Source organism: Anomaloglossus baeobatrachus, chromosome 2 (assembly GCF_048569485.1).
Source record: "Anomaloglossus baeobatrachus isolate aAnoBae1 chromosome 2, aAnoBae1.hap1, whole genome shotgun sequence".
NCBI lineage: Eukaryota > Metazoa > Chordata > Amphibia > Anura > Aromobatidae > Anomaloglossus > Anomaloglossus baeobatrachus.
The window spans coordinates 422502193-422574281 of record NC_134354.1 but is presented as its reverse complement, the minus strand read 5'-3'; the positions used below and the strand labels follow the sequence as shown (position 1 = coordinate 422574281).

At 48.6% G+C, this 72089-nt stretch overlaps 1 protein-coding gene across 1 annotated transcript; it reads left to right on the top strand.

Moving 5' to 3' along the window:
- Positions 1-19002: 19002 nt before the first annotated feature.
- Positions 19003-67385, top strand: RNF19B (ring finger protein 19B). Its single transcript, XM_075336180.1, has 9 exons — positions 19003-19573; positions 42890-43095; positions 43222-43366; positions 43448-43610; positions 45928-46042; positions 46125-46262; positions 46432-46654; positions 49032-49163; positions 65392-67385. The coding sequence occupies exons 1-9, from the start codon at positions 19008-19010 to the stop codon at positions 65783-65785; spliced, it is 2082 nt and encodes a 693-aa protein (XP_075192295.1). The 5' UTR covers positions 19003-19007; the 3' UTR covers positions 65786-67385.
- The last annotated feature ends 4704 nt before the right edge of the window (positions 67386-72089 follow it).

Sequence of the window (72089 nt, the reverse complement as noted above, 5' to 3'; positions counted from 1 at the left end):
AGGCAGCTACCAAAGCATCATTGTTCCACTTGAGTTCAGAAGACAGGGTGCGAAACTCGATTGCATACTGCCCCACGGTGAGATTCCCCTGGTGGATTCTCATAAGCGAAGAGGCTGTAGACGAGAGACAGCCTGGCTCATCGAACACCTTACGGAAGGTATCCAAAAAGACGGACAGGATTTGAACGGTTGGGTCATTCCTCTCCCAGAGCGGATTCATCCAAGCCAGAGCCTGACCAGTCAGATGAGACATGGTGAATGCTATCTTTGAGCGATCAGTCGCTCGCTGCAGGCGACAGCTCAAAGTGCAGGGAGCATTGGTTTACGAAACCGCGACACAAACTGGGATCACCTCCATACATGGGTGAGGAGGCCAGGCGGGAAGGAGACATGCATGTCGACAAACCCGTGGAGTCGGTGGTTGTTGAGGAGGCCGGGTTCTGCAGAGTGTATAGACGGGAATCCATGGACGCCATGTATTCGGCCATGCATCTCTGGGCCTCATGCTGGCGGGATAGCTCCTTCTGTAATTCAACTAGCTGGGAACCGTCAGAGGATCCGGAGGTTTGCATGGATGCCAGAGGGGATTCCACAGACTTCATGTGAGCCACTAATCTTGCTTGGGTCTCGCGTTGGCGTGAGAGCTCCTGTTGCAAGTCGGTCAGGGGGTTAGCCTTGATCCCGGCGGAGTCCATGGCCCGAGCAAACTGTTATGCTCACCGAGGAGCGGCGAACGTCCGGAGGTGGACTCACTGGACCGTGCCCCGGACTCCCCTGAGAAGGCGACCAGCAGCGAACCCCTATACAGGGACTGTGCGGTGCCTCCCCAGAAGGACTAGAGGCACGGCAGCCAGGAACCGGTGGTAGGACTCTCTGTACGGCCAGGCGTAGCTCGAGTATGACGTCCGCAGCAGGCAGAACACGGGTGTGGCACCGGAGATGATCACAGCAGGTGGCACGGAGACGTTCACTGCGGGTAAGGCCGGTGACGTCCACTGTGGGTATGGCCGGTGACGTCCACTGTGGGTATGGCCGGTGACGTCCACTGCGGGTATGGCCGGTGACGTCCAAATCCGGAAGGTATAGATGGCACTACGGTGAGATAGAGTATTAGTAACGGGCAGGAACACACGGATAACAGTAGTACAAAGGGGCCTGAACACTAGCAGGGCTCTAGTAGAAGCGTTGCTCGGGCGCCTGCTGCCGGGGGAGGTGAACCTAAATAGTCTTTAGGTAACAGGTGGCCTCTGAGGTCACTTCCAGAAAATGAGGCACTGCTGGTTTAAGAAAGGGGGCATGGCCTCGCGTGCAGCCTAGAGATGCTCACTGCAGAATTGTGTGTGGATGGGAGACAGGAAGAGACTGCAGCAGCTCCAGGAAGAGGACGCCTGACCCGGGAGTGAGCAGAGCCATGGGACAGGTAAGAGGGAGCACGTCGTTGCTGGGGGCTGGGACCGGGAGTGCACGTGGGGGCCATGCTGGGGCTGGGCAGATGTGAGGGAGAGCGTCCCCCTCGGCATCTGGCGGGACCAAGCGCTACAGTGAAGCTGCCAAGATTCCATTTGCCACCAGTTTGGCCAAATTTCAGAGCTGCAACGTTACTGGAGTATCAAAAAGCACAAGGTGTGCCATACTCAGGGACATGGCCAAGGTAAGGAAGGCTGAAAAATGACCACCTTTGAACAAGAAACATAAGATAAAACGTCAAGACTGGGCCAAGAAATATCTTAAGACTGATTTTTCAAAGGTTTTATGGACTGATGAAATGAGAGTGACTCTTGATGGGCCAGATGGATGGGCCAGAGGCTGGATCAGTAAAGGGCAGAGAGCTCCACTCCGACTCAGACGCCAGCAAGTTGGAGGTGGGGTACTGGTATGGGCTAGTATCATCAAAGATGAACTTGTGGGACCTTTTCGGGTTGAGGATGGAGTGAAGCTCAACTCCCAGACCTACTGCCAGTTTCTGGAAGACAAGTTCGTCAAGCAGTGGTACAGGAAGAAGTCGGTATCATTCAAGAAAAACATGATCTTCATGCAGGACAATGCTCCATTACATGCATCCAACTACTCCACAGCGTGGCTGGCCAATAAAGGTCTAAAAGATGAAAAAATAATGATATGGCCCCCTTGTTCACCTGATATGAACCCCATAGAGAACCTGTGGTCCCTCATAAAATGTGAGATCTACAGGGAGGGAAAACAGTACACCTCTCGGAACAGTGTCTGGGAGGCTGTGGTGGCTTCTGCACGCAATGTTGATCGTAAACAGATCAAGCAACTGACAGAATCTATGGTTGGTTAGAAAGGTGGCTATATTGGTCACTATTTTTTGGCGGTTTTGTTTTTGCATGTCAGAAATGTTTAGTTCTAAATTTTGTGCAGTTATATTGGTTTACCTGGTGAAAATAAACAAGTGAGATGGGAATAAATTTGGTTTTTATTAAGTTGCCTAATAATTCTGCACAGTAATAGTTACCTGCACAAACAGATATCCTCCTAAGGCCTAAAACACACTTCCGCAAAAAAAACGTCCGTGTGACACGGTTCGTTTTTCGGGTCCGTGTTCCGTTTTTTTGGGGCGTTTCTCCGGTACGTATGGCATCTGTGTGATGGCGTATGCGAGCCGTGTGTACGTGTAAAATGTCCGTGTTTGTGTGTAAAATGCCCTTGTATGTGTACGTGGAATGTCCATGTGGAATGTCCGTTTGTGTGTTGCACAATGTCGTTGATACATGTCGGCTGACAGCAGACAGAGTTGCGCGATGAGAATGAACTCGGGTGAACGTCACCCGACTTCATTGTCATTCCGCGGCTCTGTCTGTGTGCCACGTACTGATTAGCGGTCACCTGTGAAGGATTCACCAGTGACCGCTAATCCCCCGAGTGACTGAAGTGAGCAGCCCTCTCTCATACTTACCGCTCCCCGATCACCAGCGTGGCGAGGAACAGCTGTGCAGAGAATACACGGCAACAATTACTTTGAATATGCCGGCCGCTCATTAATCAATCTCGTATTCCCTGCTTACCCCACCCACAGACGCCTGTGATTGGTTGCAGTCAGACACGCCCCCCACGCTGAGTGACTGGTGTCTCACTGCACCCAATCACAGCAGCCGGTGGGCGTGTCTATACTGTGCAGTAAAATAAATAAATAAATAATTTAAAAAAACGTCGTGCGGTCCCCCCCCATTTTAATACCAGCCAGATAAAGCCATACGGCTGAAGGCTGGTATTCTCAGGATGGGGAGCCCCACGTTATGGGGAGCCCCCCAGCCTAACAATATCAGTCAGCAGCCGCCCAGATTCGCCGCATACATTAGATGCGACAGTTCTGGGACTGTACCCGGCTCTTCCTGATTTGCCCTGGTGCGTTGGCAAATCGGGGAATAAGGAGTTTTTGGCAGCCCATAGCTGCCAATAAGTCCTAGATTAATCATGTCAGGCGTCTCCCCGAGATACCTTCCATGATTAATCTGTAAATAACAGTAAATAAACACACACCTGAACAATCCTTTATTAGAAAAAAAAACACTAACAAATTGCCTTGTTCACCAATTTTATAAGCCCGAAAAAGCCCTCCATGTCCGGCGTAATCCAGGATGGTCCAGCGTCGCTTCCAGCTGTGCTGCATGAAGGTGACCGGAGCTGCAGAAGACACCGCCGCTCCTGTCAGCTCCACGCAGCTAATGAAGGGAATAGCAAGATCAGCTGTATTCAGCGTTGGCTGCAAGTAACCTCAGTGACAGCTCAGCTGATCGCGCTATTCCCTTCATTAGCTACGTGGAGCTGACCGGAGCGGCGGTGTCTTCTGCAGCTCCGGTCACCTTCATGCAGCAGAGCTGGAAGCGACGCTGGACCATCCTGGATGACGCCGGACATGGAGGGCTTTTTCGGGCTTATAAAATTGGTGAACAAGGCAATTTGTTAGTGTTTTTTTTTCTAATAAAGGATTGTTCGGGTGTGTGTGTTTATTTACTGTAATTTACAGATTAATCATGGAAGGTATCTCGGGGAGACGCCTGACATGATTAATCTAGGACTTATTGGCAGCTATGGGCTGCCAAAAACTCCTTATTACCCCGATTTGCCAACGCACCAGGGCAAATCGGGAAGAGCCGGGTACAGTCCCAGAACTGTCGCATATAATGTATGCGGCAATTCTGGGCGGCTGCTGACTGATATTGTTAGGCTGGGGGGCTCCCCATAACGTGGGGCTCCCGATCCTGAGAATACCAGCCTTCAGCCGTATGGCTTTATCTGGCTGGTATTAAAATTGGGGGGGACCGCACGCCGGTTTTTTAAATTATTTATGTATTTATTTTACTGCACAGTATAGACACGCCCACCGGCTACTGTGATTGGGTGCAGTGAGACACCTGTCACTCAGCGTGGGGGGCGTATCTGACTGCAACCAATCACAGGCGTCTGTGGGTGGGGAAAGCAGGGAATACGAGATTGATTAATCAGCGGCCGGCATATTCAAAGTAATTGTTGCCGCGTATTCTCTGCACAGCTGTTCCTCGCCGCGCTGGTGATCGGGGAGCGGTATGAGTCGGGGGAAGAAAAAAAACGAGCGCCAATGTAAGTATGACTGAGAACAGCAGAAAAAAAGGTAAGTATACTGAATTTAATTTAAAAAAAATAAAAATAAGATCGCTAGTGTAAAAACGCACACGCACGAAACGTGCTGAACACGGAGATACTCCGTGTGCGGTCCGTGCAGGCACGGACCCATAGACTAAAGCGGGTCCGTGCCTGCGTGCTGCCGGCCAAAAACGGACATGTCGTCCGGGTAGAAAAGCGCACACACGTACTTACCACACGGACACATGTTCCGTATGATTTTACGTGTGTGTGCCATCTACCATTGACTAACATGGGTCTCCGTGTGTACGTGTCTCTGGTACGTGCAAATACGTACCGCACACGTACAAATTAAACGGATGTGTGTTGCGGGTCTATGAGAGCCTAAAAAAACCCCCACTCCAAATTCCAAAAATATTAAGCTTTGATATTTATGAGTCTTTTGATTGAGAACATAGTTGTTGATCAATAATAAAAAAAATCCTCTAAAATACAGTTTTCATAATAATTCTGCACACGGTGTAGTTATTTGTATTCCCGTGCTTGGTAATCATCCATGATATTGTAAATTGAGATGTTTTGAAAATGTTGTTACCATTTTTCTTAATTTGAATATCATTAATATGGTGTCGAATTTTTAATGCTGGGACATGTATAATATAAAAAGGAATGTAGGACTTGATAGAGAATGTGTTATCATAAAATGCAATACTGTTTAAATATCAGGTTTTTGTGTTAAAGCTCACCAATCACCAGGATTTTCCTATATAACCTAAAGCCAGTGCTATACTGGCACTATCAGGTTGATTCTATACATACCTTTAGTGGTCAGTTTGGATTTATAGTTTTTGAAATACTAGCAAGAAAAGTTTATGAAATGTACAGCTTTTTGATTAGCAGGAGCTGCCGAATAGCAAATAGCTGGGTTGGGTTTTGATAGTGCTTCCCTCCCCCCCCTTCCTGTCCGTCCTCGTCCTATGTTTTATTTATGCTAATTCTTTTATAGAAGAGTTTTCCAAATATCTTCACTAACATGGCGTTGGAGTTGGCGCCTGTGCATCTTTGTGAAGCTAATGTAACCTTATATTCTTTCTTTGCCACTGCCGCGAGGGCGGCGCATGTGCCCTTGCATCTTCTGCTCTTGTTGTGACCGCGGGAGCATGCACGATCATAACAGAAGTGGAGACCGCCCCCAGCACCAGCTGATCGCAGAGCGCAAGACGCGATCAGCTGGAGAACAGATGCTGGACTGCAAAGCAGAGTAACAAATCGACAGCGTTCCAGGACAGCAGTGTTCATCTCACCGTCACGCAGGTATGTTCATATGCCTTCCCTGGCTGCCTGCTATCACCCAAATTGAACCCCACTGTCCCACCAATGGTTTGATATAGTTTTATAGCAGGCAGGCAGGGCATATGAACATACCTGCAGGACGGTGAGATGAACGCTAGCCTGGCAGTCCTCCTCTCTAGTCTCCAGCTGATCGCGTCCTGCACTCTGCGATCAGCTGTTGCTGTGGGCAGTTTCCACTTTTGTTGTGAACCCGCGGGCTCCCGCAGTCACAAGAGCAGAAGATGCGAGAGCGCTTACGCCGCCCTCACAGCGACGGCAGGGAAAGAATATATGAGGTCACACTATCTTCACAAAGATGGCGCTGGAGATAAGAACCATGCACAGGTGCCAGCTCGGACACCATCTTAGTGAAGATATTAGTAAAACTTTTCTATAATAGAATTAGCATAAATAAACGATAGGGGAAGGATGGACAGGCAGGGGGCAAAAATCACTATCAAAACCCAACCCAGCTATATGCTATTCGGCAGCTCCTGCCAATCAAAAAGCTGTTCATTTTGCAAACTTTACTTGCTTGTATTTTAAAAACTATATATCCTAGCTGACAACTAAGGGGTACTTTGCACGTTGCGACATCGCTACTGCGATATCGTCGGGGTCAAATCGAAAGTGACACACATCCGGCGCCGGTAACGACGTGTAAAGCCTAGATGCGCCGATAAACAATCGCAAAAGCGACGAAAATCGGTGATCTGTGTAGCGTCGGTCATTTTCATAATGTCGCACCAATAGGAGATACAATGTTGTTCCTCGTTCCTGCGGCAGCACACATCACTGTGTTTGAAGCCGCAGGAGCGAGGAACATCTCCTTACCTGCCTCCACCGGCTATGTGGAAGGAAGGAAGTGGGCGGGATGTTCACGTCCCGCTCATCTCCGCCCCTCCGCTTCTATTGGCCGCCTGCCGTGTGACGTCGCTGTGACGCCGCACGACCCGTCCCCTTAGGAAGGAGGTGGGTCGCCGGTCAGAGCGACATCGCAGGGCAGGTAAGTGCATGTGAAGCTGCCGTAGCGATAATGTTCCCTACGGCAGCTATCACAAGAGATCGCATGTGCGGCGGGGGTGGGTACTATCGCGCTCGGCATCGCTAGCCGATGCTAGTGATGTTGCAACGTGCAAAGTATCCCTAAAGGGATGTATAGAATCAGCCTGATAGTGCCAATATAGCACTTGCTTTAGGTTATATATATATAAATCCTGGTGATTGGTTCTCTTTAAAAACAGGAACATACTGGAGCCGGGGCAAAAAGGATGAAGACAGCAGAGTATTGTACTGGGTGTAGGGGGCTTATAAGTTCGACTCCAGCGCTGCTCTCATAGCTCAATTTTCCCAAAGAATTACTGTGAAACTGATCCATGGAAAACTCGCTACCCTGATTTTAATTACCATAGGTTGCCAGTATATGTTCATGACTCATGCGTTATCATTGCTCAATAGATAATTATTGTCCAAAGATGACAACAAGTAATGATAATCATGACACTGTTATCCAGTTTTTCGCAATCTTTGGTTTATACACCTAGATCTTTTCTTGTTTCTTGACATTAGTAATTATTGTCTGTTAACATTTTTCACAACACTTTGCAAACCAGAAGACCCTGCTCACAAGACCTTGCCATCTATAAAACAGGTTGGTAATTACATGCCCTTTCTGATAAAAATTAAGATATTTGCACACTGATGCACATTTTATTGCAAAAGTTCATTTGGCACACACACACCATACATATTTTTTTTTTTGCTTCTGTGTTTTTCGGATAAAATATGGCAAACGAAAAGCCTAATTTACTATCAGATGTCAGGAATCTTATTATACTGAGAGTGAAGTCAGGCAAAAAATAAAAAGAGGAGTTATGGAATTCATGGTAGCTATGGAACTGTTCTCAGAGTCTAGTGTCACATATAAGAAAGAAAAAGAAGGTTATGGAACAGCTGACAAACCTAGAAGTGGACGACCTTGGAAACAGTCCTCCAAAGTTGATCACATTATTAAGAAAAAGTCTGTATCTGATGTCCACAAAAGTGCTGTACAGATTTCACACAAAATGAACAAAGAATATGGGGTCAAAGTCAGTCGCCAAACTATGGTGCAACGACTAAAGCCTGCTTTACACGAGACGACCGATTGTGCGATAGCACGATCGATCGTACCCGTCCCCGTCGTTTTTGCGTCACGGGCAATTAATTGCCTGTGGCGCACAAACTTGTTTAACCCCCGTCACACATACTTACCTTCCGGACGACCACGCTGTGGGCGACGAACGTCCACTTCCTGGAGTGGGAGGGACGTTCGGCGTCACAGCGACATCACACGGCAGGCGGCTAATAGAAGCGGAGGGGCGGAGATGAGCGGGATGTAAACATCCCGCCCACCTCCTTCCTTCCATTAAGCCGTCGGGTGCCGCGGGAGGCAGGTAAAGCTGCTGTTCATCGTTCCCGTGGTGTCACACGGAGCAACGTGTGATGCCACGGAAACGATGAACAACCGCCGCCATTTTAATGAAACAATTTTATGAAACCTAGTGACGAGTACACGACTCACGATTTGTGAACGATACTGCGGCGCTAGGAGGTGTTACACGAGACGACGTCGTGTACGATGCCGGATGTGCGTCACGAAAACCGTGACCCCGACGATGCATCGCACGATCAGTCGTCTCGTGTAAAGCCCGCTTAAGAGCAGTAGGCTTGAATGCACGAGTTCCAGTCAAGAAACCTTTCATCATTGCAAAGAACTGGAAGGTCCAAATTGAGTTTGGAAAAGAACACAGCCAATGGAAAGAGACAGATTGGTCTAAGGTATTGTGATGAATACAAGTTTAATCTGTTTGGAAGTGATGGCAATACTATATATAGTATACCGCCCAATTGTAAAATGTAATAACGTAAGGTACCAAATGTGGCGCCCTGGACAAGCCAGGTTGTCACAAGTACTGCAACAACACACCCCACATCCCGAGATAGGCACATCAGTCACACACAAATCCTTGTTGCCTCCCTCCAGGGGCTGATGTCCACACCAGGTGGGGTGGAGCCAGGTGGTTGGCCCCACCCACTGAGGAGTTCACAGTCCTGGAGGCGGGAAAGGAAGTCAGATCAGTTAGGGAGAGTGAAGGAGCAGGAGTGAAGTAGTAGTTGAGGAGAGCAAACTGACGGTGTCCGGGTACGTGGCCCGGGCACCGAGAGCAAGGTTGGCAGACGGTGGTGGCCGTCTGCAGGAGAGGCCGATCGACGCGGAACCGTAGGACCGGGGACGGGCGGTGGCTCGCTGGTACCGAACCGGGGAGCGAAGAAAAGCCAGCACAAACCGGCAGGGCCTACGGACCCCGACCAGGCTTGGAGTCGCCGTTAAACCGGTCAAATCCGTTAGCAACCGGAACCTCCGGGGTTTCCTAGCAACAAAGACCCGACTGAAGGCAACCGTCCAAACCGAGAAAGGGAAACACAACTACCTCCACAGTTAGAATTTCCAGGGCCAGAGCCTGCCGGCAAAGGGGGCTCCTCCGGCTCATATCCAAGCTGGGGAGCGGGTTACCAGTGGGAAGCCATCGGGACTGAAGATACACAACAGGTACAGGGAAAGGCAGCCACCACCAACCTACCGGGAGTAACCACAGCAGCCGGCTGCGGGACCCGTCCATCCAGCCGTTTGTTTTACCGGAGACTCTGTATCCATCATTGGCTGAGTGAGTACCACCGTGCCGTCCGGCACCGCGCTGCCCCCGCGACCCTACACCTCACCAACCCTGCCTTCCCCGTCACCTCACTGGGCCCCGGGACCACCAAATCCCCTACCCACAGAGGGGAAAGAAACATCTCGGCTGCTTCCTGTCATTGCTCCCGGGATCCCCGTCCAGAGCAGCGGTTGTGCCCCAACCTCACCACAAACCGTGGGTGGCGTCACGGACCAACTCCCCAAACACAAACATCACCCCTTTTCACTCACGGGCGAGGAACGCCGCTCGAGTCCCCGGATCCGGCCCACCGCTCGAGCCACCGAGCAGCAGCAGCAGCAGCGCTGGACCCGAGCGCTAGCGAGAGCGCAGCGGCGGCGGCCTCCTCCCCGCCCGCGACACCAAACACTTTCGATGAAACATGGTGTTGGCAATGTCATGGCTTGGGGCTGCTTTTCTGCAACTGCAATTGGTCCTCTGCATAGAATTGATGAAAATATGAAGGCTACCATGTACAAGGATTTACTGGAGAATGTAATGCTACATGTCAAAACCAAAGGAGGCAGGGGCTGGAAATTCCAGCAAGACAATGATCTTAAGCACACATCGAATTTAGTAAAAAATTAGTTAGCAAAGAATAATGTTCACCTGTTGCAATGGCCAAGTCAATTACCTGATTTATACCCTAAACAGCATCTTTATAGATAGAAATGAATTGTTTGCAGATTTGCAAATGGAATGAAGCAAGATCCCTCAAGATGTCTTGAATACCCTAGTGCAGGGGTCAGGAACCTTTTTGGCTGCGAGAACCATGAATTCTACATATTTTAAAATGTAATTCTGTGAGAGCCATACTCACCAAGGGGGAGCGACAGTGGTGGAGTGGATCAGAAGGTCCCAGGAGGCAGGGTAGGTGATGCTGCAGGCACAGAGGAGGAGGTGTCGCGGCTCAAGAGGGTAAGTGTCCAGAGGGTCGGTGATACTGCTGCGGGATCATGGGGTGTCATGACGGTGGGTGCCATTGATCTCCTGGCGTGCTGCTTTGAATTTCCAGCTGTTGACGAGATCAACTTTAAGAAAATGGCCGCGGTGCGTGCGCAGATCGACACGATGGACTTCAAGAAAATGGTCGCTGTGTGTGCGCAGATTGATGTAATTGACTTCAAGAAAATGGCAACGGAGTCCTATCTGCGCATACGCCCCCTCCGCAGCCATTTTCTTGAAGTCGATCTCGTCAACTGCTGGAGAACAGCCCACAGATCAATGGTGCCCGCCACCACGACACCCCACGAGCTCGCAGTATTGACGACCCTGCGCCACCACTGCCGCCCCGGTAAGCCATATGCGGTATGTAAGACGCACCCCCATTTTTTCCCCCAGTTTTGGCAAAAAAAAGTGTATCTTACAAACTGGAAAATACAGTATTTTTTTTTTTTATTAAAGATTTGTCTGCGAGCCAGATGGAGCCATGAAAAGAGACACATCTGGCTCGCGAGCCATAGGTTATGGCATTGTAAACAATGAATTACTCTCTATGTTGTGATCAATCAATAGTATATGCAAAAATTTGGCAGTCAGTTTTTTTTTTAATTAAATGACCATACCTATATTCAAAAGCGTTTTGGTAAAAATTAATGTCTTGTATGATGACAACTTCATACATGTTCAATTCATCACCAGGAAAATGGCGTCACAATAACCAGGCAGAAGTAATCACACTTAAAAACTCCTTGGTCATGAAGAGGTTAATACAGTCTTGTCAAAACGCTACGTTCCCATGATGAGATTTTGGTGAGTTTTTGATGCTCCGTGTTTTAGCTGCGTCGAAAACGAAGTGTCTTACAGTTGCAGCCAAGTGGATGGGATTTATAGAAGCCTCCTGCCCACTATGCTTCTTTTTTACTCAGTGTAAACTAACGTGGTGCTTTTTTACAATCCGCAGCACAGTGGCAGACATACAGTTAGGTCAAGAAATATTTGGACAGTGACACAATTTTCGCGAGTTGGGCTCTGCATGCCACCACATTGGATTTGAAATGAAACCTCTACAACAGAATTCAAGTGCAGATTGTAACGTTTAATTTGAAGGTTTGAACAAAAATATCTGATAGAAATTGTAGGAATTGTGCACATTTCTTTACAAACACTCCACATTTTAGGAGGTCAAAAGTAATTGGACAAATAAACCAAACCCAAACAAAATATTTTTATTTTCAATATTTTGTTGCGATTCCTTTGGAGGCAATCCTTTGGAACCCATGGACATCACCAAACGCTGGGTTTCCTCCTTCTTAATGCTTTGCCAGGCCTTTACAGCCGCAGCCTTCAGGTCTTGCTTGTTTGTGGGTCTTTCCGTCTTAAGTCTGGATTTGAGCAAGTGAAATGCATGCTCAATTGGGTTAAGATCTGGTGATTGACTTGGCCATTGCAGAATGTTCCACTTTTTTGCACTCATGAACTCCTGGGTAGCTTTGGCTGTATGATTGGGGTCATTGTCCATCTGTACTATGAAGCGCCGTCCGATCAACTTTGCGGCATTTGGCTGAATCTGGGCTGAAAGTATATCCCTGTACACTTCAGAATTCATCCGGCTACTCTTGTCTGCTGTTATGTCATCAATAAACACAAGTGACCCAGTGCCATTGAAAGCCATGCATGCCCATGCCATCACGTTGCCTCCACCATGTTTTACAGAGGATGTGGTGTGCCTTGGATCATGTGCCATTCCCTTTCTTCTCCAAACTTTTTTCTTCCCATCATTCTGGTACAGGTTGATCTTTGTCTCATCTGTCCATAGAATACTTTTCCAGAACTGAGCTGGCTTCATGAGGTGTTTTTCAGCAAATTTAACTCTGGCCTGTCTATTTTTGGAATTGATGAATGGTTTGCATCTAGATGTGAACCCTTTGTATTTACTTTCATGGAGTCTTCTCTTTACTGTTGACTTAGAGACAGATACATCTACTTCACTGAGAGTGTTCTGGACTTCAGTTGATGTTGTGAACCGGTTCTTCTTCACCAAAGAAAGTATGCGGCGATCATCCACCACTGTTGTCATCCGTGGACGCCCAGGCCTTTTTGAGTTCCCAAGCTCACCAGTCAATTCCTTTTTTCTCAGAATGTACCCGACTGTTGATTTTGCTACTCCAAGCATGTCTGCTATCTCTCTGATGGATTTTTTCTTTTTTTTCAGCCTCAGGATGTTCTGCTTCACCTCAATTGAGAGTTCCTTAGACCGCATGTTGTCTGGTCACAGCAACAGCTTCTAAATGCAAAACCACACACCTGTAATCAACCCCAGACCTTTTAACTACTTCATTGATTACAGGTTAACGAGGGAGACGCCTTCAGAGTTAATTGCAGCCCTTAGAGTCCCTTGTCCAATTACTTTTGGTCCCTTGAAAAAGAGGAGGCTATGCATTACAGAGCTATGATTCCTAAACCCTTTCTCCGATTTGGATGTGAAAACTCTCATATTGCAGCTGGGAGTGTGCACTTTCAGCCCATATTATATATATAATTGTATTTCTGAACATGTTTTTGTAAACAGCTAAAATAACAAAATTTGTGTCACTGTCCAAATATTTCTGGACCTAACTGTATCATTGGTGCAGCCTGTGCAGCTGCCAAGGGACCCAAAAGGTTAGGGGGCCCATTTCTACCTCCAAAGCAGTAAAACTTGTGCATTATGATGATCTATTGGACCACAAAGGGTCCATATATTGTTCTAGCAAAGGGGCCCACTTCTGTCTGAGTCCGCCAGTGCCGCAGCATGCCAATTTCTTTTGTGGGTAGACTGAGTTTTCTGTGCAACCTTCTATAATTTGATCAGCGCTTGTTACAGGGAACCTGTCACCAGATTTGGGGTCTATAAGCTGCGGCCACCACCAGTGAGCCCTCATATACAGCATTCCAACATGCTGTATATAAGAGCCCAGGCCACGCTGTATAATGTAATAAACACTTTTATAATACTCACCTACGGGGCGGTCCAGTACGAAGGTCGTCGCTGCTCTCTGGTCCGGTGCCTCCTCAATCTTGTGCGATTGCTGTCCTCTTTCTGAGGCCTACATCATCCACACTAGCCGGCATTGAAGTCCTGTGCAGGCACACTTTGATCTGCCCTACTCAGGTATTATAGTGCGCATGCGCAGACGGTGTTTAACCTTTCCTCATGCCTGTGCAATACAGTACTTTGATCTGCCCTCAGCAGGGCAGATCAAAGTGCGCCTGCACAGGACCTTAATGCCGGTTAGTGTGGATGACGTAGACGCGTCATCCATACTGGACTGGGTTGAAGGAGGACGGAGATTGCAGCAGAGATGTGGTGACAGATCGGAGAGGAGCGACACCCATCGGACAAGACCGCACCTTAGGTGAGTATAAAAAGTGTTTTTTACGTTATACAACGAGGCCTGGGCTCTTATATCTAGAATACTGTATATAAGAGCTCAATGGGGGTGGCTGCAGCTTATAGTCGCCAAATCTAGTGACAGGTTCCCTTTAATGGTCCATTCAAAAGAGGCCTATACAAAGTGTATGTGGATAGAACAATTATTAAAGCAAACCTGTCACCAGTTTTTTCAGTATTGACCCAAAAGTATCACCTTCTGCAGCTCCTGGGCTGCATTCTATGAAGGTGCACCTTGTTCCTGACTCCTCTTGCAGACCCCAGAAATAACTTCATAAACTCTGACCGCCACGTAGGAAAATAACCTGTTCTGGTCAGATGGACTTGCTTTTTTTCGGCTCCTGTCCTCCCTCCTGCCGCTGTTTGCTGTCCTCCTTTGACGATTGATGTGTCTGACGCCTCCGACAATCGGGGTAATGGTTTTTGGGGTTTATATCTGCTGAGACACAGGTGGCATCAAGCCCTCCCTGGGGATAGTAATAGAGAAGTGCGTGTGCACATAGTGTGGATGACTTAGGATGCCATCCACATGAAGCAGGGAAGAGAACAGCTTCGAACAGAGAGGAGCAATGCCCTTTGGACAAAGGTCTTACGTTATACAGAGCGGCCTGGGCTCTTATATACAGTGTTCTATAATCTATATATATAAGAGCTGTTGTGATTACTCGTGGTTACTTGCTAATCCCGCCCCCCATTCCCATTACCACACGTGGTTCCGCCCCCCGCCATTACCACATGCGGCTCCGCCCCCCGTCCATTACCACAAGCGGCTCCTCCCTCCACCATTACCACATGTGGCTCTGCCCCCCGTCCATTACCACACGCGGCTCCGTCCCCCGCCCATTACCACATGTGGCTCCCCCCTGTTCATTACTACATGCGGCTCCCCCTTTCCATTAACACACGCGGCTCCGCACCCTGTCCATTACCACACGCGGCTCCCCCCTGTTCATTACTATACACTTTATTACTATACTCCCCCTTTCCATTACCACACGCGGCTCCGCCCCCTGCCATTACAACACGCAGCTCCGCGCTACGTCCATCACCACACGCGGCTCCCCCCATCCATTACCACACGCGGCTCCCCCCGTCCATTACCACATGTGGCTCCGCCCCCCCATCCATTACCACACGCGGCTCCCCTCCATCCATTACCACACGCGGCTCCGCCCCCCCGCACATTACAGACAGCTCTGCTACATCTACACTCTAAATCCCTCCTGACCCCACACAAACTTCACCTCATCCAGCACCATGACAACCAGAACAGCAAAGTCCTACATACACTGAGGAGCTGATCATGTGACCCCCCTGACTCCTCCCCTCCATGTGACATCATCACAGGTCCTGTAAGTACAGAAACAAATCCTGTTATGTACATTGCACATCGGGGGAGAGCTGTATACACTTAAGGGAGTGCTGTATACCAGGGAGGTGAGCTGTATACTCTTGGGGGGAAGCTGTATACCCTTGGGGGAGGGGAGCTGTATACCCTAGGGGGAGAGGAGCTGTATACCGTTGGGAGGAGCTATATACCAGGGAGGTTAGCTGTATACCCTTGGGGAGGAGAGCTGTATACCTTTGGGGAGGAGAGCTGTATACTCTTGGGGAGGAGAGCTTTATATGTCGCGGGCGGAGGAGAGGACGCTGCGCTCACCCACTGCTCGGGTCCGGCTGCTGCTGCTGCTCGGTGGTGGCTCGAGCGGTGGGCCGGATCCCGGGGACTCGAGCGGCGTTCCTCGCCCGTGAGTGAAAGGGGGGTTGGTGTGTGATTTGGGGATATTGTCCGTGACGCCACCCACGGTTGTGGTGAAGTTGTGACACCACTGCTGCTCTGGACGGGGATCCCGGGATCGATGACAGGGAGCAGCTTGGATGTTGGTTCTCCCCTCCGTGGGTAGGGGGTTGGTTGTCCCGGGGCCCCGGTGAGGGTTTTAGGGATGGCAGGCAGGGTCGCGGGGGCAGCACTGTGCCGCACGGGACTCGTGGTGCTGGATTCTGGGCGAGGGTCGCCTCCGTTGCAGCTGGGCGGGCTGCCAGGGCCGTCGTCCTCTCTGTCGCGGCTGAGATGGAAGCCGGGATGGGTGCCAGGGTGGTAGTAAAGGTAGGGCCCGGGGGCCGCAGGTCTGGGCCCTCTCCCACAGACACTGTGGGCTCCGCTACCGGTGGCAGGGGTAACGGGTCGGTCGGGGCGTCGGCCGCGGGCATGGGCAGTGAGGGAGGTAGCATGGTGGACGGCAGCAGGCCGGGCCCCTCAGCCGTATCGACCGATCCCTCGGGGACATAGGGGCGTGGGTCGCTTACCCGCTCCTCTGAGACCACCTCCACTTCGGATGCCCAAACGGTTGCGGCCAGGCCCTTCATCTCTGACGTCCACTTCGCCAGCATAAAGTGGACTTGGGCCGGGAGCTCCTGGCACATCTTGCTTCTGGATCCAGGAACGTGTTTCAGCAGAGTCCTGGCGTCCCTGCACGCTGCAGCGCTAGTTACATGCGGCTGCGACCACCACTCCTCCAGCGGTTCCGTCGGGTGCAGACATCTTGTTTCCGTCCCCCTTAGTCTTTTTCCGGCTCCTCCTCTATAGGGGCGGGGTTTCGGCTTTCGCGCCTCCACTACTCGGGAAGACGCTCGAGCGGGGACTTTTCGCGCCCAAAATAGCGGCTTCTCAAATTTTTTGACCGGACACCTCCGGCGGTCACAAGGCGCACCTCTACCAGACGGCAGAGCGGTAAGATCCTGTTCATGACGCCAAGTTGTCGCGGGCGGAGGAGGGGACGCTGCGCTCACCCACTGCTCGGGTCCGGCTGCTGCTGCTGCTGCTCGGTGGTGGCTCGAGCGGTGGGCCGGATCCCGGGGACTCGAGCGGCGTTCCTTGCCCGTGAGTGAAAGGGGGGTTGGTGTGTGATTTGGGGATATTGTCCGTGACGCCACCCACGGTTGTGGTAAAGTTGTGACACCACCGCTGCTCTGGACGGGGATCCCGGGAGCGATGACAGGGAGCAGCTTGGATGTTGGTTCTCCCCTCCGTGGGTAGGGGGTTTGTTGTCCCGGGGCCCCGGTGAGGGTTTTAGGGATGGCAGGCGGGTTACGGGGCCTGGTGAGGTGCAGGGTCGTGGGGGCAGCGCTGTGCCGCACGGCACGGTGGTACTCACTCAGCCAGTAATTCACACAGAGTCTCTGGTCAAACAAACGGCTGGATGGACGGGTCCCACAGGTGGCTGCAGTTGTTCTCCTCCCGGTAGGTTGATGGTGACTGCCTTTCCCTGCACCTGTGTTGTGTTTACGGTTCCAATGGCTTCCCACCGGTAACCCGCTCCCCAGCTTGGATGGATGCTGAGGAAGCCCCTTTTGCCCGCAGGCTCTGGCCCTGGGAACTGTAGCCTTGGCGGTGACTGTGTTTCCCTCTACGGTGTGAGCTGGTGCCTTCAATCGGGTCTTGACTGCTGGGAAACCCCAGAGGTTCCCTTCGCTAACGGATTTGCCCGGTTTTACGGCGACTCCTAGCCTGGTCGGGGTCTGTAGGCCCTGCCGAATGGTGCTGGCGTCTCTTCACTCCCCGATCCGGTACCGGCGGGCCACCGCCCATCCCCGGTCCGTACGGTTCACTCCAATCAGCCTCTCCTGCAGACGGTCACCACCGTCTGCCAACCTTGCTGTCTGTGCCTGGGCCACACACCCGGACACCGTCAGGCTGCTCCTTTACTACTCCACTCCAAAACCCATCTGCAACTCTTCCCGCCTCCAGGACTGTGAACTCCTCGGTGGGCGGGACCAACCGCCTGGCCCACCCCCTGGTATGGACATCAGCCCCAGGAGAAAGGCAACAAGGATTTGTGTTTGACCTAGGTGTGCCTAGCCGGGGTGTGGGGTGTGTTGGTGTAGTACCTGTGACGACCTGGCTTGTCCAGGGCGCCACATATACCTTTTGGGGGAGCTATATACCAGGGAGGTTAGCTGTACACCCTTGGGGGGGAAAGCTGTATACCCTTGGGGAGGAGAGCTGTATACCCTTGGGAAGGAAAGCTGTATACCCTTGGGGGAAAGCTGTATATCCTTGGGGGGGGGAGCTGTATACCCTTGGGGGAAGAGGAGCTGTATACCATTGGGTGGAGGGGAGCTGTATACCCTTGAAGGAAGAGCTGTATACCCTTTGGGGGCAGGACAGCTGTATTCTCTTGGGGGGAGAGGACAGCTGTATACCTTTGGGGAAACTATACACCAGGGAGGTGAGCTGTATACCCTTGAGGATGAGAGCTGTATACCTTTGGGTGGAGCTATATACCAGGGAGGTGAGCTGTATACCCATGGGGGGAGAGCTGTATACCCTTGGGGAGGAGAGCTGTATACTCTTGGGGAGAAGAGCTGTATACCTTTGTGGGGAGGGAACCTGAATACCCTTGGGGGGAAAGCTGTATACTCTTGGGGGAGGGGAGCTGTATACCCTTGGCGGAGGGGGGTTGTAGACCCTTGGGGGGGAAGGGAGCTATTTACCCTTGAGAGGAGAGCTGTATACCCTTCAGGGGAAAGGACAGCTGTATACCTTTGTGGGGGAGCTAGATCCCAGGAAGGTGAGCTGTATACCCTTGAGCCGAGCGTTTGCTGGCTGAGAACAGCTAGTGATGTATATAAGGGCTCACTGGTGGTGGGCGCAGATCATAAGGGAAAACCTGGTGCCTTTAATCTGTCCCATTGTGTCTTAAAATGCAATATAACCCTGATGTCATTAGTCACCTATTGTCCTATCTGGTGATAGTTTCTGGTTTATGCGACACTGCTGAGGAAGACTGGTCTAATACCCGTAGCGCTATCACTATAGAGACACACATCCGCCAGTAAGCTGATAAGCCTCTTCAGTTCTCTACGCATGCTCCATGGCCATACTAGGGCGTGGTTTAGAGTCTCCATATGGCAGCACGTATTTCTCAGCCTCTTCCATTCGCGCATGGCTCTTGTCTCAAGCAGGGCGTTGTATTCGCAAGCTGATGGGGCACGCAGGCGCAGTCCACACCCGGACTCTGATCACTTCCTGGTTTGCATCTGTCGGTGCTCGTACCATGACAGAGGGCTCCGCGGAGCCTCCCCCCTGCCCCGGGGCCCGGCGCCGCCGGCTTCTTCTGTCTCTGCCCAGTGTGTTCCCGGGACGGACACGAGCAGTTCCAGAGCCTTCAGTCCCTTCTCCACCCCCGTCTCCCCCTCCTCCACCCGCGGTGCCGGCCTGCCCTCCGCAGCCCCCGGCTTCCCCAGGGGGCCAGGACTCGCTCTTGGAGTGCCCGCTATGTCTGGTCCGCCAGCCCCCCGAGGAGCTGCCCGAGTTACTGAGCTGCCGCCATCGCTCCTGCCTGCGCTGTTTGCGGCAGTATCTCCGCATCGAGATCACCGAGAGCCGTGTGAACCTGCGGTGCCCGGAGTGCGCGGAGCGGCTCAGCCCCCAGCATGTGCGGGCCATCCTGCGGGACCCCCAGCTCACCCGCAAGTACGAGGAGTTCCTGCTGCGCCGCTGCCTGGCGGCCGACCCGGACTGCAGGTGGTGCCCTGCCCCTGACTGCGGGTGAGCCTGTGCTATATTGGGGTGGCCCTGCCAGACGTAGTGGGTGCGTTAGTGGGTGGCCCTGCTGGATGTGGTGGGGGGCCTGGCCGTGGTGTGGGCAGCAGAGGTGGGTGGCCTTTCTGGATGTGGTGAGTGCGTTAGTGGGGGGTACTGACGGACGTGGTGTGGGCAGCAGTAGTAGTGGGGGGTGCTGCCGGACGTGGTGTGGGCAGCAGTAGTAGTGGGGGGCGCTGCCGGACGTGGTGTGGGCAGCAGTAGTAATGGGGGGCGCTGCCGGACGTGGTGTGGGCAGCAGTAGTAATGGGGGGCGCTGCCGGACGTGGTGTGGGCAGCAGTAGTAATGGGGGGCGCTGCCGGACGTGGTGTGGGCAGCAGTAGTAGTGGGGGGCGCTGCCGGACGTGGTGTGGGCAGCAGTAGTAGTGGGGGGCGCTGCCGGACGTGGTGTGGGCAGCAGTAGTAGTGGGGGGGCGCTGCCGGACGTGGTGTGGGCAGCAGTAGTAGTGGGGGGCGCTGCCGGACGTGGTGTGGGCAGCAGTAGTAGTGGGGGGCGCTGCCGGACGTGGTGTGGGCAGCAGTAGTAGTGGGGGGCGCTGCCGGACGTGGTGTGGGCAGCAGTAGTAGTGGGGGGCGCTGCCGGACGTGGTGTGGGCAGCAGTAGTAGTGGGGGGCGCTGCCGGACGTGGTGTGGGCAGCAGCAGTAGTAGTGGGGGGCGCTGCCGGACGTGGTGTGAGCAGCAGCAGTAGTAGTGGGGGGCGCTGCCGGACGTGGTGTGGGCAGCAGCAGTAGTAGTGGGGGGCGCTGCCGGACGTGGTGTGGGCAGCAGCAGTAGTAGTGGGGGGCGCTGCCGGACGTGGTGTGGGCAGCAGTAGTAGTGGGGGGCGCTGCCGGACGTGGTGTGGGCAGCAGCAGTAGTAGTGGGGGGCGCTGCCGGACGTGGTGTGAGCAGCAGCAGTAGTAGTGGGGGGCGCTGCCGGACGTGGTGTGGGCAGCAGCAGTAGTAGTGGGGGGCGCTGCCGGACGTGGTGTGGGCAGCAGCAGTAGTAGTGGGGGGCGCTGCCGGACGTGGTGTGGGCAGCAGCAGTAGTAGTGGGGGGCGCTGCCGGACGTGGTGTGGGCAGCAGCAGTAGTAGTGGGGGGCGCTGCCGGACGTGGTGTGGGCAGCAGCAGTAGTAGTGGGGGGCGCTGCCGGACGTGGTGTGGGCAGCAGCAGTAGTAGTGGGGGGCGCTGCCGGACGTGGTGTGGGCAGCAGCAGTAGTAGTGGGGGGCGCTGCCGGACGTGGTGTGGGCAGCAGCAGTAGTAGTGGGGGGCGCTGCCGGACATGGGCATCAGTCTTGGGGGTATGGTGTGGGCAGCAGTCGCGGGCTTTCTCACGGCCGTGGACGTGCTGCCGGACGTGGGCAACAATTGTATTGGACGTACTGCCATATGTACAGTATGTGACGATGAACGTGGTGTAGGTAGTTGTGGACATGGTGTGGGCAGTAGTAGTGGACCTACTGCCAGATGTGAGCAGCAATAGTGGGTGTGCTGCTGGATATGGAGAAGCAGCAGTAGTGGCCATGCTGCTGGACGTGGGTAGTAGTGGCCGTGGTACAGGCAGCATTAGTGAACATGGTGTGGGCAGCAGAAGTGGACGTGCTACTGGACATGTGCATCAGTAGTGGAGGTACTGATGGACATGGTGTGGACAGCAGTATTAGACATGCCGCTGGACTTGGGCAGTAGTGGATGTGGTGTGGGAAGCAGTAATGGACGTGCTGCTGTGTGTGGGCAGCTGTAGTGGACTTGGTGCCGGGTGTGGGCAGCAGCAGTAGTGGATGTGGTGTGGGCAGCAGCAGCAGTGGATGTGGTGTGGGCAGCAGCAGCAGTGGATGTGGCGTGGGCAGCAGCAGCAGTGGATGTGGCGTGGGCAGCAGCAGTGGAAGTGGCGTGGGCAGCAGCAGTGGAAGTGGCGTGGGCAGCAGCAGCAGCAGTGGAAGTGGCGTGGGCAGCAGCAGCAGCAGTGGAAGTGGCGTGGGCAGCAGCAGCAGCAGTGGAAGTGGCGTGGGCAGCAGCAGCAGCAGTGGAAGTGGCGTGGGCAGCAGCAGCAGCAGTGGAAGTGGCGTGGGCAGCAGCAGCAGCAGTGGAAGTGGCGTGGGCAGCAGCAGCAGCAGTGGAAGTGGCGTGGGCAGCAGCAGCAGCAGTGGAAGTGGCGTGGGCAGCAGCAGTGGAAGTGGCGTGGGCAGCAGCAGTGGAAGTGGCGTGGGCAGCAGCAGTGGAAGTGGCGTGGGCAGCAGTGGAAGTGGCGTGGGCAGCAGTGGAAGTGGCGTGGGCAGCAGTGGAAGTGGCGTGGGCAGCAGTGGAAGTGGCGTGGGCAGCGGCAGTGGAAGTGGCGTGGGCAGCGGCAGTGGAAGTGGCGTGGGCAGCGGCAGTGGAAGTGGCGTGGGCAGCGGCAGTGGAAGTGGCGTGGGCAGCGGCAGTGGAAGTGGCGTGGGCAGCGGCAGTGGAAGTGGCGTGGGCAGCGGCAGTGGAAGTGGCGTGGGCAGCGGCAGTGGAAGTGGCGTGGGCAGCAGTGGAAGTGGCGTGGGCAGCAGTGGAAGTGGCGTGGGCAGCAGTGGAAGTGGCGTGGGGGGCAGCAGCAGCAGTGGAAGTGGCGTGGGCAGCAGCAGCAGCAGTGGAAGTGGCGTGGGCAGCAGTGGAAGTGGCGCGGGCAGCAGTGGAAGTGGCGTGGGCAGCAACAGCAGCAGTGGAAGTGGCGTGGGCAGCAGCAGTGGAAGTGGCGTGGGCAGCAGCAGTGGAAGTGGCGTGGGCAGCAGCAGCGGACGTGGCGTGGGCAGCAGCAGCGGACGTGGCGTGGGCAGCAGCAGCGGACGTGGCGTGGGCAGCAGCAGCGGACGTGGCGTGGGCAGCAGCGGACGTGGCGTGGGCAGCAGCAGCGGACGTGGCGTGGGCAGCAGCAGCGGACGTGGCGTGGGCAGCAGCAGCGGACGTGGCGTGGGCAGCAGCAGCAGTAGCGGACGTGGCGTGGGCAGCAGCAGCGGACGTGGCGTGGGCAGCAGCAGCAGTAGCGGACGTGGCGTGGGCAGCAGCAGCAGTAGCGGACGTGGCGTGGGCAGCAGCAGCCGTAGCGGACGTGGCGTGGGCAGCAGCCGTCGTAGCGAACGTGGTGTGGGCAGCAGCGGACGTGGCGTGGGCAGCAGCAGTCGTAGCGGACGTGGCGTGGGCAGCAGCAGTCGTAGCGGACGTGGCGTGGGCAGCAGCAGTCGTAGCGGACGTGGCGTGGGCAGCAGCAGTCGTAGCGGACGTGCTGGACGTGGGCAGCAGTAGTGGGTTGTTAGGCTATTTTCACGTGTTGTTTTTTTTCTCCAGCAAAACCTGCTTCCACAAAGGAGGTTTAGCTGTTTGTTTTTTTGCTGCAATTTTGGTGTCATTTGTACATGTTTAATTTACCACAAACGCAGCAAAAAACAAAGTTGTGTTGTTTCAGCTTCAGTCAGGAATAAGTGTGTGTGTGTGTGTGTGTGTTTTCTGAAATCGCAGCTTTTGCTGGGACTGTAAAAAGCAGCTTTAATTTGCATAAACCTCATGTGCCATGTTCCAGAGTAGCTAGTATAGTCTGTACTGAGAGTACACTACCAGATATCAGCTACAGTAGATACAGAAGCATTTAGGCTTTTGTGTCACCTACTTGCACAGCGCTGTACTTGTTGCTCAGCTTTTCTTCACCCACAGCTGGTAAGAAGCCCCAGACGGGTCTATTACCCTTATTCATAGGCCTAGTGTGATGTAGGCTAGACGTCTTTCATCCCATTTGTCTCTCTTCCTGCTGTATGGAGTGGCGTTGTCTGCTGCTACATGGTGATATCTAGCCTACACTGTACCACTATATACTGCATATAACTGTACTATTGGGTTCTGATAAATTACACAAATTCTGAAAACGTTCCAGCAGATTGCTGCTACATCCCAGCAGTAGAGATGTGGTGAGCAAGGCCGGCTCCTGTGCCTGCGCTATGCACTCCCTCCCCCTTTTGTCTGCCCAGACAGCTGCTTGGATCAAGTTACAACAGCCAGTGAGAAGCTTTGCCTTTCCATGTGTAATTATTATATACCAAGGTGCTATCTTGACTTGTCAACAAATACAGGAGAAGCAACTTAGAGGCATTTCTGAATGAGGAAAGTGATTACTGGCTCTGTTTGTTTTTACAGAGAATACACACATCAGCAAAAAATAATTACATAGAACAACCCTTTAAGGCCACGTCTCACTAAGGCTGGGTTCACACATAGCGATAGCGTCAACGACGTCGCTGTTATGTCACCATTTTCTGTGACGCAACAGCGACCTTGTATGTCGCTGTTATGATCGCTGCTTAGCTGTCAAACATAGCGACGCAGTAGCGATCATAACGTCGCTACATGTGCAGGGAGCCGCGCACACTGCTTAGCGCTGGCTCCCTGCTCTCCTAGCTACCCGATGTGTACTGCAGCTACATGTGCAGGGAGCCGCGCACACTGCTTAGAGCTGGCTCCCTGCACTCCTAGCTACAGTACACATCGGGTTAATTAACCCGATGTGTACTGCAGCTACATGTGCAGAGAGCAGGAGCCGGCACTGGCAGCGTGAGAGCGGCGGAGGCTGGTAACGAAAGTAAATATCGGGTAACCACCTTGGTTACCCGATGTTTACCCTGGTTACAGCTTACCGCAGCTGCCAGATGCCGGCTCCTGCTCCCTGCTTGCTTCATTTCGTCGCTCTCTTGCTGTCACACACAGCAATCTGTGCGTCACAGCGGGAGAGCAACAATAAAATAACGAACCAGGGCTGTGTGTAACGAGCAGCGATCTCACAGCAGGGGCCAGATCGCTGCTCAGTGTCACACACAGCGAGATCGCTAATGAGGTCACTGCTGCGTCACAAAAACCGTGACTCAGCGATCTCTCTGTGTGTGAAGCACCCCTAAGGCTACTTTCACACTTGCATTGAACGGCATCCGTTGCATTGCGTTGTGTGACGGATGCAACGGATGTGTTGCATATAGTGGCACAACGGATGTTGCAAAACAACGCAATCCGTTTTGCTTTTTTTACAGTTTTACCGTCGGCAGACTATTGGGAACGATCAGCCGATCGCTAACAGTAGCCGGCCGCCGGGTGATCAGCCGATCGCTCACAGTAGCCGGCCGCCGGGTGATCAGCCGATCGCTCACAGTAGCCGGCCGCCGGGTGATCAGCCGATCGCTCACAGTAGCCGGCCGCCGGGTGATCAGCCGATCGCTCACAGTAGCCGGCCGCCGGGTGATCAGCCGATCGCTCACAGTAGCCGGCCGCCGGGTGATCAGCCGATCGCTCACAGTAGCCGGCCGCCGGGTGATCAGCCGATCGCTCACAGTAGCCGGCCGCCGGGTGATCAGCCGATCGCTCACAGTAGCCGGCCGCCGGGTGATCAGCCGATCGCTCACAGTAGCCGGCCGCCGGGTGATCAGCCGATCGCTCACAGTAGCCGGCCGCCGGGTGATCAGCCGATCGCTCACAGTAGCCGGCCGCCGGGTGATCAGCCGATCGCTCACAGTAGCCGGCCGCCGGGTGATCAGCCGATCGCTCACAGTAGCCGGCCGCCGGGTGATCAGCCGATCGCTCACAGTAGCCGGCCGCCGGGTGATCAGCCGATCGCTCACAGTAGCCGGCCGCCGGGTGATCAGCCGATCGCTCACAGTAGCCGGCCGCCGGGTGATCAGCCGGCCGCCGGGTGATCAGCCGATCGCTCACACTAGCCGGCCGATCGCTCACACTAGCCGGCCGATCGCTCACACTAGCCGGCCGATCGCTCACACTAGCCGGCCGATCGTTCGGTCGCCGACAATGTGTGGGGGGCAGGAGCGGGGGGGAGGAGTGCGAAGTGGGTGGAGCCGAGCGGGGCCATGGCTGAGGACGTCAGTGCCGCGGGGACTGCATCGCTGGGGGACAGGTGTGAGAGTGTGAATACATACGGAGTGCGCGAGGGGGCAGAGCCGAGCGGGGAAGTGTCGGGCTCCCGGCACACGTAACCAGGGTTCCTTGGTTACCCGATATGTACCCTGGTTACGGGTGCAGGGAGCCAGACAGAGCATGCGCAATGAAATCCAAAGGATTCCGCTGCTCAAAAAAAGTTACATGCTACGTTCCTTCCGCCCGACGCAGCGTCAAAATAACGACGCTGCGTCAAAATAACGACGCTGCGTCGTCCGGCGGATGCAGTGCTGACACTTGCGTTACAGTGCGTCATCCATACAAGTTATGGAGAATAGCGCAGTGCGTTAACGGACTGCGCTATTCTCCATAGTGACGGTCTCCGCTGAACGCAAGTGTGAAAGTACCCTAAGCAACATTGCTAGCAACATCACTGATGAATCACACTTTTTGTGACGTAGCAGCGATTTTTCTAGCGACGTTGCTGTGTGTGACATCCAGCAACAACCTGGCCCCTGCTGTGAGGTTGCTGGTTGTTGCTGAATGGCCTGGACCATTTTTTGGTTGTTGGTGTCCCGCTGGGCAACATGTCTGACACCATATCAACAACGAGCAACTTAGTTGGTGACTCAGAATTCAACGACGCAGGCGTGGTTTAGCCTTTTCTTTACAACGCCCTCTTCAACTCCGATTGGTGGTCACAACTACAGCTTTAGGCAACAAGGTCTCACTTCCGTCCTTTGTTCACGAGCACATACTGCTTACAAGCACACAAATAGCTTGCAAGTAGAGAAGCATGACTGCACTGTCAAATAGGGATATAATAGCGATCATTGATAGAAGTGTCCTATAAATAGAGTAAAAATGGAAACGCAGTTGAGACCCCTAAACGATGCCCAGTCGAGAAACGTGGAAGAACAATAGATGAATCGATATGGAGTCACAGCCCGGAGGACTCTACTGCGATCTGCAATCCAGAACCTTTGGATGGAAGCAAGGCAAGGCTGCCCAGTCACAACGCACTTCTGACCACCAATAGGAGTGGGGCGCGGAAAAGGCAACGTAGATGCACGCCTATATGTTGCTAATCGTTCAATGTGACAGGGTCTCAGTGACCAACGATGTTGTTGTACAAGTTGTCATGGATCGTTGGGGCGTCGTTGTTAAGGTCCGACTGTGTGACATCTCACCAGCGATCTCCTAGCGACTTACCAGCGATCCCTATCAGGTCGCATCGTTTTCGGGATTGCTGGTACGTTATTTAGTGTGACGGTACCTTTAGGGCTTGTTCACATGTAGCGTTTATACGTGATCCTAGTACGTATAAAAACTGGCACATGCTTCTCAGAATTACTGAAGTGTGAAAGAGGCCTTAAAGAGTAACTGCAGTCGTAAAATTTGTCTGAAATGGGAGTCTAGGTACCAAGCAATGTTTACGGGTGACTTGTCACCAGCTCAAGTGTCTGATTGTGCTCTAGCTTTACTCCTGTTGTTTCCCCTGAGTATTCCAGTTATTTTTCTTCATCTGCCGTACAGTTCCAGGTGTGAGCCTTTAGTACTTATTCTTATGCTCTTTAACCCCTTCACGACCATGGACGGATATATCCGTCATGGAGCGTGTCCCGTTAAGCCCCGCCCCCTCCCGTGGGCAGGCGGCAGCGGTCGGCACACATAGCTGTTTTCAACAGCTGACGTGTGCCTGCTAGCCGCGGGTGGAATCGCTTCCACCCGCGGCCATTAACCCCTTAAATCTTGCTGCCAAAGTCTGGCAGCAAGATCTAAATGCGCGCGTCCATGTTTTTTACTTACCGCCGCCCCCACCGGAAGTCACGTGCGTGATCACGTGACTATCGGTGGTTGCCATCGTAGCACAGGGTCATGTGATGACGCCTGCAGCTATGATGTTTCACTTTCGTTTTCCCTCGGCCGAGAGCAGAGGGAAAAAGAAAGTGACTGTATCTGCTGTTTACAGCTGTGTATAGCTGTGATCAGCAGATAGATAATAGCGATCGGATTGCTGATCGCTTTAGCCCCCTAGGGGGACTAGTAAAATAAAAAAAAGTTTAAAAAAAAAAAAACAAAAATCACCCCCCTTTTCCCCCCATTGAAAATTAAAGGGTTAAAAAATAAATAAATATACACATCTGGTATCGCCGCGTTCAGAAATGCCCGATGTATCAAAATATAAAATCAATTAATCTGATTGGTAAACGGCGTAGTGGCAAAAAAATTCCAAACGCCAAAATTACGTTTTTTGGTCGCTGCAAGTTTTACGCAAAATGCAATAACAGGCGATCAAAACGTAGCATCTGCGCAAAAATAGTACCATTAGAAACGTCAGCTCGAGACGCAAAAAATAAGCTCACTGAGCCATAGATCCCAAAAAATAAGAACGCTACGTGTTTCGGAAAATGGCGCAAAACGTGCGCCACTTTTATTGGACAAACTTGTGAATTTTTTTTAACCCTTTAGATACAAGTACACCTATACATGTTTGGTGTCTACAAACTCGCACCGACCTCAGGCATCATACCCACACATCAGTTTTACCATATAGTGAATAAAACATCCCAAAAACTATTGTGCCATCACACTTTTTTTGCAATTTTTCTGCATTTGGAATTTTTTTGCTGTTTTCCAGTACACTATATGGTAAAACTTATTGTTTCATTTAAAAGTACAACTTGTCCCGCAAAAAACAAGCCCTCATATGGCAAGATTGACGGAAAAATAAAAAAGTTACGGCTCTCGGAAGAAAGGGAGCAAAAAACAAAAACGGAAAGTGCCCCGGGGCTGAAGGGGTTAATATGGGGGTGGAGCACTAAGTAAAGGGCTATATCTCTGGAACAGTATAGGGGGTAAAAAATGAAACTGGAATACTCAAGCGGCCAACCAAAATAAATCAAGAGCCCAAATTGACCCCTTTTGAGCTGGTGACTGGGCTTTAAAGTAACACATTGTGGTAGCTGGACCCCCATTTCTGACACGTCTCCAGGATTTGTCTAAAACTTTATTAAAGTCATGTAGCGCTCTGAAAGATGTATACACAGACTTTTACTAATGCATGCAAGATGTGCTCCGTTACTAAAAAAAAACAAACCTTAAACAAACAAAAGACTACCTGTTTTAATTCTCATGTAATTGAGGCCTAAGTTCTCTGGGAGTTTCAAAGCACTTCCCTTCCCAACTCCAAAGCACCTCCCACGGCTCTGCCTCTCCTTCCCTTCCCTACTCCAAAGCACCTCCCATGGCTCTGCCTCTCCTTCCCTTCCCAACTCCAAAGCACCTCCCACGGCTCTGCCTCTCCTTCCCTTCCCTACTCCAAAGCACCTCCCACGGCTCTGCCTCTCCTTCCCTTCCCTACTCCAAAGCACCTCCCATGGCTCTGCCTCTCCTTCCCTTCCCTACTCCAAAGCAACCTCCCACGGCTCTGCCTCTCCTTCCCTTCCCTACTCCAAAGCACCTCCCACGGCTCTGCCTCTCCTTCCCTTCCCTACTCCAAAGCACCTCCCATGGCTCTGCCTCTCCTTCCCTTCCCAACTCCAAAGCAACCTCCCACGGCTCTGCCTCTCCTTCCCTTCCCTACTCCAAAGCACCTCCCACGGCTCTGCCTCTCCTTCCCTTCCCAACTCCAAAGCACCTCCCACGGCTCTGCCTCTCCTTCCCTTCCCAACTCCAAAGCACCTCCCACGGCTCTGCCTCTCCTTCCCTTCCCTACTCCAAAGCACCTCCCACGGCTCTGCCTCTCCTTCCCTACTCCACCTTGGCAATGATTTATTTTCACATCATGCGCTTTATTAGAACCCCCCCACACACACACACAATTTGTAATCTTGGTTTTTCACACTGGCTGCTGGAGCTTTTTTGACCTCCGGCTCTTTCAGGATGAGTTTCCAGGAGTTTTCTTATTAGCAGAACTACAAGGAGACATTTCGCCTCTATACATATCTAATAAGACAGGATCCACTAATCTCAATACTTGCTGTCACGCTGCTCCCCTTCCCGTCACATGATGGTGATGTATGGGGATCATACCTATCAGACATTTATCTTCCCTTCTAGCCATCTCTCACAAATGTGAGCTATGGAAAAACCCTTTAAGTAGACCTTCAGTGAGAACCAAGTGCAGGATTAAAACAATGTTGTTTTGCATTTGTATATACCAATAGTCCATTCCCCTCCCCCCCCCCCCCATCAGTGGTGCTCGATGGCTGACTATTGGTATATACTGTATGTAAAAACAAAACTCCAGGGCTTGGTTTTTCTGCCATCTTTCTCTCCAGTGCCTCATCTGGCTGTAACTACACAGGAGCAGCATCCTGCGTTGCTAAGCAGTGGACGGAACAGATTTAGAAAGCCTCTTGGCAAACAGCGGCGCTCGGAGACCATTCACTGGGAGCCTCCAGTGGGAGGATTTCTATTACAAGCATAGATGTGGGGATAACATGCATATTGCCTTTGATATCTTGAGCATTGAGGCTGGAAATATAGATTGCAGTTATTAAAAGGGTTGTCCTTTTGAATTTATTTCTTCAAACCCCCAGTAGTCTAATGACCCCTCTAACTCGTCCAAGCCTTCAGATCCACATTGACAATTTTTCTTACATAATTGTCTGCATCCAGCTCCTCCATACCGGCTCTGCTCGGTGTGAAGTTGGGTGGTCGTTCAGTACTGCCCATGTGACCACTGTAACTACATTTCCCACAACCACTGTTTCCCATATTCAGGCCCCTGCCCTCGCCCACGCATGGTAGCTGCTCCTCCAACGACACCGTGATCTGCTATTGAGCCGCAGGAGATGTGGTGGTTTCCATAGTTTATAATATATCCGTAAATGGCATTTTTGTCTCTTCCTACTACCCTATGTAAAGGTTTCTAATCCTCCTATTCTGTATTATTGCAGATATATACCTTGTTATGGATCCTCTCATGGCTCCAAAAACGTTTGCCCATAGCAACCAATCATGGTGCAGCTTTAATTTTAGCAGAGCTGTTGAAAAAAGAATACTGAGCTCTGTGATTGGTTGCTGTGGACAACAATGAAAGGTTTTCTCTTTGCAGTATAGATAGAGCTGTATTTATAGTGTATTATATAGGTAGGAGCTGACTTTTAGAGATCTGGATAGATATATTCACACTTTTAATAAGAAAGCTGATTGGTGGGTTAGTGACTGACAATTTTGCTCTTGCTTTGTCTATCACACAGTTCAGTGGCGAAGTCAGATAGGAGAATATTTGTTCTTCCTTCTACAGGAGTAGGTGCACAAGGCCCATTTTCATGATGTGCAGTGAGAATGGAGCAAATACACATGCACTGTATTACTGAAAAGAAGATACTCCCTATTAGAATAGTGTCACAAGGATATTTTTGCAGGCATAGCCAATTGTCATGGCGGCATAAGGATATGTGGAAACTACAGATTCTGGCACTGCCTGCTAACTTCTGTCTGTGATCAGTGTAGGGAGACTTGATTGTTGACCCACAGACTTGTGGTTCATAGGCAGACTAGCAAGAGTTAATTGCTGCTGGGCTACTTGTTAATCTCTTTGAGCATTCTGTGATGGAGCCAGACACGTTTGTTCCCCTCCTATATATGCTACCAGGACTATTCCATTAGTGCCAGCTATAGCTGTCCTATACTGGCCTGGTGAGGTGTTGTGATCCAGACTTACTGGTGAACATTAAGCATTGTTGCTGTGAGCAGTTGTGGTGTTGACCTTTGTTGTCATTTTGTTCCTGCTTTCCTGCTCTTGCTTTTCTCCTTAGTCTCTTACTGCAAATTCACAGGATCAAACAGTATATCTGCATTTTGGTTTTCCCCATCTGATTTAAATTTGTGTTTCCGCCACCCTCCTGCTCCTACCTTCCCTGGGGTGGTGACAGATTTGAACTGGTCAGGAGAAAAGTAAGGCATGTGACTGCGGCATCTCCACTTTTAGGGATAGCCTAGGGTGCCCTATCATGAGGGGCAGTATAAAAGACCACTATCCCTCGCCATCCTGCAGTCGCATCGTGACAAATGGCATGTATCTACTGAGCATGTGTAGCCTGTCATAAAATAACTACATAATGTATCCATGAGCAACCAAGTGTGCAAATTCCTCTGACGTGAGTCTTTAGGTGGTAATCTCTGGAGCCTTCAGCACTTTTGCAAATTGATTGTGTTTGGCAAGATAATTTGAGGATATTAAGACACTGAACTGTGATTTGGTATAGTGAGTATAACTCTTAAAGTGACTGTCAGCACAGAATGACTTTTCAAACCAGGGTGGATTTGATTTAAATCTAACTGATTTAAATCACGATTTAAATCACTAGTCAGTAAGGCTTGATTTAAATCAGTGATTTTAAATCAAAGTTTCTACCTAAACTAGTTCTTGCTACTTTTAACATGCAAGTAGATGAAGATTTTTAGAATCACTTTTTATATTACTTTTTTCTCCCCAGTTTAATGGGTTAATCATTCATATTTGGACACCACTGTTCTGTTGTACTCATTCGCGCCACCAGGCCTTGCATCTTTGTTGCATCGTTTGCATTTTGCACGCATGCCTGCCTTACCGATAGGCGAAGGAGCTTCATTAAAATATTCCCAAACTGGGTCTCTTTTACGGCCTGCTGCCATTATAAGGAAAGAATGTAATAAACCTCAGATCGTACACACAAACAGATCCAGACTTGTCTGTCTGTGGCTATGCTGCAGTATTGTGCTCAAAGTTTCACTTTCATTTTCTTGTCTGCTTGCCCTTCCTCCTCCTCACACTTAGTCACATTCTTGTGTTGTGCAGATCTATTCCACTCCAAACAATCAGAAACATATTGTCTAACTTCTTGGACTTGGCACTGAAGGGGTTGATTCTGTATTCATAGGTTTGTAGAACAATAGGATTAAGGTATTTTCTTCATCGTTCCTTATGTGAGACCCAGACCATGGGTGTATAGCTTCTGCCTCCGGAGGACACACAAAGTACTACACTAAAAGTGTAGCTCCTCCCTCCGAGCATATACACCCCCTGGATGACAAATCTAACCAGTTCAATGCTTTGTGTTCAGGAGGTCACACACACACATGCATCCTCTGATTTTAAGATTTTTGATTTCAAAGATTTGGAAGAAAAGCGGGTCCAGTCTGGACTCCCGGCATGTCCCTTCTCACCCCACTGTGTCGGCGGTGCTGTTAAGGTTGACTTTACAAGGCTGTTGCCTTCTCATGCCGCGCTCCTTCACCATCCTCTGGGGCTCTGGCTTGAAGTGGGAGCCATCACGGTTCTCTCTGCTCTGCAGGAGACCGGTCTCCATCCGAAGCCCTGTCAGGATCCTGCCGGACGGAGCGTTTACCCCCCCCCGGGACCTGGCCCTGCGTCTCAAAAGCTAAGTATTGAGACGTTATTCAGGGGTCCCGGGTACATTTATTGAGGGGAGAGTGTGTTTTTTAACTCTGCTGTGATTTCCGGCCGGTTCTCTGGGTTTTTCCTGAGAACCGCGCCGAGGGTGCCTGCTCGTCGGCCGCATGTAAAAATCTAGGCCCCGGCTTCAGTTGCAGCCTAGTTTCGTTTTCAGTTCCCCTGCATGTCAGTCTTGCAGGGGAACAGTGCGGCGCCGCACACCGGCCGTTCAGCAGAGGGGAGGACACTCCTCTCTGAGGAGATGTTTCCCTCCCCTGTATCTCTCCTTGGCCCTCCGGTTCCCGCTCTTGGGCTATACCCCGCCCCCCCTCCTCACTCCGGCGCCATTTTCTCAGCGTTCACTCACTGATCGGCGCCGACTGCTGCAACTTCTGCAAACACTGGGGGTCCGAGCTGTGGAATCCGGAGGGCACACACAAACCGGTCTGGTAAGCCACAACCTCTGGCTTTACTTTATATGCACTGCATGTAAGCTCATTCTGCCTGAACCGAGCACATATCCACATTGTGATGCCTGCTCGAACATAGTGGTGCCTCAGCCTGGAGCCTCCTCAGGGGTTCCTCTGGCTGCTCCGGCCCCGGTGGCTGAACCCCCGGCTTGGGTAGCATCTTTTTCCAGTGCTATCTCCCAGTCTTTTGCCGACTCCATGGGACAGCTGTCCCGGACTCTGCTGACCATGCATCAGCCCCCTTCTCAGGGTGCCTCTGCTGCTCCGACTCGCTCTGCAGAGCTAACAGAGCATGTTTTAGGACCCCGTCCTCCTAAACGGAGACGCAGGGACTCTTCTCCTTCCTCGTCCCACGGCTCTGATTCACAAGCTGAATTGCAGGACGAGAAGGATATTTTTACTGTGGGCTCAGACGCTACCTCTATGTACCCCATTGATTTATCTGAGGGTGATGCGGATGTTAGTGACTTGATTGCATCCATCAACTCCGTACTGAACCTCAATCCACCAGTGTCAGAGGAACAAGCCTCTCTGGTAGAAAAACACCAGTTTACCTCACCCAAGAGAGCAAGGAGTACGTTTTTTAACCACTCCAGTTTTCAGGCCACTGTTACCAAGCCCAGGGCCTGTCCTGACAAACGCTTCCCAAAGCGTAGTTCTGATGACCGTTTTCCCTTTCCACCAGAAGTGGTCAAGGAGTGGGCTCACTCACCAAAGGTAGACCCTCCGGTGTCTAGAATCTCAGCCCGGACAGTCGTATCTGTGGCCAATGGCACCTCTCTTAAGGATCCCACTGACCGCCAGGTTGACCTTCTGGCCAAATCTGTATATGAGGCGGCAGGAGCCTCGTTCTCCCTGTCCTTTGCAGCAGTGTGGCTCTTAAGGCAGTTTCTGCCTCTCTGGCGGAGATACATTCCCTCGCCAGGGACTCTATACCCGAGATGGTTGCCTTAACTTCCCAGGCTTCGGCTTTTTCATCCTATGCCATGTCTGCCATTCTGGAGGCTCACCGCACGGCGGTGGCTTCCGCTAATTCCCTCGCGATCCGCAGGATCTTGTGGCTTCGAGAGTGGAAAGCAGACGCTTCTTCTAAGAAGTACCTTGCTGGGCTCCCCTTTGCTGGGTCCCGGCTGTTCGGTGAACAACTGGATGAAATTATTAAGGAAGCTACTGGCGGGAAGAGTACTTCCTTGCCACAAACTAGAACCAGGAAACCTGTCCAGGGCAGGAACCAGTCGAGGTTTCGTCCCTTTCGTTCCTCTAACTGGTCATCCTCTAAGCCCTCAGCTTCGTCCACTAACTCAGCCAAGGATCGAAAACCCAGCTGGCGCGCGAAGCCGCGTCCTCAGAAGAACGGAGGAGCCGCTGCCACTAAGGCAGCCTCCTCTTGACTATCTGGCTGCGCCAGCAACGTCCTTGGTCGGTGGCAGGCTCTCCCACTTTGGCGACGTGTGGTTTCAACACGTCTCCGATCAGTGGGTGCGGGATATCATCTCCCACGGCTACAGGATAGAATTTTCTTCCAGCCCGCCAAACAGATTTTTTTATGTCCACTCCCCCCTGATCCAAAGCCGCCGCCTTCTCTCAGGCCGTGGCATCCTTGCAGGCCAACGGAGTAATTGTTCCAGTTCCCGCCCGGGAGCGGTTCAGAGGTTTCTACTCAAACCTCTTCCTAGTCCCCAAGAAGGACGGTTCCTTCCGGCCCATCCTGGATCTCAAGCTTCTCAACAAGCATGTTCAGGTGCGGCACTTTCGCATTGAATCTCTGCGACCGGTCATTGCCTCAATGACCCAAGGAGATTTTCTAGCATCCATCGACATCAGAGATGCTTATCTGCATGTGCCAATTGCAGTTTCACACCAGCGTTGGCTACGCTTTGCAATCGGAGAGGAACATTTCCAATTCGTGGCTCTCCCCTTCGGGTTAGCCACGGCCCCTCGTGTTTTCACCAAGGTCATGGCAGCAGTGGTTGCGGTTCTGCATCTCCAGGGGTTGGCAGTAATCCCCTACCTGGACGACCTTCTAGTCAAGGCTTCTTCCAGTGCAGACTGTCAGCGGAGTGTCTCGCTCACTCTCGCCACGCTTGTCCAATTCGGGTGGCTTGTCAATCTGCCCAAGTCCACTCTGACCCCGACCCAGGAACTTGCGTACCTAGGGATGCAATTCGAGACTCTGCCGGCACTTGTGAAGCTGCCCTTAGTCAAACAGCAGTCCCTTCATCTGGCGGTGCGTTCTCTGTTGAAGCCCCGCCGTCGTTCCATCAGACACCTCATGCAGGTGCTGGGTCAGATGGTGGCGTCAATGGAAGCGGTTCCCTTTGCCCAGTTCCATCTGCGTCCTCTGCAGCTGGACATTCTCCGCTTTTGGGACAAGCGGACCTCTTCCTTGCACAGGCTAGTGGCTCTGTCGCCACAGACCAGGAGCTCTCTTCAGTGGTGGCTTCGGCCCCTCTCTCTGTCTCAGGGACGCTCCTTCCTGACTCCGTCCTGGGTGATCCTCACCACGGACGCCAGTCTCTCCGGCTGAGGAGCAGTATTTCTCCACCACCGAGCACAGGGCACTTGGACTCCGTCCGAATCAGCCCTCTCGATCAATGTGCTGGAAATCAGGGCTGTACTTCTAGCTCTCGTAGCCTTTCACCACCTGTTGGTGGGCAAGCACATTCGAGTCCAGTCGGACAACGCGACAGCTGTTGCCTACATCAATCACCAGGGCGGAACTCGCAGCCGCCTGGCGATGTTAGAGGTTCAACGCATCCTTCAGTGGACGGAGGACTCCAAGTCCACCATATCCGCAGTCCACATCCCAGGCGTAGAAAACTGGGAGGCAGATTATCTCAGCCGTCAAACCGTGGACAGCGGCGAGTGGGCCCTGCATCCGGCAGTGTTCCCGTCAATCTGCCGCAAGTGGGGCACTCCGGTAGTGGATCTAATGGCATCCCGGCACAACAACAAGGTCCCGGTTTACGTGGCTCGCTCCCACGATCCTCAGGCCTTTGCAGCGGACGCGCTGGTTCAACATTGGTCCCAGTTCCGTCTGGCCTAAGTGTTCCCACCCCTCTAGCTCTCTTGCCCAGAGTCCTGCGCAAGATCAGAATGGAGGGCCGTCGGGTTATAATCATTGCTCCAGACTGGCCCAGGCGAGCTTGGTACCCAGACCTGCTCCGTCTGTCCGTAGAAATGCCGTGGCATCTCCCGGACCGCCCAGACCTTCTCTCTCAAGGTCCGTTTTTCCGCCAGAATTCTGCGGCTCTCAGATTGACGGCGTGGCTCTTGAGTCCTGGATCTTGACGACTTCAGGCATTCCTTCCGAGGTCATCTCCACTATGACTCAGGCTCGGAAGTCTTCCTCGGCCAGGATTTACCACAGGACTTGGAAGATTTTCCTGTCCTGGTGTCGCTCTTCCGGCCATGCTCCTTGGCCGTTTTCCTTACCGACCATCCTGTCCTTTCTACAGTCCGGTAAGCAGCTAGGACTATCCCTCAATTCCCTCAAGGGACAGGTCTCTGCTCTGTCGGTATTGTTCCAGCGGCGTATCGCCCGACTGGCCCAGGTGCGCACCTTCATGCAAGGCGCATCTCACATCATTCCGCCTTACCGGCGGCCTTTGGATCCCTGGGACCTTAATCTGGTCCTCACAGCCTTACAGAAACCCCCCTTTGAGCCTCTTAGGGAGGTTCCTTTGTTTCGACTTTCACAGAAAGTGGTCTTTCTGGTGGCCATAACTTCTCTCAGGAGAGTCTCTGATTTGGCTGCGCTCTCTTCGGAGTCACCTTTTCTGGTTTTTCACCAAGACAAGGTGGTTCTTCGTCAGACTCCGGACTTTCTCCCTAAGGTGGTGTCTCCTTTCCACCTTAACCAGGACATTTCATTGCCTTCCTTTTGTCCGGCTCCTGTTCATCGCTTTGAGAAAGCGTTGTATACTTTGGATTTGGTGCGGGCGCTCCGAATCTATGTGTCACGCACCGCCGCTCTTAGGCGGTGCACCTCTCTTTTTGTGCTAACCACGGGTCAGCGCAAGGGTCTCTCTGCTTCTAAACCGACCCTAGCTCGTTGGATTAGGTCGGCCATCTCCGATGCCTACCAATGTTCTCAGGTGCCCCCTCCGCCAGGGATTAAGGCGCACTCGACCAGAGCTGTCGGCGCCTCCTGGGCTTTCAGGCACCAGGCTACGGCTCAGCAGGTTTGTCAGGCTGCCACTTGGTCTAGTCTGCACACCTTTTCGAAGCACTACCAAGTGCATGCTCATGCTTCGGCAGATGCGAGCTTGGGCAGACTCATCCTTCAGGCGGCTGTCGCCAATTTGTGAAGTTAGGTTCCGCCTACTTCCCAGTTCTGTTTATTTCCCACCCATGGACTGCTTTGAGACGTCCCATGGTCTGGGTCTCCCATAAGGAACGATGAAGAAAAAGAGAATTTTGTTACTTACCGTAAATTCTTTTTCTTATAGTTCCGACATGGGAGACCCAGCACCCTCCCTGTTGCCTGTTGGCAGTTCTTGTTCCGTGTGTTTTCACCGGCTGTTGTTGTAGACAGAGGTTCCGGTTATTCCGGGTTTTACCCTATCTCTACTTATGGGTGGATGTCCTCCTTCAGCTTTTGCACTAAACTGGTTAGATTTGTCATCCAGGGGGTGTATATGCTCTGAGGGAGGAGCTACACTTTTAGTGTAGTACTTTGTGTGTCCTCCGGAGGCAGAAGCTATACACCCATGGTCTGGGTCTCCCATGTCGGAACTATAAGAAAAAGAATTTACGGTAAGTAACAAAATTCTCTTTTTTTCTCAACTCTGTTCATGTTGTAATATTTTTGCCGTGAAGAAGAGGCTGGGACCTCTGCGGAGTCAAATTCAGTTTTGAGAACTGCGTAAGTAAAGCGAGCGTCTGTGATAATATAGGAGAGAAACTGCCCACTAATCCTACAGAAACCTCTGGAAGAGCATGGCATTGTAAATGTTACACATATACAGCCTTTATTCTACTGAGTTAAACAACTCAGCTTTATCTCATGATGGAAGAACCTTTGGATGGTAAAATATTTTCCTCAAAAAGCAGTTTTATTGAAAAAAATTCGATTTAAATCAAAACAATCTGATTTTATTTTTTTTATTTTTATTTTTTTTTTTTTTTTTAAAAAAACATTGATTTTTATCCACCCTGGTTCAAACCAAGTGCAGGCGCTCATGCATCATGGCGGGGCTAATTATATTTATAGAAGTGGTTCACCCATATTTATTATTTGCTTGATCGATATTATGTTGAGAAACCGTTTCTCTCCAATACCTTGTGTTGGCAATACTGCCTGTGAGAGGCGCTATTGCAGACCGCTGTTCCCCATGCCTGACCCCCCGGGCTCCTTGACCTCGGGGATCCAGTGATGTCACAACTTCCTGATCACGTGACCCGGCCGCAGTCTTGCTGAGTTACTGTGCTATGGGCGGCGTTTCACCGCTGTCACAGCCCAGCGTGTCTCCTGCTTGCAGCGTTCTGCTGTGAGGGAGGAGGGAGCAGGGAGCTGATAGGCTCTGACGCTAGGCTGTGCTGAGCGGTGAAACACTGCCCATAGCCAATCACTCACGGAGACTGAGCCGGCCACGGTGATGTGAGGTCAGCAGGAAGTTGACGTGACCTCACCAGATCCCCGAGATCACAGAGCTCAGGGGTCAGGCGATGGGGACCGGCGGTCCGGAATAGCGCCGCTCATAATATCGATCTAGCAAATAATAAATATGGGTGAACCACCCCTTTTTTAAATATTCCTTTCCACCTGCTTGTTTTCCCTCTATCTCATCTCTTCTTTGGCTCTGTGAAGCCAGAGCTGCCAAAGAAAAGGGGAGGATGGAGATTGAGGGAAAACAAGCAGGTGAGAAGGTGTATTATATAGCTAACATGATATGATGCACATGTGCCTGTGCTGGGTTTGAATATTCATTCTGTGCTAACAACGACCCTATACGTTTTTATGTTTTGTTTGGTTGTTAGTGCCCCATTGCCTTAAAGGGAGCCTATGAACAACTCGCCTATGGGGCAGTCCAATCTGATGGGCATCACTCCTCTTGATCCGGTGCCTCCTCCCTTCTTGCGATCACAGTCCTCTTTCCCTGCTTCGTGTGAATGACGAGTCCAACGTCCTCCTCAGTGTCTTCCATTGGGCTCCTGCGCATGCACACTTCTCTCTGCCCTCAAAGTATGGTTGCACGCATGCATTCTTTGAACTTTCCATGTGCCTGTGCATTACAGTACTTTGCTGTGCCTGCAGCAGGGCAGAGAGAAGTGCTTGTGCGCAGGAGGACACTGGATGAGATAGGATGCGTCAGCCACATCAAGCAAGAAGTAGGACTGCAATTACAAGCAGAGAGGAGGTGCCAAGTGAAGATCAACGACGCCCATCGGACCAGACCGCCCCGCAGATTCCCTTTAAAGAAAACCTGTGAGTATGATTCTGTAATGCAAAGTGAAAACATTGCAGTAATACAAATTAAATTGATACCTTTTGGTGAAGAAATCTGCTTTATGGCTCTTTAATTACTATTTAAAGTTTTTTTTTTTTTTTTGCTAATTAGATTTTGGTCCACCGGTACTAGACTGTGCACTGGGTATTCTCCTCCCTGTCTGTGATTCCCCAGCCCTTCCGCCTGTCTCCGATCTGTGAATGACAGGTCACTGATGAAATTTCAAACAGGAGGTCGGTCATTCATAGACTGAAGGAAAGGGGGAGGGGCTGGGGAATCAAAGATTGGCAATACCCATTGGCATGTGTGCCGAAATCTAATTAGTAGAAACCTTCAAATGGTGATTAAAGAGGAACCACAAAGCAGGTTACTTCACCAAAGGTATTAATGTAATCAGTATTGCAGCCATATATTTGTTTTCCATTACAAAATCATGCTGACAGGTTCTCTTAAAGGGAACCTGTCACCAGATTTGGGGCCTATAAGCTGTGGCCACCACCACCGGGCTCTTATATACAGCATTCTAACATGCTGTATATAAGAGCCCAGGACGGGGGTATAACATAAAAAACACTTTATAATACTCGCCCAACCACACGTCCGTTAGGTATCACCGGTGCCGCCTCTTTCGGCCATTTTTGTCCTTCTGAAGCCGCGGTGCATGACACGTCTACGTCATACATCCGGTCTTGGACAGGCGCACTACAATGCTTTGATCTGCCCTGCTCAGGACCTGAATGCAGGCGAGTGTGGATGATGGCAAATGTGTCATGGACCGTGGCTTCAGAAGATGGACGAAGTGGTGACAGGTTCCCTTTAAGTGGGTTTTCCCAGATGTTTAAAACATTTTAAGCTTGTAAAAGTCATAGCTTAGAGAAGAAATGGTACTCTCCCGTCTTCTGCTGCTTCAGTGCCATGCTTCCTGTCTTCCTGGCTGCAATGTTGATGACCTGTTTCGTGTTGTATACCACTGTAGCCAGTGCTTGGCAGCAGCGAGCATGTAGGGTGTCACTTCACATCCCTGGAGGGTGGCAGAGACACTGCTGGAATAAATGTGGAAGTATTGTTTCCTCTGTTACTTTATTAGGTTTAAACACCCTTTTTATTGAGCTTATTTTTTTATGCTTTTTTTTTTTTATGCAGAAAACCCCTTTGAAGTAAATAAATTTACATTGGATAGTGCATTTACAGACTGTGGTTACAATATATGTTCAGTATAGTTTAAAGGGAATCTGTTTAAAAAAAAAAAAAAAAGCACTATTAACCTGCAGATGTGGAGTAACTCTCCAGGCTAGTTCTGTTCCATCGCACTCTGAATCCTGCTGCCAGGAGGAGATGAGCTCCTGGCAGTCTTGGGCTTTCAGTCATAAAGGCACGTGTGTCTCGGTTCCAGTGACCGTTCTGTCCATAGTGATTGGTGGCTGTAATCACCCCTCTCCTGGCACTGACTGACAGCCAACTCTGAACTGATGCAATGCTGAGGCGGCTGTCAGTCATCATGCTGTGTGTCCCTCCTACCCTCCCCATTTTTTTCTCCCCTCTTTTTTTTTTTTTTTTTTTTTTTTTCTCCTAGCTTTTTTTTTTCTCTCCATATGTTTGTTTGTTTGTTTTTTTCCTTTGATACACCACCTCCTGTTGGGAGCCCCTACAGTTACAGTGACCAATGGAATACATGCTATCCGGTAGAATAGTAGATGGTGACTCTAAAGATCGATGAAACTGAATATGCTTTTATTGTCTTACCAATTGCACTTAAAAGGGTATTCTCATCTCCAAGATCCTATCCCAAAATGTAGTAGGTGTAATATTAGCAAATACCTCCAATTAGAAATGTAGAATAGTTTTCCTTACGAACATTCATATAGTGGCATTTAGTTTCTTGTGGTTGTAACCATGGATACCTAAGCTACAATACCCTGCACATGAGGTAAGAGACACAGTGAATCAGAAGAACTATACTACATTTCTAATATTTGCTAATATTATACCTACTACATATTGGGATAGGATCTTTGAGATGAGATGGGAATAACCCTTTAATGCAGCCAATTTTTATTGGTTTGTTACTAGAAGGAATATTTCATGCATTTTCCTGTAATACACTGCATTTTGTACAATTTTTTTTCTTTGACTTAAGAAAACAAATATTGTCCCATCTAGCTTGAGCTAAACACAGAATATTGTTTCCGGTTTGGCACCAATCGTGTGTGTGAATGGGCTGGTTGATCAGCTCACTTCAAAAGTTAAAGGGAACCTGTCACCTAGAATATGCGTTCTGACCTATCAGCAGACTCATGTGTGCCCTAATTACACCTCCCTACCCATCCCTGTGTTGTAAAATTGTGTAATATGAAAGTAATAAAAAACGTTTTATTACCATCATATTTCCTCTGTAAATAGCAGGGAATGTGGTCACAGGGGCGGCACCTTGCCCTGCATACTTTCCGTGGTATCACTCCCCTGTGGGTGTGATACCATGGAGCGACGTCCCCATCGCTCATTCTATCCTGCTCGCATTGCAGCAGGCTTCGTTTCCGGGTGTTCAGTCAGTCAGTTCACTGCATGCGCAGTGCGCATCTAAAACTGACAAGGAGAACCTGGAAGAGAAGCCTGCTGCAATGCGCACAGGATAGAATGAGAGACGGGGACGTCGCTCCATGGTATCACACCCACAGGGGCGTGATACAACAGAATTATGCAGATGTCCATAGGGCAAGGCGCCGCCCCTGTGACCACATTCCCTGCTATTTACATATGAAATACGAAGGTAATTAAACGTTTTTTATTACTTTCATATTATACAATTTTACAACACAGGGATGGTTCGGGAGGTGTAATTAGGGTACACATGCGTCTGCTGATGGGTCAGAACGCATATTCTAGGTGACAGGTTCCCTTTAAGCCCGTCTCCTGCTGTGTCTATGCATCATCTGACACTGAAGGGGGCTGGCTTAGCTCCTTCACACACCTCACTTGTCTCGGGCAGACCTACAATGCTGTATCTGGTACACAAGCTGTAAGTGGAGAGAAGAGGCAGAGCAGTGCTGTTTGTATGACCTTCTATTGTTGTTTCAGGTATGCAGTTATTGCCTATGGCTGTGCCAGCTGCCCCAGACTGGTTTGCGAGCGAGAAGGTTGCCAAACAGAATTTTGTTACCACTGCAAACATGTGTGGCACCCAAATCAAACCTGTGACATGGCACGCCAACAGCGGGCGCCTTCATTTGGGGTGCGCCGGAAGCACCCATCTGGGATCAGCTATGGTCAGGAATCCGGTTCAGGTACGTATATCTAGGATTTCTGTCACATACCGTTTTCACACTGTATGTAGATTATAGCCACATGCAACATTAAATTGGGTGATTATGCCGGGATCTTCTATTCTGACAAATGTTGTCTTTTCCCAGCTGACGACATGAAATCATGCCCTCGATGTAGCGCTTACATCATCAAGATGAATGATGGCAGCTGTAATCACATGACTTGCGCAGTGTGCGGCTGCGAGTTCTGCTGGCTCTGTATGAAGGAGATCTCTGATCTACACTACCTCAGGTAATCATGTCCCTGTGAAATGCACAGGAGCTCTTCATTTTAACTGGTGGCATTAGTCTCATTACAATTATTCTCTTACAGCCCTTCAGGTTGTACATTTTGGGGTAAAAAGCCATGGAGCAGGAAGAAGAAAATTATTTGGCAATTGGGAACTTTGATTGGTGCTCCAGTTGGCATATCTCTGATCGCTGGCATTGCCATTCCTGCCATGGTCATAGGGATTCCAGTTTACGTGGGAAGAAAGGTTTGTTTTTGTTTTTTGCTTTTTTTATTCTTCTTCATGGTAAAAGCTGCATGTTTAGATGCATATTTGGAAGCCCAGATAATGGAACATGTTGACGTCAAGCACAGACATATATTCACCCTCAAACAGCTGCTCAAGCCATAAATAGATCCCACAAGATGCACACCTGGTAGTATTGCCCATGGAGCACATACTAAATGGTAGAGATAAAAGCAGAAAAACAATGGAAAACACCAAAGTATGATATTGTGTTAAACTATGCACATAGCTACAACCTTCGCACTTTATGGCAGCCCCCGATCACAAGATCCCCCTCCCCCCCTCCCTTTTTTTTCTTTTGCTTTTACAGCAACTGCGACAATATCCAAGACAAATTAGCAGTTATCACAAACTATGATATTCTGTTTAGCTACACAGTTATAGGGAACCTATCACCAGTTTTTTCACTAATAAACTAAAAGTACCACCTTCTGCAGCTCCTGGGCTGCATTCTATGAAGGTGCATGTTGTTCCCTTGACACCGCTTGCAGACCCCAAAAAAAACTTTATAAAATCTGACCGCCGCTTATGCTAATTACCTGATCTCATCAGACGGGCGTGCTCATTTTCAGCTCCTGTCCTTCCTTTTGGCCTTGCTCGCCGTCCTCCTTTCATGATTTGACATGGATGACTCCTCCATCATCCATGTTGCTCTGCCAAATCTTGCGCCTGTGCAGAGTCATTCCCGGCTCACGCAGGCGCAGTTTGCTCTGTCCCATCATGGGCCGAGCCGAAAACATAGTTGCCATCGCGCGAGCTGGTGCGGTATTTGCGCATGCGTGAGATTATGGTCGACGGTGTGCATGATGTCCCCTGTGTCATACTCTTACCCAACCTAATTCTCGTGCCTGCACACTTAGCTCTGCCTCCACGTTAATGCGCACGCGCTGGCCACTGTTTATCTATTCATTACCAGCAGCTAGTACCCAGCTTTCCCTGGAGCGAAGTGCGCAGGCACGAGATTTGGCAGAGCAACGTGGATGATGACAGAGGTATCATCCACGGCAATCATGAAAGGACGATGGTGAGCAAGGAGAGACAGGAGCTGAAAATGAGCATGCCCGTCTGACGAGATCAGGTAATTAGCATACGTGGCAGTCAGTTTTTATAAAGTTCTTTTTGGGATCTGCAAGAGGAGTCTTCAACAAGGTGCACCTTCATATAATGCAGCCCAGGAGCTGCAGAAGGTGACACTTTTGATTTAATAGTGAAAAAACTGGTGACAGGTTCCCTTAACTGCCACCTTCGCACTTTAATGCATCCCTCACCCGCTCAGCAACCCTTGCTTGGAGTGGCTGGGACTTTTAGTTCTATAACTATCAAAAGCAACACTGCTAGAGGTCTGCACACCACCACACACAGACACCTGAATAAGACTACTAGTCTCCATTTTTACCTCCTGTACCACCTCCCAGGGTGGAGATACATGAGCAGTCTTTCCCACCCATCTCACTGCTCGTAAACCTGGCCCTGACATGCTCTATTAACTCTCAGCATTAACCATGCTGGAGACGGATTCCAGGCTTGCATCACTGAGACGATCAACCTCAATGATGCACATCTCTGCTGAAGGACTTTTCCAGGGACCTTCTCACACTACATACTCGTACTGACCTATAAACTCATACTCCCAGTTCAGTTTTACCATATAGTGAATATGGCAAATAAGAGAAAAAAAACTGGGACTTGCACTTTTCTTGCTGGTTTCCAGTACAATTTATGGTAAAATGAACGATTTCATTCAAAATTACAATTCTTCCCGCAGAAAACCAAGCCCTCATATGGCTATATTGGCAGAAATAAAGTAATGGCTCCTGGAAGAAGGGGAGAATTCTCCCCCTTCCCCTGAAAACACCGAAAATAGCATGGTCATGAAGGGGTTAAAATTATTGCCTTTTTCAAAGTTGTTGCTAGAATATTTACTTTATAAGATGGTTAATCCCCCAACTGAACAGTATTGCCCTTTCATTTTTCATAGCATTATTATTTTTATTATTATCATGCCATTTATTCCATGGTGCTTTTACATGTGATATACATAGGAGGGACAAGTACAATAATCATGAGCAATACAAGGCACAGACAGGAACAGGAGGAGAGAGGACCCTGCCCATGCCCTCTACTTTCTTTGGCAGTCCCATAGACAATGAATGGCGCATAATTTGAGCATGTGCACCACATTCAGGTTTTTTCATGTGGTTTTTTTTTTTTTATTAGTAATCACATCCACCAAAAGAGACTTGTGTATCTAATTTTTTTAGCTCTGGTTCCTCTACAGATTCATGGCCGCTTTGAGAACAAAAAAACCTCTAAACACAAGAAAAATTTGGCAGTGACCGGAGGAGTTATCCTATCTGTAATTGCATCTCCTGTGGTGGCAGCAGTCAGTGTTGGTACGTTAAAGGAACCAGGAAAATGAGGATCAGACATACCTAATTTTGATCTCCTCTGATGTCCATGTTTTTGTTTGTTTAGGGATAGGTGTTCCCATCATGCTAGCTTATGTGTATGGAGTGGTGCCAGTTTCATTATGCCGCGGTGGAGGATGTGGAGTTAGCACAGCTAATGGCAAAGGGGTCAAAATTGACTTTGAAGAAGATGGACCAATTACAGGTAATTTGCCAGGGTACTCCTTATGAGATGGGAACTTTAAATGGGGACATCTTTAGTAGTAAAAACAAGTGATACCCATTTAAATTAACAACTATCTTATGGCCTGTATATTTATGTTGGACCTGTTAATGTTATATATGTGCTGTCAATGCTTATTTTCTGTTTTTAGTGGCAGATGCTTGGCGGGCACTGAAGAACCCAAGTATTGGGGAAAGCAGCATGGAGGGCCTTACAAGCGTCCTGAGCACCAGTGGAAGCCCCACAGATGGCCTTAGTGTTCTGCAAGGAAACTACAGTGAGACTGCCAGCTTTGCGGCTCTCTCTGGGGGTACTTTAACTGGCGGGACGTTAACTGGTGGTATGCTGAGTGGTGGAAGGGCCAAGTACTGCAGGTACTTCATAATGGATATTTTAGAATTGTACACTGAAATGCATGAGGCCTTATTTATCAAACCTGTCCAATGGAAAAACTTTGAGCACAAGAACAGAAAAGCGCATATTGGCGTTATTCAGACAAGTTAGTAAGTTGCGGCAAGTGCACACTTGGTAGACTTGTAAGAAAGCACAATTCCTACAAAAGCTCAACAATGTTCAGACATCAACGGAGAAGCGGATTTGCTGCCTTGCTGGTTAGGGATAAAGGGGTTGTTCCTCAAACAAAGTACGCTTTAAAGGGAATCTGTCACTAGGATTTGACCTCCTAATTTTCGAGAACATTTCTCGAAACATGAGCCATATGGTAAATGGGCCACCAGCACTTGTGTACTAGCGGCGCATATGCATCACTCGCAATAGAATGCAAAGAAGGGAGAACAATCGAGTGTATATGCAAACAAATTGTTTATTAGGAAAAGACACACGCAAAACAGCAATAGGATGTAGATTAAAAACAACTACCACTGAATCAAGGGGGGCATAGGGTGTGACAAAGGATGACACAGTAAATGTTAAGTGCCAGTGACCATGGAAAAAGTGAACAATATTGTATTGGGAAGGCCAAAGTAATACAGTATGGCAATGAGACCCAATGTTCACAATCCCAAATAGCCGTGGGAGAGGTAGGATATTTGAAAAAGGATTAATAAGATGGTATAATCAGCACATTTGTGTAACAAATGACCAATACCCAGTATTCACAGTCCCAAATAGCCATGGAAGAGGTAGAATGTTAAAACAAGGGTTGTTTGGATGGCACAATAGTACTTCCAAATAACATTAAACAGAAAATAGCCGTGGGAGAGGAAAGGGTACAGGTTATGATGTCACACTATAGTCGTGGGAGAGGTGAGAACATATAATTGAAATGTAAATAACCAACACACACGGGCGGGTAGACACTACCAGTACTCTATTATAAATGTCTCAATAACATCGTACAAGAAATTGATAGTACCGTGAAGGGTCCAGCCACGACCGGAGTGTATGGAATTACATGTAAAACACCATAACCAAAGGCCATAAGGTACGAAAAAAATATACTTATAATTACTGGCCCCAGACATATAGTATGCATGCCGGAGAGGCCTTGAAAGGCATAGAATCAAAGGACGTCTCAGGGTTTCCTCCTCTGCTAGATCTGCAGCAGAGAAAACATTTTGACATTATTTTATAGCAAACAGCTTAGGACACATCGCTGGAATAAGGGTCTCTGCTGCTCCCAGATTGGGCAGCAAAAACCTGGTGGCAGATTCCCTTTAATGAGTAGATCTTGCAATATTAATTGCCACAATTGTATGTTAAAACAATATTCCTGTGCTGAGATAATCCTATAAATCTGCCCCTGTATGTAATGTGGTTTTTTTATTTTGATGAAGCTGAATAGACTTTAACATGCGTTGAGAATAAAGGACTTAATATTGTCTACTACAAGAATCTTGGGGCTCTCAAATTTAGTTTAATTCCTAGCCAGCAGAAAATCAGCTTGTCCATTTATCTGTCATCTTATCAGAAAACCTTGGCTTTTTGCACTTCATCCAATCACTTTGCAGCTGTTCTCTTCCCGGAGCAGTTGAGAGATGAGCGAGGACAGTTTTCCTGATAAATTTCTTGATAAATTAGACTTGCGTCCTTACATTCAGGATCCGCACTTGTTCATATTTGTACTTTCGTTTTTTTTCCTTCCAAGAGCCATAACTTTTTTTTTCTCTTTTTTTTTTTTTTTTTTTTTTTTCCCCTTCTGGTCATATAGACTAAAGCCTGCTTTACATGTTACGATCCAGCATATGATATCGTATGCGATAGTACCCGCCCCCATCGTATGTGCGGCATGTTCAATTTGTTGAACGTGTTACACAAACAAGTAACTCCCCCCTCCCCCCCATCACACGTACTTACCCATCCATACGACCTCGATGTGGGCGGCGAACATCCACTTCCTGGAGTGGGAGGGACGTTTGGCATCACACCGATGTCACGCGGCAGCCGGCCAATAGAAGCTGAGGGGCGGAGATGAGCGGGACTTAAACATCCCGCCCACCTCCTTCCTTCCGCATTGCCGGCCGGGAGCCGCAGGACGTAGGCAAGATCTGTTCATCTTAGGAATTGAACGATGTGCATGTGATGAACGTTTTACCGTTCAATCGCACGTAGCTGTTACATGCTCCAATGTAACTTACAATGCCGGATGTGTGTTGTGTGGTTTTTTTTTTTTTTGTTTTTTTTTATTTTGTCCACAGAAAAAATGACCTTGTAGCATGATTCTCCAGGCCAGTATGATTGTGTCAGTGCTTGTTTTTGCTCCCTTTTTAATTATTGTTACTGTTGCTGCAGGCTGGAGGTTCAGGCAGATGTACAGAAAGACACGTGCCAAAAAGATTCCGTCAGCCTTGGAGCCGCAAGTGACAGTGCCAGCACCAGGGCAATGGCTGGCTCAATCATAAGTTCTTACAACCCACAGGAAAGGTAAGTTTCTTTTTCAGAACACTTTTTTGGTTCTTCCGGCAAATGCTTTTCTGACCCTATATATAATTTCACATTGGATTTAGAGGTGCAGAAAATATGGCCGGTTCATGAGAGGAATGAGCCAACCGGAGGTTTAAGCAGAGAGCAATGTATTCATTGTACTGAATGTGTGGAGAGATTGGTGGGCCAGCATAGGGTAGTCATGAGAGCCAAGCACGGAGACTCAGAGCAAGTCTCATCAAAACCTTTTATTGGAGAATCCATTGCAATTATGTAATGGTGTGTAAGTATATTAAAATACGTACTGATTGTAGTCTTCCCCAGCTTCCGCTGCTGATCAGGTCCTCTTCTGGCCCACGTGACCTGAAAACCAATTACCAGGCTCACACAGGAGTTTGTGTGGACCAGATGTCCCTTTCTCAGTGTAGCCTATAGAGCTTCTACCTGAGTCTCATGGACTTAATTTAAAAAACAGTGATGCCCCACATAGTTGACGCTATTTCACCTGGGTCCAGACTGGCGGTGTAAACCTGAGAACGTTGATCGGTAACGATCGTAATACACCAAAGGTCTCAAACACGCGGGCGGCATGCGGCCCCTGAGGCTGCTTCTTGCGGACCGCAAACACCTAGACCCCGTGACTATTGCGGCCGGTACACGGGGCCGCTGCCATCGGCACTTTTTTTCAGATTAATTTAATTTGCGGCACCGCACAGAGAAGCACGTCACTACACATCTTTACTAATGGCAGCTGCCGCTGGCCAATCAGAGTTGTAGTTAGTGGGTGTATTTTGATTGGCCCGAAGCTGTCATTAGTAAAGATGTGAAGAGAGCAGTGCCACAAATTGTTCCCCAGTAGGAAAGCGCTGATGGCAGCAGTTTGTACCAGACAACAATAGTCACGGGGTCTAGGTACTTTCGTGCTGAAAGAAGCACGTAAGAGGACACCGAGGGAATGGAGGACAGGTGTGGAGAATTTTTTTTTTTTTTTTGAACATCATAACACGGGATATTACAACAGGATTGGCAAATTACTACAAGGGGACAATATGGCCTCATTACTACAGGATGGGGACATTGCTATAAAATGTTGACCAAAATTACTATATGGTGGTACAGAGGAACCTTGGATTAAATAACTTTGGTTTGAGAGCGTTTTGCAAGACAAGCAAACTTTTTAAAAATTTGTAACTTGGTTTACAACTTGGTTCAATAGCAATGATTTGCAATAAGAGCAAATACTCACCATGTACGCTTCTAGTTTCGTCCTTTCACCGCGCTCTGACCCGCTCTGGAGGTAACTTTCTGTACATATGTACTGTATACTGTATACCATTGTACAGTACATACTATATAGCATGGTTATCAATTACAGTATTGTACTTTCTGCTAACCAGTACAGCACATTGCTTATACTGTAATCTAATTGCCTGTACAGTATACCTACCCCACATTTGGCTTAGCTCTTCTCTTATTTTGGGGAGAATAGATTTGGGGTGTTTGTGTATTGTACTAGAATATAGGTTGTCATAGTTAGTTATACATTATTTTTTTTCTATCTATAGTCCACCGCACACCAACAATTCCATTATAAGCTAATGTGCAGTTTAATTTTTGTTTCTTTTTCGCTCCTAATTGGGAGACCCAGACAGTGGGTGTATAGCTACTGCCCTCTGGAGGCCGCACAAAGAACTACACTTAAAAGTGTAAGGCCCCTCCCCTTCTGGCTATACACCCTCCCGTAGGAGTACAGATTCCTCAGTTTTAGCTTTGTGCGCAAGGAGGTCAGACACGCACGCATAGCTCCATTGTTTTTAGTCAGCAGCAGCTGCTGACTATGTCGGATGGAAGAAAAGAGGGCCCATACAGGGCTCCCAGCATGCTCCCTTCTCACCCCACTGTATGTCGGAGGTGTTTGTAAGGTTGAGGTACCCATTGCGGGTACGGCGGCAGGAGCCCACATGCTGATTCCTTCCCCATCCCTTTTTACAGGGCTCTGGGTGAAGTGGGATTTACTGGTCTCCAGGCACTGAGACCGTGCTCCATCTACAGCCCCTGGAGAAGATGCTGGATGGAGCGGAGTACATCAGGGACATGGCCCTGCTTCCTCAAGGTACTCTGTGTCCCCGTGCATTTGGCGCTCACACCGCAGCATGCTGGGTGTTGTAGTGCGCCGGGGGACATCAGCGCTACGGCGCTTGTGCCATGGCCTCATTCAGCTTCGCTGAAGCAGGCACACTTCTAGGAATCGGTCGCGCCGGCCGCTGGGACTGCGGCGCGGCTGGCACTTGTGGTGCGCCGGGGACTTCAGCGCGGCCCGCGCTTTTACGGCGGCCGCGCTGATAACTCGAGTCCCCGGCTTTTGCGGCCTGCTTCCGTTCGTTCCCGCCCCCGGACCTGCCAGTCAGGAGAGGGGCGGGACGCTGGCCACGTCTAGGAATCGGTCATGCCGGCCGCTGGGACTGCGGCGCGGCTGGCACTTGTGGTGCGCCGGGGACTTCAGCGCGGCCCGCGCTTTTACGGCGGCCGCGCTGATAACTCGAGTCCCCGGCTTTTGCGGCCTGCTTCCGTTCGTTCCCGCCCCCAGACCTGCCAGTCAGGAGAGGGGCGGGACGCTGGCCAGTGCATCAGCGCTGAGGGCTGGAGTCGTTTTTACATACTCCAGCCCTCACAATCGGCACAGAGGGGACACTGTTTCCCGCACTTTTGTTTGGGAACTCCCACGGACCGCCCCTCTCCACAGACGCCGGCAGCCATTCCTGCTGACACGCTGAGCTGCAGAGGGGAGCCGGGGAGACCCAGACAAGGAATTCTGCAGCCTCTTACCCGCTATTCAGCGGGCGGTAAGCAGCCCTCAGGGCTCACCCCCTCTTGTGCCAGTAGTATTCTTAGTATTTTGTTTCTACAAATACTTTGTATTGCATAGCGCTGGTCGCCCTTTGGCTATAGACTCTCTCACATTGCAGAGAGCCAGCAGCATGTCGTCCGTAAAACGCAAGGGTGCCAAGGCACAGACATTATATGCTTCCTGCACCGCATGTGGGACTTTTCTACCGGCAGGCTCCACGGACCCCCATTGTGTGCAGTGCTCGGCCCCTGCGGCGCTTGCACAGTCGGGACCTCTGCTGGACGTGACCCAGGGTGTACCACCTGTGAATGCTGTCCAGGTGACAGGAACGGAGTTTGCAGCTTTTGCTGACAGAATGTCTCTCACTATGTCACAAATTCTTGACACATTGCGAGCTAGGCCTGTACTTCAGGCCACGGACACTGTGCAATCATTGCCCCCTGGTCCCCCTCAGCTCCAAGCTCCGGGACGGGCATATACGCCTCAGGGTGAAGACTCTGACTCGGACGATGGCCCCGGGCAGCCTAAGCGGGCTCGCTATGACGGGCCTTCACATTCATCTCAATGGTCAGGATCCCAGCGAGATGAATCTATGGGTGATGAGGCGGACGTAACTGATCAGGATTCTGATCCTGGGACCGCTCTCAATCTAGATACACCAGATGGTGACGCCATAGTTAATGATCTTATATTTAACATCAATAAGATGTTAAATATTTCCCCACCAGCTCCTCTTGTGGAGGAGTCAGCTTCGCAGCACGAGAGAATCCATTTCAGATACCCTAAGCGTACTTTAAGCACTTTTCTGGACCACGCTGACTTTAGAGACGCAATCCAGAAACCCCACGCTTATCCTGAAAGGCGTTTTCCTAAACGGCTTAAAGATACACGCTATCCTTTTCCCCCTGAGGTGGTCAAGGGTTGGACCCAGTGTCCAAAAGTGGATCCTCCAATTTCCAGGCTTGCAGCTAGATCCTTGGTTGCAGTTGAAGATGGAGCGGCACTTAAAGATGCCACTGACAGGCAGATGGAGCTCTGGCTGAAATCCATCTATGAAGCGATTGGAGCGTCATTAGCGCCTTCTTTTGCAGCCGTATGGGCACTCCAAGCTATCTCAGCCGGGCTTGCGCGAGTTGACTCCGTCACACGTGCATTTGCCCCGCAGGTAGCACCATTGACCTCGCAAATGGCGGCATTCGCGTCGTACGCGATTAATGCTGTTCTTGACGCTACAAGCCGCACGGCAGTGGCGTCAGCCAACTCCGTTGTTTTGCGTAGGGCCCTGTGGTTGAGACATTGGAAAGCAGATTCTCATTCCAAGAAGTGCTTAACCAATTTGCCTTTTTCTCGTGACCGATTGTTTGGAGAGCGTTTGGATGAAATCATCAAACACTCCAAGGGTAAGGACTCATCCTTACCGCAACACAGACAAAACAGACCCCAACAGAGGAAGGGTCAGTCTGGTTATCGGTCCTTTCGAGGACCGGGCAGGTCCCAATTCGCCTCGTCAAAAAAGACTCAAAAAGACCAGAGACGCTCAGATTCTTGGAGGTCTCAGTCACGCCCAAAAAGGACAGCCGGAGGAACCGTTGCCAAGACGGCGTCCTCCTGACTTGCGGTCTCCGATTCCCACACCCGCGGTCGGTGGGAGGCTTTCCCACTTTGGCGACATCTGGCTGTCACAGGTCAAAGACCGTTGGGTGAGGGATATTCTGTCTCACGGGTACAGGATAGAGTTCAGTTCTCGTCCGCCAACTCGTTTCTTCAGAACTTCTCCACCACCAGACCGAGCCGATGCTCTGTTGCAGGCGGTGGCCGCTCTAAAGGCGGAAGGAGTGGTGACCTCCGTCCCTCTTCAGGAACAAGGTCACGGTTTTTACTCCAATCTGTTTGTGGTCCCAAAAAAGGACGGATCGTATCGGCCCGTCCTGGATCTAAAGTTGCTCAACAGACACGTAAAAGTCAGGAGGTTCCGGATGGAATCCCTACGCTCCGTCATAGCCTCAATGTCTCAAGGAGATTTTCTAGCATCAATAGATATCAAGGATGCGTATCTCCACGTGCCGATCGCACCAGAGCATCAGCGTTTCCTACGCTTCGTCATACACGACGAACACCTGCAGTTCGTAGCGTTACCTTTCGGTCTGGCAACAGCCCCCCGGGTCTTCACCAAGGTCATGGCAGCAGTAGTAGCTGTTCTGCACTCGCAGGGTCACTCGGTCATCCCGTATCTAGACGACCTGCTTATAAAGGCACCCTCTCAAGAGGCATGCCAGCACAGTCTGAAGGTGGCACTAGACACTCTCCAGAGTTTCGGGTGGATTATCAACTTTCCAAAGTCTCATCTAACCCCGACCCAATCTCTGACTTATCTTGGCATGGAGTTTCATACTCTCTCAGCGATAGTGAAGCTTCCACTGGACAAGCAGTGCTCGCTACGGACTGGAGTGCAATCTCTCCTTCAGAGCCAGTCGCACTCACTGAGGCGCCTCATGCATTTCCTAGGAAAGATGGTAGCAGCAATGGAGGCAGTCCCGTTCGCGCAGTTTCATCTGCGCCCTCTACAATGGGACATTCTACGCCAATGGGACGGGAAATCGACGTCCCTCGACAGGACTGTCTCCCTCTCTCAGACTGCCAAGGACTCTCTGCGTTGGTGGCTTCTCCCCACCTCATTGTCACAGGGAAAGTCGTTCCTTCCCCCGTCCTGGGCAGTGGTCACGACGGATGCGAGCCTATCAGGGTGGGGAGCGGTGTATCTCCACCACAGGGCTCAGGGGATGTGGACTCTGGAAGAGTCCACCCTGCAGATCAATGTTCTGGAAATCAGAGCAATCTATCTTGCCCTGCGAGCCTTCCAACAATGGCTGGAAGGCAAGCAGATTCGGATTCAGTCGGACAATTCCACGGCGGTGGCGTACATCAACCACCAAGGGGGAACACGCAGTCGCCAAGCTTTTCAAGAAGTCCAACGGATTTTGACGTGGGTGGAAAGCAGAGCGTCCACCATATCCGCAGTTCACATCCCAGGCGTGGAAAACTGGGAAGCAGACTTTCTCAGTCGCCAGGGCATGGACGCAGGAGAATGGTCCCTTCACCCGGACGTGTTTCAGCAGATCTGTTGCCGCTGGGGGACGCCGGACGTCGATCTGATGGCGTCACGGCACAACAACAAGGTCCCAGTTTTCATGGCACGGTCTCACGATCACCGAGCACTGGCGGCAGACGCCTTGGTTCAGGATTGGTCGCAATTCCGACTCCCCTATGTGTTCCCACCTCTAGCATTGTTACCCAGAGTTCTCCGGAAAATCAGGTCCGACTGCCATCGAGCCATACTCGCCGCTCCAGATTGGCCAAGAAGGTCGTGGTACCCGGATCTGTGGCATCTCACGGTAGGCCAACCGTGGACACTACCAGACCGTCCAGATTTGCTGTCTCAAGGGCCGTTTTTCCATCTGAATTCTGCGGCCCTGAACCTGACTGTGTGGCCATTGAGTCCTGGATCCTAGCGGCCTCAGGTTTATCTCATGAAGTTGTTGCCACAATGAGACAGGCTAGAAAACCATCCTCTGCTAAGATCTATCACAGAACGTGGAAGATATTCTTAGCGTGGTGCTTGGCTCAAGGGTTTTCTCCCTGGCCATTTGCATTGCCAATTTTTCTTTCCTTCCTGCAGTCTGGGTTGGAAAAAGGTTTGTCGCTTAGCTCGCTTAAGGGTCAAGTCTCCGCGCTATCCGTATTCTTTCAGAAGCGCTTGGCACAGCTTTCTAAAGTACGCACGTTTCTCCAAGGAGTTTGTCATATCGTTCCTCCTTACAGACGGCCATTGGAACCCTGGGATCTGAACAAGGTTCTCATTGCTCTCCAGAAGCCGCCTTTCGAGCCTTTGAAAGAGGTTCCCCTTTCTCGGCTTTCACAAAAGGTAGTTTTTCTTGTGGCGGTCACGTCTCTTCGAAGAGTGTCCGAGCTAGCGGCGTTATCTTGCAAATCTCCCTTCCTGGTGTTTCACCAAGACAAGATAGTACTGCGTCCAATTCCAGAGTTTTCTCCCAAGGTGGTTTCTTCCTTTCATCTCAATCAGGATATCACTTTACCATCTTTGTGTCCGCATCCAGTTCACCAATTTGAAAAGGGTTTACATCTGTTGGACCTGGTGAGAGCACTCAGGATTTACATTTCTCGCACGGCGGCTCTACGCCGTTCTGATGCGCTCTTTGTCCTAGTCGCTGGTCAGCATAAGGGATCGCAAGCTTCCAAATCCACCCTGGCGCGGTGGATCAAGGAACCAATTCTTCACACATACCGTTCTGCTGGGCTTCCGATTCCATCTGGACTGAAGGCCCATTCTACCAGAGCCGTGGGTGCGTCCTGGGCATTGCGGCATCAGGCTACGGCTCAGCAAGTGTGCCAAGCGGCTACCTGGTCGAGTCTGCACACGTTTACCAAACACTATCAAGTGCATACCTACGCTTCGGCAGATGCCAGCCTAGGTAGACAGGTCCTTCAGGCGGCGGTGGCCCACCTGTAGGAAGAGGCTGTCTGACAGCCCGTTCATGTGGTATCTTTTTACCCACCCAGGGACTGCTTTTGGACGTCCCACTGTCTGGGTCTCCCAATTAGGAGCGAAAAAGAAGAAGGGAATTTTGTTTACTTACCGTAAATTCCTTTTCTTCTAGCTCCAATTGGGAGACCCAGCACCCGCCCTATTTGTTCTTAGGGTTTCGTTTTTCGGGTGCACATGTTGTTCATGTTGTTTCTTAAGTTCTCCGATCGTGTTATCGGATTGAATTTGTTTTTGAAACTGTTATTGGCTTTCCTCCTTCTTGCTTTGGTACTAAAACTGAGGAATCTGTACTCCTACGGGAGGGTGTATAGCCAGAAGGGGAGGGGCCTTACACTTTTAAGTGTAGTTCTTTGTGCGGCCTCCAGAGGGCAGTAGCTATACACCCACTGTCTGGGTCTCCCAATTGGAGCTAGAAGAAAAGGAATTTACGGTAAGTAAACAAAATTCCCTTCTTTCCTGTACTGTGTAATTTTATATGAATACAGTACATTATTTTGTTATACTGTAATAAGTTTGTATAAATATTTGGGTTGTGGATCGAATTGTATGTTTTCAATTATTGCCTATGGGAAAATTCGCTTTAAGTTACTTAGTTTAGCCCCTTCACAACCGCAGGCAGTAAAGTTACGTCCTATTTTTACGTGACTTAACGACCAGGGACGTAATTTTACTGCCTAAAGTTCATTTGATTGCCGTGGCCATAGCAACGGCTTTCAAATGATGTCCCCTGCTGTTTCTTACAGCAGGGGATCTTTGCTTGACCCCAGGGGGGGTGGCATCGCCACCTCCCCATCGACAACTATCGTTGTGATTTGGGTGTTAAAATCTGAACCACCAACCACATCGATCGCACTGGTTTCGGCTAAAACAATGCCTGAATCAGTGCGATCCTGTGAGACCCTGCTATGAGGTGCTGCAGCAGATCATAACAGGAGATCAAACATGGTGCCGCTGCAGCACTGATTGGAGCGATTGCGAGCCGTAGCACGATCGCTCCAATCAGCGTACAGTGGGGCGGTCTGATCTGGAGGTGACCTGGTGAGCCCCCCCCCCCCCAGCATGTCTGCGGCGTGAACCGGTTGGTACTGCTGCTGCTTTCTGGTTGCCGCTCCTACTCCCCCTGTGAGTATTGTGCGCTCCCGTGATGCCCCTGCGCGCTCCCGTGATGCCCCTGCCGCTGTGCCCCCCACGCGATGTCTATTCTGCTACATTCTTCTGCCTCTGCTTCTCCGGTCAACCCCCCCCCCTTCCTCCCCTTCACAATCTGCTGTTTGTCTCACGTCCCCCTACCTGCTATCACGGTGTCGTCAGATCTTTATTGGTCCAATCACATCTGTCTCCATCACTGGGTCTTCAGACATAAGCTGTCCAACTTCCTGCCTGCTGCTCCTGTAAGAAGCTGTCCTCTTGCTGCCTTCCATGCCTCCTGCAGCTCCTCTGGTCAGGGATTCTCCTGCTAATCCTCTGGGTACTGAGTATAACTTGTTTTTTTTTGTGTATCCCCTGTCCCTTTTTACATCTCATTCGTCTGCGCGTCCCGACGAGCGCTGATCAGTGATGCAGATAACGTATCTACATCCGTGCTCAATTTTCGGCGTGACTTTTTTTTTTTTGCACTTCATCCGTGTGAGTCCTGCAGCGACCGAGCGCTGATCAGTGATGCACATAATAACAGGTCTCGCTGAAAATTGTTCCCCCCCCCCCCCCGCATCCCGGTCGCTTTTTGCATCTCATCCGTCTGTGCGTCCTGCAGCAGCCGATCTGTGATGCTCGGCGTCTGTGCATTTGAAAAGTCAAATGGCGCTCCTTCTCTTCCAAGCCCTGCCGTGCGCCCAAACAATTTATTTCCACCACATATGAGGTATCTGTGTACTCTGCACAAAACATTTTATGGTGCATTTTTTCCTGATACCCTTGTACAATGGTTAAAAAATTTTTTTCGCGGCTCAACGTTACCACCTTCTGTGGAGCCCCTGGGGGGTTTAAGGAGCTCACCAAACATCTAGATAAATTCTTTGGGGGGTCTAGTTTCCAAAATGGTGTCACTTATGGGGGAGCTCAACTGTTTAAGCACCTCAGGGGGTCTCCAAACGCAACATGACGTCCGCTAATGATTCCAACCTTGATTATAACTGAGCCCCGCCATGCGCCCAAACAATAACTTTCCACGGCATATGAGGTATCTGTGTACTCAGGAGAACTTGCACAATATGTTTTATGGTGCATTTTTTTCTGATACCCTTGTGAAAAAAAACTACCTGGTTCAGTAACAGTTTTTGTGGGAAAAAAAAAAATTATATATATTATATATGGGGTCTCCAAATTCGACATGGCGTCCGCTAATGAGTCCAGCTAATTTTGCATTTAAAAATTTGAATGGCGCTCCTTGCCTTCCGAGCTCTGCCGTACACCCAAACAATTGATTTTTACCACATATGGGGTATTTTCATACTCTGAAGAAATTGCACAATAAATTGTATGGTGCACTTTCAATTTTTTTTTCCTTCCACATGGCTTTGGTTCCTGTGAAGCACCTAAAGGGTTAATAAACTTCTTGGATGTGGTTTTGAGCAGTGTGAGGGGTGCAGATTTTAGAATGGGGTCACTTTTGGGTATTTTCTGTCACCTCGGCCTCTCAAAGTCACTTCAAATGTGAGGTGGTCCCAAAAAAAAAATGGTTTTGTAAATTTTGTTGGAAAAATGAGAAATTGCTGATGAACTGACCCCTTCTAACTTCCTAACGAAAAAAAAATGTTTTGAAAATTGCGCTGATGTAAAAGACATGTGGGAAATGCTATTTAGTAACTAGGTGTGACATAACTCTCGGATTTATAGGCATAAAATTTGAAAGTTTAAAAATTGCAAAATTTTCGCCAAATTTCTGAAATTTTCACAAACGCAAAAAATATCGGCCTAAATTTACCACTATCATGAAGTAAAATATGTCACGAAAAAACAATGTCAGAATCGCCGGGATCCGTTGAAGCGTTCCAGAGTTATAACCTTTCAGTGACACTGGTCAGAGTTGCAAAAAATGGCCCGGGCATTAGGGTGTTTTAGTGGCCGGGGGTGAAGGGGTTTAAGAGCACACTCCCGGAACCAAGTATGTTCCTAATCCAAGGTACCACTGTAATTGTAAAACCATATTTCTTACAAGAGGGGGATAAAATGTAGGAAAAAAAAAATTCAAAATAGAGACTTTTTTCTTTTCCCATTTAAAAAAACTTTTTTATACAGTATATAAATTGAAATGAAAACGTGCACATTTGTTATAATAAAAAAACGTGATCCTAAGGTGGAGAGAAAAAAAATATGCGATTACTAAAAAATGTCACTGGGTCCAGCAAAGAATGTGCCTTCCCCCCCAATGTTTTTTTTTTTTTCTATGTGCGACCCTTATACTCAGCCAAATTTGAGACCCCTATAGCACATGTAATACACTTACACACTGTTGCATAAGTACATAGATGTTCCAAAATTAAAAATTTTGATAAGACTTGTTCTTCAATAGATTATTCATGTTGCTAAAAAATTGCAAATGCTGTGGTAACCCTTTCACCCCAGGGCGACTTTATTTTCAATTATACCCCCCCTTCTTCCAAGAGCCATAACTTTTCTCCCCCAACATACCCCCCCATCAATATAGTCATATGAGGGCTTGCGTTAGTGGGATGAGGTGTACTTTTGAATAAAACCACTCATTCTGCCCCATTATTCTGGACAATGTGAAAACAAATTCCACATGCAGTGAAATTGCAAAAAAAAGTTGAAATCCATAATTGTTTTAGGGTTTTAGTGTTCACTATTTTTTAAAACTGACCTAGCAATATGACTCCTCAGGTCAGTACAAGTTCGTAGAAACATCTATAGTTTTACTGCTTTCTAAGTGGTGAAAAGAAATTCTAAAGTTTGGAAAAAAAAATGACTAAAATTGCTCTTCTGTTGCCATTTTCCAAGACCCGCAGCATTCTCATTTTTTTGGGATCTGAGCCTCAGTAATGGATTATTTTTTGCACCCTGAGCTGATGTCTTTAATGAGATACAATGTTTTGATCACCTGCTATTGCTTTTTAATGCAATGTTGTGGCAACCCAAACACCCCCCCCCCCCCAACTTTGACTTTTTTTTTTTTTTGCGCCAGGCCTTTTACCGATCAAATTAATTGATTTTATTTATTTGATCGGGCATTTCTAAACTTGGCGATACTTAATGTAATTTTTTGTTTTTAGTTTCAATGGGGCAAAAAGGGGTTGATTTGAACGTTAAGATTTTTAGAAATTTTTATTTTTTAGCAGTCCCCTTGGGGGATTTTATGCCTTTACTGTCTGGTTGCTTCTGCTGATCAATGCTGAAGCATCAAACTAAAAAGCAGAAATGCTGATCTCTTGTGAATTCAAGCACTCTGCCTGCTTTTACAGGAGTGAGTCATGACCGCAACAGGGGTCATCAGCTGACCGCGTGTTATGACAACCCATCTGCACCCCCGCAGAAATGCGTTAGATTACGCTGTCAGAATTTGACAGCGTGATCCAACTAGTTAACAGGCGCGAGAGGATCTCTGCTCCACCAGCGCCTGTTAGGGCCATTTCACGCATCCAACATGTTGCCAGATTGCCGGAGACTGCAAACTGCAGTGCAGTGCAATACAGTACAATCGCATCGCGGCAACCTCCGGTCACATGCTATCATGTGACCGGAGGTTGCCGCAATGCCATTGAACTGTATTACACTGTACTGGAGTGTGCCGGATGTGTGATACGGCCCTTAGCTGCACATGTCTGCTGGTCTGATCAGCAGACATGTGCGTGGAATATTGTGAGCTTGCAGCATCAGCCCGCTTTAAAGGGCCATACATGACCAATGATGTATAAGTATGTCATTGGTCGTGAAGGGGTTAGAGTAACTGTCGTTTTTTTTAATTTTTATTTCATAACTCAGTGCAGATGAAAATAAGGAACTGTAATATATAATATCAGATGAATTTGCTTCTTTCTCTCCCAGAATTGATCAGTCATTATCAACATGCTCAATTCTGGGGTAAAATCTGTGTTCAGTGAGGACTTTCCCATTACTGAGATAGGAGATGGCAGCTGTTACTGATGAGAAATTTATGTAGATAGAAGAGGGGGCGGAGCTCTGCCTTTAGCTCCTCCCTCTTCCCCATCATCATAGAATCTCATCAGTAACACTCCCATCTCCTATCTTCGTAATGGGAAACTCCTCACTGAACACAGATTTTACCCCAGAATTGATAATGTTGATAATGACTGATCAATTCTGGGAGAGAAAGAAGCAAATTCATCTGATATTATATATTACACATTTGTTTATATTCATGGATACTACTGATATATGGAATAAAAATTACTATGACTGTTACTCTTTAAACAATACAGTAAATAAACCCCTAAGCGCCATGTTCCCTGATCAGACTGGCTCTAGTAGCTAGCTTAATTGTACTGTATGTTCATGCTACAGTTCGCCTAGGTTTGCCCAAGATACTACAAAACGCAAGACCTTCCAATTCCCACTGTGAAACTGATGGAGGAGACTAAGTAAAGTGGCAGCTAAGTGCTGTATTTTCTGCAGGGTAAATAAACCATTACACATTTCCTATTGAATTTGAGAGGCTGGTCCTGTAATGTACATGGATGTCACCCATTCTATGCAACACTTCCCCTCTGGCTAATTAATGAAAGTCATGGTTGCCATACTCAGTTAGTTGCCACCATGCTGATCGATGGGACAGTGAAATCTGTTAAAAATCCTTAAAGAGTAAAAGATGAAAATGTGGCCAGTTTTTGTTCTTACTTTACTCTTGCTGTTCCCCTGTTTATTATTTATTATTATTTAATAATAATACTAACATATTTTCTTTAATCTGCCATATGGTGGATTAAGGAAAAAACCAAACCATCAATAATGGAATAATCTGGGGAGCAGCGGCAATTAGATAAGCGTAGAAGCTGGTCAGGTTTTTAGGGTTTTTTAGTGAAATGATAAGTCTTTATTTTTTTTTTTTATGAAAAACTTCAGTTCTCACTGAAGAATATAGTGAGGATTTATTATGGCACAATTGCTCCCAGTACAGCGAAACCTTCCCAGTATTGTTGTACTAGCTAGGGACCACAATCTGTACAAACCTAATGTAAGCGGCGTTGTATTAAAGCTTTAAATAAAGCTTTATGTAATCGTTATTTTCAGAATGGCTCCATTTACTGTCGGGAAAGCTTTTATATTGGCACAGGCAGCAGGGACTTCTAACTCCCCTGAGCTCCCCGGTTAGCAGGTTACAAAGTTTCCTAGTGATTATAATATTGTTTATGATCTTACAATACACCTGGGTTATCATGCATTTTTGTTTGGTAACAAAAACCCTTTTCATTGCAGGGTTGTTTTTCTATAAGGGTACTTTCACACTTGCATTGTTTTTTTGGGTTTTTTTTGGCGCAATCCGCTGTCTTGGGAAACAGCGGAATCAGTTAACAGATTCCGTTGTTTCCCATAGACTTGCATTGATGACGGATTGTGCCAAAAGTACCTGCGTTGCTTCCATTGGCCGATGCTCCGTTGCTTCCGCCAAGCGGAAGCAACGCAGTATGTAACGTTAAATGCTTGTGTCAAAATGACGCCAACCAATGGATTCTGTTGGTTCCGTTAAAATTTATAATGGTTCCCTATGGTAGCGGATTCCGTTGCTAAGTGCTTAACAACGGAATCCGCTGCTGGATTCCGCTAATTTATACTGAGCATGCACAGAATGAAAAAAGAAATAAAACAGAGCCGACTGATTCCGTTAGACGGACGCCAAACGGATGCAATGGTCCGTTATTTCACAGGAATCAGCTAACGGATTCCTGTGAAATAACGGACCCGTTGCATCCGTTGACACCACAAAAATAACGGATGCGTCAAAACGACGCAGCAACGGACCCAGCGGATTCAACCCAACGCAAGTGTGAAACTAGCCTAAAGCTTGTACATCTGATCAGTTACAATGTATCACTCCTATTTGTAAAACATAGCTATAAGGAATGACTGTTATGACATGGCAGATATGTCAGTAGGAAATGCTCCTTAAAGCACCACTCCAGCGGTTTTTGGGTATTTTCAGTGCTGGTGTAGTGATTTTACCTTTTTAAGGTCACTGTCCCCCGGTTTTACACGCTTTTCCCCCCCACCCCAATCTGGCATCTTCAACTTTTACTGATGACACTTTTGACTGGCTGGGAGTCATAAGTTACATCACAAACACTCAGTGCAAGTCTAGGAGAGCCAGGATGGGGCTCTCAGAGTTGTATTGAAGAATGACCTCCAGCACACTCCATGAAACACAGAAGCTGCCAGCAAATCACAGTAGACCAGCGGAAGTGGTGGTGATAGGAGATGAAAATGCCAGACTGTGAGTATAAGATCGGAGACTTAAGGCTACTTTACATGCTGCGACATCGCTAGCGATCTCGTTAGCAATGTGAAATTCTAGATCGCAAGTGCGATCTTTCGAGAGCGCACATCATTTTACGCATGTGCGATCTCAAAAGATCGCACTTGCGATTTAGAATTTCACATCGCTAGCGATGTCGCAGCATGTAAAGTACCCTTTAGATTAGATTTAAAGCACCACTTCAGCAGAGAAATGAAAAAAACAACCACTGATGGGGAAAAAATAGACCCAGTCATAAGTGCACATGTAGAAATAGTTAGGCTGTGTGCACGTGTTGAGCATTTGATTGCAGAAATTTCTGCACCAAATTTGCATCGATTGTCAAAATAATGTGCATTTTTTTTTTTATATATTTTAGTGTTAATCCCCACCGGCTGCTGCAGGCAGTCTGCGACAATCCACACGCGTCACCTGTCTGTACAGCTTACATATGTACCTCGCAATCTTGTTCTTGTAAACCCCTTAAATGGCGCTGTCAAAATGTTACAGGGCCATTTAATTTGCGGTAAAGCTTTACTCACCGGCCGCCATCGGAAGTCACGTGTCATGATCACATGGAGCCAATGGTTGCCATGGAAGCACAGGGTCCTGTGAAGACTCCTGTAGCTATCATGACTCATTTCCTGTTTTACCCGGCCGAGTGCTGTGTGAGACGGGAGATGAGCATATTTGCTGGTCTCAGCTGTGCAGCTGTGATCAACAGAAATGACCAAGCGATCAGACTGCTGATCCTTATAGTCCCCTAGGAGAACTAGTAGAATTTAAAACAAAAAAAAAATATAAAACCTAAAAGTTCAAATCACCCCCCCCCCCCCCATTCGCCACTTTAAAAATTAAAGGGTTAAAAAAAATACACACATTAGTATCGCCGTGTTCAGAAATGCCTGATCTATCAAAATATAAAATCAATTCATCTGATCAGTAAATGGTGCAGCGGCAAAGAAAATCCAGACGCCAAAATTACTTTTTTTTTTTTTTTTTTTTTTAATGGTACCATTAAAAATATCAGCTCAAGACGCAAAAAATAAGCAATCACTGAGCCATAGATCCCAAAAAATGAGCATGCTACGGGTCACGGAAAATGGAGCAAAATGTTCGCCTCTTCTTTGCACAAACGTCTGTTTTTTTTTTTTTAAATTTTTTTTACAATAGCTAATATACGGTAAATAAATACAGTGAATGGCAGCATGTCCGCTCTGCACTAGCAGCTTTGCTTCTTTTTGTTCTCATTCATCTAGTGAATTTTTCTCACCTTTTACATTATGGGAGGAGGGGGTTGGGGGGGGGGGGGAGTGTCTTGGTGATAAGTCATGAATGCCTGACACCTGTGTTCTGCCTGTTCTTGAGCTTCCCTCTGTTTGCTTCCTAATAGGGAGGTCAATAATCTGGAAATCCAAGTTCATATAGAAGCCAAGCCTTCTCGATACCAGCTGATGAGTGAAAGCAGCACAGAGGAATCTTTAAATGCTGGTGCTCCTCTTGTAGAGGGGGAGGAAGATGATGCTTGCAGGGGCCAAGTGACTACTCGGGACATCACTTTAGCACAACCTGAGAGTATCCGCAGTGACCTGGAAAGTTCTGATGCTCAATCCGATGATGTGCCTGACTTGGCGTCAGAGGAGTATGATTCTCCCCATGTCCTTCCTCCATCTCCTCCTGAACAGCGTCACGAGAGCCCTCCTCCTCGCATGTGTGCACAGCAGGAAGGGCTGTGTGCACGGGAGGAAGGCCTCTCCAAACTGGAATTTATAGAGGTGAGAGTGTGAAGGAAGATGCTGCTTTACTTGCCTCAGATTTCTAATTTCTCCCTTAAAAGGCTTAACACCTCTGTGTGAATGGTCAGCCAGTCGGAGATCCTCTTACGGGATCCCATCCTGTTTGTGGCAAGAAGTCGCAGCAACCATTCATTTGAAGGTGGGAATGAAGCCTAAGGGGCAGTTGTCATTCTGCTGTTGGAGAGCCCGTTGGTGCACAGCCCCGCCATTCGCCACAAATGCTTTTGTCTTGGACCTTTATATTCCACTGTTCTGCCCGTCACTGTGAAAGGCCTGTGTCTCGCTCCTGTAAATTCTTTTTAATTTATTGACTTTGGATGTATAGAGAAGTAATTTGGTTCTGTGGAACGTTTTAACAGGGATTTGGTGAATCAGATTTTTCTTTTTCTCTTTGTTTCCTTTGTAAGGAATTGTTGATTTAAAAAATAAAAAATAAAACCTTAATAAAGAAAAGCTACTAAATTCACAATTTTCTTCTTGAGGTTGCAGGTGTTGTACTGTAGGACGTGATGTTTACATCTGATGTACTTGAAAACCCTGAGTAATGTCCAATAAACTGAATGGGTAGCTTTGGATCTCTTCTGTGCTAGTTTGGTAACACAGATGCATACAGCAAATGCCAATCCATACAGATTCATCAAATATGGGTCAATGTTTCATTTTATGTCTGCAACTGAGGAAAATAATTTTGGAAAAGATTAAGTGTACACGACACTTATTACATTTTGCATCTTAAGGGGGTTATTTGGGCATATGATATTGATATTCTTTAGATTCTGCACCCCACTGACCACCTGTTATTAGTTCTGCTAATGGCCGGATGTAATGAACAAAGTTGAATAGTACAGCTCCATTCAATGTGTAGCAGCGATTGCTGAGCACTCAACATCTGTTCTCTTGAATAGGAGATTATTGGCAGTACAATTCAATGTTTAAATACAACTAATGACGGCCATTCGTGGGGATGCCAGCTTTAGGACCTCTGTTGATCTTGAATTTATGATCCTTTCAAGGATGGGTCCTAAATATTATATGCCTGGACAACCTCTTTAACAAACCTTTTTGGCTATTCCAAGGCAGAATTCTTTCCAACATGCTAGTGAATGATAATCCTCTCTTTAGTATGTGATCTTCTTTCTAGAGATCGCGAATGTAGATAAATATGCAGTTAAGAAAAAATAATTCTCACAATTTTGATTGTATAACACATTTGCAGGGTTTCCAGTATAATAGTTAATATGCTTGTACATTGTTGCCATCGTAAATATTTATATTTAGGCTTAAATTGGGTACGATTTATTGGAACCCATTTGATCTATTTCTGTAAACTTAAGATAATTTATAATGTTAATTAAGAATCTAGAAATGATAGAGTAAAACATGTCCCATAAAACACTTTGCATATAAACCTTCATAAAAACAATAAATGAATCATGCATTGATTGTATTTCGAGGATACGCTGCTGAAGAAATCTGACTTTCTCAATCCATCTAAACAGATTTGTTCATATCACTTTATGGCCTATAAAACAGGACTATTAAGAGTTGTATAATTGTATAAATAATGGCTAATAAATAGCACTGACATATACTACGATGCTACCGAGAATGTATTTATTTGCATCATTCCTTGTTCAAGTTTTCTAAAAACAAAGCATAATCGCTGTATAAAAATGAATTTTAATTTCGATTATTCACCATTTTCAAGTTCTGAATAAATAGACTGAAAAACCTTCTATGCTATGTTCAGATTAATGTATTTTGGTCCGTGCACATAAGACTGCAGATGGTCGGCAAATTGACCAATGTTGTACACATTCATGTATATTTATTCATTTTATATAGCACCAATAATTTCCATAGTGCTCTACATACATTGGGGTCACAATCTCTCTAAATTCCCTATCAGTATCTCCGAAGAAGCTGGAGGAAACCATGCAACCACATGAATAACAGAGATGTAAAGGGGGTATTGTAGAGGATTTTACACCGCCTATTGATTGAGGAACCTGACCAAAAGTGCACAAGACTGATAGTGATTTCAAAGCATGGAGAAGGTATCCACCAATTTATACGGTTTCATTTGGGGTCATGTGTTTAGTATTTGGTGTATTGAAATTTTTTCCGATCTTCCAGATATTACATTTGTCAATGGCTGCAGGGGTGGCGACTATTAGTAAATAAATTCTACTTATGAGAGACAGTTCATCAGACCATTCTTTGAAGGTTGGGAGCTTTTCCAAAGCCAAGCAGACATTTTTCTCTACCTTTTCTAAGTTAGCTTATCAGGAGAGTGCTTCTGGTGCATTTTGGGTTGGTCATCCTTGTTATTTGGGTACTGAAAGTTATTACCTCTGTCATAAACATGTTTTCATGGACAACTCCACCAGATTTGTGACATTTATGCCTTTCTTCATGTCACAATTTCAACAGGGCTCAAATTTCAGGATGCTAGTGATCCTGGAGAATCTGCATCCTATAAGACAAGTATGAACTAATGTTAGGCCTAAGACACACGGCATGAAAATCGGAGCGAGTGGAATGCGATAAAACATCACATTCCACTCGGACCAATATTACTCTGCCAGCACCCATGAGCGATTATTTTCTCTGCCCCAAGCGGACCGAGCAAATGGTTGCAGCATGCTGCGGTTGCAATGTGATCCTGTTTCTCTCGCACCCATTTAAGTCTATGGAGCGAGAGAAAAATCGCACTGCACTCGCATTACACTGGTGAGCGAGAATGGCAATAGCCGGCAACGGAGGAGAGAAGGTGATAAATCCCTCCCTCCCCTCCTCAGCGCCAGCCCGTCCCCCGCAGCTGTGGTCCAATCACACGATCGGACCTCAGTCACAATGACACTCTCTGCTCCCGCTGTGCTGCCAGCGTGAGCCGAGTGTCATGTGAGGATCGCACTAGTCCCCGTGTGGCCCCGGCCTTATAGGATCGCACTAGTCCCCGTGTGGCCCCGGCCTTATAATAATGACCTTTAACTGAAACTCTTATTCTACAGGAACCTTTTATTTACTAAATAACAAAGTTCTGCTTTTCCAAGTACCAATGACCTATGTGGGGAAAAACAATCATGCATTACTTAGCAGGGGGTGAAATAAGTATTGAACACATTACCAGTTTTCTAAGTAAATATATTTCTAAAGTTGCTCTTGACATTAATTTCTCACCAGATATCGGTAAAAACCCATCCAATCCACACAGGAAAAGGAGAAAATATAGCTGTCCATAAATTTAGTGATTGTGTTATGAGAAATGACACAGGGAAACAGTATTAAATACATTTTCAGTAAGTGTGTTCAATACTTCGTACAAAAGCCTTTGTTGGAGAAACTAGTCACATGCATTGCACAGGTGCAAGTTTTGGCCCTTTCTTCCTCATAATCACTCTTCAAATCCCGTATGTTCTGTGGGCTCCTTCTATGACCTGACCTAGTTCCTTCCATAAATTTTCTATTGGATTCAGGTCAGGTGATTGGCTGGGCCATTCTAGCAGCCTTTTACTTTTTTTTTTTTTATTGTTTCCTTGGCTGTGTGTTTGGGATCATTGTCTTGCTAAAATGTCCATGCTTGTTTCATTTTCATCATCCTGGTAGCTGGCAGCAGATTTTTATCAAGAATGTCTCCATACATTTGTCAATTCATCCTTCCTTCAATCATATGAAGTTTGCCAGTTCCGTTTGCTGAAAAATAGCTCCACACCATCATGTGCTCCCCTCCAAACTTCACTGTTGGTATGGTGTTTTTGGGGTGATATGCAGTGCCTTTTTGGTGTCCAAACATGGTGTGTATTATGACCTCCAATGAGTTCAATTTTTGGTCTCATCAGACCAGACTATATTCTCCCATTATTTCACATGCTTGTCTAAATGTTGAGCAAACTTTTTAAACTTTCTTGAACATTGTTTTTTGTTCAGCAATGGAGTCTTGTGTGGTGGAGGGTGAGTGCATTACTGTTTTCTTTGACATAATTGTGCTAATTCCAGATCTGTCTGTGGCTCTCCACAGGTGGTCCTTGGCTCTTGCAGAACTCTTGTGATTCTTTTTACTCCTGTCTGAAACCTTGTGGGGAGCAACTGTTTGTGGCAATTAATGGTGAAATGATTTTCTTTCCACTTTCAGATTATGGCCCCAACAGTGCTCACTGGAACCTTCAGTAGTTCAAAAATTCTTTTGTAACCATTGCCATCAGTACGTTTTGCAACAGCAAGGTTGTAAAGGTCTTGAGACAGATCACTTGTTTTACCTATCGTGAGATGTTTTTTGTGTGGTAGCTTCCTAATGACACCTTTTTTCCTTTTTTTTTTTTTTTTTTTTTTTTTTTTATAGGCCGTTAGTTGAACTAACTATTTTTCATGAAGGTGCAGGATTGGCAATAGCACCTTTAGAAACTTAGAAAACTGGTGGTGTTCACTACTTATTTAATCTACTGTGTGTTTATTTTCCACACTAGATATTGCTAGTTTTGGAGGCATATAGAGTGTGTGTGTGTGTGTGTGTGTGTGTGTGTGTGTGTGTGTGTATAGGTTGAAGTTGCTTCACTCTACGCGTAGAGTAGTATATGCTGCTGCCTACATGGAATTTTAAAGAATTGTTTTCAATAAATTGAAATTTTATTATTTCGTGGATCCATTCCAATTTTTCAGTGGCAAATGGTTCCTGCATTTGCCAGCAGCCATGTCAACAATTTTACAGATATGGATGTGTTGTGACTAAATGCTTGAATGTAGCTTTAGTGTGAGAATTGGCAGAGAAATACTGCTGGGGATTTTCACAGGTACAACCCACAGTGAAACACTGTTTAGAACGAGTGACCATTTACAAATCTCCATCTACATGAGGTAGACATCAACGGAACTATAGTAAAATTCACTGAGAATCTGCATATTGCTCACTTTCCTTATAGAAGGGTTGCAATGTGCAGTAAATACAGCACAAATCTGCCAAGTGTTGATTAGGCCTTACACACTGTCCTGCTCTATGGTGATATAGTTCTATCCTGTCGTTCTGTGTGCAAAACAGCTTGGCTTTTTGTAATTTAGGAGGTGAAATATCCAGCGGATCCATGAATAAGATTTTATGACAATTTGATGTGTTGGATGATGCTTATTTTCATATTCCTTTTACCTGTCTGCTGGATTCCTGTAACGCCTGCCTGGATCAACAGACTTGGGGTGATGTAATGGACAGACTAGAGGGAAACTACTCACCAAGCAGGACCCCCCAGAACCCTGAAACCCTTTAACCCCTATACAGGGATTTGGAATTACACAGGGCCCTGGAGATCACTACCTGTGGAAGGCTGCAGTCCGATGAGAGTAGTCCTCAGGCAGGGTCAAACCAGGAATAGCAGAACAGGGACAGAATGGGCAGACAAGGACGTAATCAGAAAACTGAGTAGAGGTCAAATCCGGATCGGGCAGCGAGGTACAAAAACAGCAGACAGAAGGGTAGTCAGTAAACACACAGAACTCAGCACACAGGAATCACAAAACGGAATAGGGCGGACCTGGAGCCAGGAAATCAGAACGAGCTCTGGCAGTGGTCATGTGACAGGAGGGGGAATAAGAAGGGTGTGGGGTCTTCCCATTGGCTGTAAGGAATAACGTTTGGAACTCCATTCTATGTCTGAACTGGGTGCAAAAACCTAAAAAAACATCACTATATGGAGATAAGGTATGCACACCAGTGACTATGCAAGGGGAATACATGTAATAGCAGAAACTGCTGTGTGAATACTGACATGAAAAATTCAATAGCTATATGTAAGAATGAAATGTGAAAGATGGAACCTGCATTACTTCCATGAATAAAGAGAAATTTAGCTACTGAATTGATCAATGCAATAGAGCCCCAAGTATAATGTTTTGTTAGGTTTTTGCACCCAGTTCAGACATAGAATGGAGTTCCAAACGTTATTCCTTATTTGTTAGTAGTTTTTCGTTTGTGATCCCACCCCACTCACACCTATTGCCAATCCACATGATACGTATATATAGCCTGGGTCTCAGCTTCCCATACACGGTAAGTTTTTTAACTGCGTGAGAGGACACACACAAGCTAGGGACCCCAACGTAGAGAAATACTTTGGCGTAGTGTTGGGGCTCTATTGCATTGATCAATTCAGTAGCTAAATTTCTCTTTATTCATATGTTCATGGCAGTAATGCAGGTTCCATTTTTCACATTTCATTCTTACATATAGCTATTGAATTTTTCATGTCAGTATTCACACAGCAGTTTCTGCTATTACATGTATTCCCCTTGCATAGTCACTGGTGTG

What these genes read in the sequence shown, in the direction of transcription:
- RNF19B (XM_075336180.1), top strand. Translation starts at nt 19,008, where the DNA reads ATGGGGCACGCAGGCGCAGTCCACACCCGGACTCTGATCACTTCCTGG. An exon ending in CAGTTTACGTGGGAAGAAAG is followed by an intron (nt 43,611 to 45,927) that starts GTTTGTTTTTGT and finishes GTTCCTCTACAG; the next exon opens with ATTCATGGCCGCTTTGAGAA. An exon ending in GGTGGCAGCAGTCAGTGTTG is followed by an intron (nt 46,043 to 46,124) that starts GTACGTTAAAGG and finishes TTGTTTGTTTAG; the next exon opens with GGATAGGTGTTCCCATCATG.